This window comes from Perna viridis, chromosome 3 (genome assembly GCF_037379345.1).
Source record: "Perna viridis isolate PV_CMFRI_1.1 ecotype Kerala chromosome 3, ASM3737934v1, whole genome shotgun sequence".
Classification (NCBI taxonomy): Eukaryota; Metazoa; Mollusca; class Bivalvia; order Mytilida; family Mytilidae; genus Perna; species Perna viridis.
Window position 1 is genome coordinate 44,115,649 of NC_142447.1, and position 72,089 is coordinate 44,187,737.

The following is a 72,089-nucleotide window of genomic DNA, read 5'->3' on the forward strand; positions in this document are numbered from 1 at the left end:
CGCTCAGTACATCCAACTCGTATTGTTAATTAAACTTGACATTATTACAAAGTTTGTCAGTAATAGTTATCTTGCGGAATCACATACATAATTATACAACAATAAACCAATGAATATTTTTTTCAAACCCATACAATGGATCTGAGTTTCTTTATCAGAAAGTGGGCTTGAATTCCTTGAAATAACCATGGAAAATACCAGTTATTTGCATATCTACCTTCAACTACCAGCATTTATAAAAAAAAAATACAATCCAAAATAGTCGAGCTACGCTTGTTGTCTGTCTGTCATTTTCTGTTATTCAATTATGTTCTCCTTCGCGCATATCATTGTTTCCTGCTCATTTAAGCAGATTGAAGTTGCCAAATATAACATACTTCTCTACTCAGACTTTTTGGGTTGTTGGGGAGGGAATAAAAGAACATAGGTAAAACATTAAAAGAACATAGGTAAAACAAAACACCTCAAAAGATTCAAAGCAAGTCTAATATTTAAAAGTAATAAATGGGAAAACAAAAAATGTTCAATATTCTTTTACAATCAAACGTTTATTTGAGATATGATGACAATCTATACGGATGTACAGATAAATAAAATAAATGGATACAAGTTTTGACTGACCGGAAAATTTTACTCATAGAAAATGCTTCTTTTACACAGAACGAAAATACTATTTTTACATTATTAATTATGAAAGTATTAAGAAGTACATTTGTATCAATACAAAATGAGACGACTCGTGGTTGTACATGACGTCTTGGTTATTCTTCTTTATCTTGTTGGGAAATAAAAAAAAACAATTAGTTGAAGCAGGAAGGAATATCACAAAAATCCCATCTTGTGTTTGGGTCGATTGTATAGCACCACGGGGAAGGCTCATGCCCGTATGGATTGCGGCAATAATCATCCTGGTCATCTATGTCATTATATCTGGTATGTGAATGAGGAATCTGCTCGCTCCATCTCTGACACTGGATGCCTTTACGTGTGTGACGGTCTGTTCCAAAATAATTTACACCTTTGACTGTTTCCAGACATTCTTTTGCAGGGGTAGCTATAGAAAATAATTCAATTGGCATTAAAAGAACATAGGTAAAACAAAACACCTCAAAAGATTCAAAGCAAGTCTAATATTTAAAAGTAAAGTTAGATACTAGTACACGGAATCAATAAAAACATGATGTGGAATGGTTTGCATTGGACTCCTAAAATGATAAATTTCAAGCTAGTAAAGAGTAATTAAGGGAACCAAGATTCTAGCGGAAATCAAAAAAATGTAATCCAGATACAGAGACTAGACACAGAAAACAGACAAACACATCAGAGAACATTAAGTAATCAAATTAATACATACAAAGTAACAAAAGTAAATGAGCAACTCGGACTCCACTAAAAACTGGGAGCATGAGCCAGGTGCACCGGTAGGGTAAGCGTCCTCTGCTTTTCTAGAAACAATAACCAGGTTGCTCATAAAAAGTCCGGGGTAGACAGAAAAGGAAAAGAAAACTTTAACACGTTGCACAAATCAGTTTTCATGGCGCGGATGGATACTTAAATTCTTTATTGCTTTATTTTTTTGTTTGGTTGGTTTTTATGACTTTTTGTCGTCAGCATAGCCGTTTCCTTTAGAAAGAGATCTGGTTGTATGTTGCGGCTTAAACTCATGAAAACAATTTTATCAGGCACACACAATAGCCAATACATTGTTTTACAAAAATGTTTGTGCTCACGTAGCATATAATACTTAGCAACGGTTTTTATGACAAGTGATGGTATTCCGTATTTGAAACTATTCTACACTTAACAGAGGAATAAAAACGAGACAAAACATATTAATACGTACTACAGAAAGGCACATCACAAATCTCCCAACGTTTACCGCTAGTCGTATAACACCATGGTGCTGGTTCTCCATCAGGGTTTCGACAAAAGTTTTCTGGTAAATCATTATGGTTGTGAGAATGTGGAGTATCTAATGCCCATTTCTGACACGTCCGACCACTAATTGTTGTATTTATCTGACCTTTATATTCATATCCAATAGCTGATCTTTTACAGTCTTCTGAATTTAAAGCTATAAAAGAAATGTAAAGCTATATTGTTTGTTTTGCTTCTTGATAGATAAGTTCCACAATCAGACTCTGAAAACCCTTTTTCTTTTAAAACTGTTTACCTGGTAGTTTAGTAATACAATTAGACCCCGTATATCCTTCACTTTTAACAGTGTTTATCTATCAGTTTTCTCCCATGATCAGTCCCTGTATATACCTTTCTTTTACCAGTGTTTACCTGGTAATTTAGGCCCCGTATACCTTCTTCTAAAAGTGTTTAACTGTAAGTTAACTCCCGCAATCAGAACCCGTATTTTTCTTTTGTTTTCTTTTAACAGAGTTTACCTGATAGTTTAGTTCCACAATTAGACCCCGTATATCCTGGTTTACACAGACAAACATGGCCGTTATTCTCAGTGTTCTTGCACACAGAGCCGTACAGACATGGGTTAGATGAGCAACCAAGGTCCTCTGAAAAAGTAGAAGGTTCGTAGAACGAATATTCCCTATTACATGTATGATTCCAAATGAGTTAAAGGTGATATAACTCTTTAAAGACTACTTTATGTATAGAAAATTTGATAAATCTAAATATCTCAGTTGCTTTTGTCAGCTACAATCATACACTTGTTTAGTTGTTTTAATTCCAGACAGAATCCATGTAATGCAGATTACTTTAATTTTCGTGTGATATTTTAAAACACGCTGTGCAGTATGCCATCAAATAAGGACATTTTCATTGTGTAATGATTTATCAAGGCAAATTTTAAAACCAATACAGACTTTAAATATAAATTGAATAATTTGTAAAAAAGATCTGTCTAAGCCTTAAAATATTCCTACTGCAATAAGGAATATCACAATATTCTTTCCCTGAAGCATTGGAGTCGGCTGGATAACACCATGGTCTGGCTGAGTTATCTGGGTTTCGACAATAATTTTTCTGGTCGTCCAGGTACCAGTATGAATGAGAAAACGGGTACTGACTATCCCATCGCTGACAGGTTTTCCCCGATGCTGTGACACTGACAGTTCCAAAGTATTCAATTCCTTTGCTAGTATGTCTGCATTCTTTAGGCGGTGTGGCTGAATATTAGAAATGATACTAGAACATGTATTTATTCCAAGAGGTGACAGAGTTACAAGACATAGTGACCAATGTACAAACAGTATATCACATGTGAATACTTAATCATAGTAGACAATCATACGTATATTTGTACACATGAGTTTGGAGAAATTCATCAAATTATTGTTGAACTTAAAATGTATACTTTATTGAACTACTCACAACATTTCGGTACATCACATGCGTCCCACCTGACTAATGGGTTAACTGTATAGCACCATGCTTTTGGAATTTTTCCAGAAGCCCTACATTTAGTGTTGTCTTTACATTTCTGTCCTGACACTGTTACATCTTTATTTCCCTGATAGTCATACCCATTCTGAGATCGTGAACACATTTCGATATCTGTAAACGTAATAAATGCCTACGTACAGCGACATATATTTAAGTGAAGTATCTTTAAAATGTTGTTTTAGCTGTCTTTCCGCTCATGTGTAATAAAATTGGCACTTCTCGAAAAGTTGAATGTTTTGTCTTTGGTTTTGTTCAAATGAAGTTTTTCCCGTTTCTTTGTGCAAAAATTTATATGGTTCTGTTTTCAATGATGACAAAACAAACAATATATCCCGCATATAAATTATTGTCATTGTCATATCTATAACCATACTAGACACTTAGCAAACAAAACTAAATGCAATGAAAGGAATGATATTATAAACGAACATAATGTAACCCATTTAAATCACAAAGTAATGGACTGACAAACGGACCGTAATAATAAACCAACATGAATCATCTTGTTTGTTTTTTTTCTTATTTGGGGGGGGGGGGTCAGTTGAGTGTAAATTACATACCACAGTGAGGAACATCACAGAAATCCCATATTTTGTCATCAGAAGTCGTATAACACCAAGGAGCATGCTTGTATCCGTTCATGTTACGACAATAATTTTCTTCTCCGTCGTATTCGTGGATATAATGCTTGTGAGGGGTGTCTGAATCCCATCTCTGGCATGGAATACCACCAATAGTATAATTAATCTTTCCTTTGTAGTCTTTTCCAACAGAGTCAATGAAACAATCTCTCTCAATACCAGTTTCTGTTAAAATGAAAAGCATGGCATCGAGTTTAACATCCGCCTTTCATCAAAGACTTGAAATATTGCAAAAAGTTTGGAAATTATACACGTAAGCGGATGATAGATATGTGAAAAAACCCAAAATAGAATGAATTCAGGTTTAGGAGCAAGATAAGTTTACTTCAGGTAAAATTCATCACTTCTATTTTTCGCTGCTGCCGTAAGTTTGTTGACCATCTGTTTAACGCTTATATTAACCATGGAAGCAATTTTGTTTGATTTATCACATATCATTCTCTTATGGCATATTAATCAACAAGCGCTTCTAGAACTGCAAACGATATTTGTTGGTTATTACCATCCTTGCTTAGACTTTTCGTGGAGACCTTTTTGTTCCTTTACTGTATGTTAAATGTATGTTTTCTGACAGAACTAGTAAATTGTTTCTATCTCCGCTTTGTTTGTCCGATATTTATCTTTTGAAATTTTTATTTTTCTAATTTTATGATTGCAACAACAAAAAACTAAACAAACAAGTCGAACAACAAGAAAAACATGTGAGCCATTATTCTTTTACGAAAGCCTAGCTCATTTCACGTTAGATAAAAGTCTCATCGAACAGAGGCATTAAACTGCAAACTAAACGGTATCTCCCTTTTCCTTCCAAGCGGGAACACATTAAGGATACAATGTGGTTCAGATAAATAACAATAGAAGTTCAGTAGACATTTACCTGCAAGCATCAAAGGTTTTAAAAAATCCTTGACCGGGGCTGTTTCCGTAGGAAGGAAAGATTACATAAAACTTAATTGTTTTGAAACAATATGCCTTTATTGTTCTTTGAAAGTTTCTACTGCTTTAAAAAATGTAATAAGCAAAACATACCACACAATCCATGAGACAGTTTAATTTCGTCTATACCAATATCACCCTTCCAATCGTTCCCCCGCATGGCTTCTATCTTAATCTAATATATATAGTATGTATAACTTGAACAATTTATATATACAAAAAACTACAAATAAAAACCACAGCAAGAATTCCAATTCATGTGTTATTGATAAAAATATTAAGTGTCCATTGTTTTCCCTAGAAAACTGTCTATCTTTAAACAAATGCATTATGAATATTATAATTTATAGATAATGACGGTCCTGCTTTGTAACAGCTGTTAAATAGTGCTGAAAAGAATATATACACATATATGTATATATATATATATATATATATAATATATATATATATATATATATATAATATATATATATATATATACATATATATATATATATATATATATATATATATATATATATATATATATATATATATATATATATTAAAAAAGCAATAATTTGTTTGTTAATTATACGTCCATTTAAGTTAAACAATTACCTTATTTGATGTAAGAAATTTTAAATCACCGATTGGAGGTTTAATTTCTGCGAGAGGTTTCCCGCCATTATACATTTCATGGGAGAAACCGATTCTCCTTCAGCCTTTTCATAAATAAAATTGTTTCTCAGCTCTCCACTCTCAATGGTTAAATAAATAATTCAGCATGTTTTAATTTTACCTTCTCGGGTGGCGAAATAATTTAAATCACCCATTATTGAAGAATAATCTATATACCTTCAAATATTTCTTAAAAATAACAGCAAAAAGTTGGTATCAGTTTCATAAGCAAATACTTAATTACCTGCAGGTTTGTTGAAGATGTTACGTTTATTTCAGCCCGTCGCCACCCATAGCCTTGATCACCACTTTTGAACCACAGCTGGGTATTCCCTGAAAACACTGCTAAAGAACCAATTCCTCTTCCATGCATATTGTAGAAAAAGGAAAAACATCTGTCTTGGGCTGAAAAGATTGTATTGGTATGGAACTTTATTGTTCATTTATACGATAATTGAATTGTAAAAGTAACACCAAACACAAAAAATAAATGATTCTATAACTTAAGTAACGTGAAAACAGAACAGAAATTTGTGTTTTGTGAAGTCATAATAGAAACAAATAGTATGTCTTTTTACAATTATTTTTATTCTATATTCAATCAACTTTAATCAAATGACCAAATTCACACTCTTGCAAATTTTTAATTGCGTTTTACCAGGGAACATCAAGTCTGATTGAAGAACCGCTTTGTCTCCTGCTGCTCTTGGAGCTGACGCTTCAGCGTACATATAATTATTTCCAGAATATGCTCTATCGGGACCCGTGTAATTAGAAGGCGTTGATCCCTATAATTATGAATGGATTTTTTTTCGTATGTAAAATGAAAACATATTTTTTCATTACTCATTTTATTATATTGAAAATGGAAAATACGTTGGAATGCAATTTATTCTGGGTTAGCTGTTATTAGATTAGAATTTTACATATTAATTGATGTGTTGTAATAGTGTACAGATAAGATCAATTCTAACCTTTCAGGGGAACTGCCAGTTCTAGGACAGTTCTAAAGTGTCATAGATCAGTTTTAGAGCCAACTCTCCTGACAGTACTGCTACTAAAGCCAGCTCTTCTGACAGTCCTAGACGGACGTGCCGGCTCTACTAGAACAGTTTTACCAATAGAGCCGGCTCTACTGTTAGAGCTGTCAAAAGAGCTGGTTTTAGAACTGTTCTTAATTTGTCATTTCACAGTTATAGGACAGTTTCGTGAGAGGTTAGAACTGATCTCATCTGTACATCACCATAATATCATTACTCATAAGATTAACAATTTTAAATACAATATAACACCATCAGTTCGTGTATAACCGACCAAAACTTATTTGAGGTCGAAGTCTTCATGACGGCATTCAAAGCGAAATAAAGTCATAGCTTGGAAGCACCGAAAGCTTGATTTCAATCTGACAGGAAGTCACGATTACCGGAGCTTCCACGAAAAAGTTCTGTATTATCGTATCTTCTTCACTGAAAAGTGTTTATTATATGGTCTTTAATAATTATTTCAATTCGGATACTTTTTTTTTGTTTCCGACATACAACAACAGTAGACCTTTCTGGGTGTAGCCCGAAAGTCCTAAGATCGAGTCTAAAGCAATACTGGTTGCACTAAGTAGAGAAGGAAGTGGCAAGAAGAAAAAGGGTCAAGAAATGACAAGAACCATCAAGACATCTAGAAAAACCGACAAGTGGAAAAAATGGCGACAAGAAGATTTTTGGATATATCTATACATTCAACTTCGTCCTTTTACAGATTACACCTGCCTCATATTAAATAAAACTCACAGTATTACAAATATGCTTCAAATTCGTCATGTACACGTCCACATTTTTTCCCTTTAAAATTGAAAATATGATGACATTAATTTGTTTATTATAACTGATGTTATAAACAACGACTTACTGTATAAACACTCCAATCAAACATGTCACTTTCAACATTCTTTAGGAAGCAGTTATCTCCCTTCTCAAATGTACATGTTAATGTACCTGCATCTAAATCATAAATGACAACAAGATTAGGGCAAAAATTGTTAAAACCAATTGTACGTCCTCAGATGCAAACTTATAAGTGCCAATTATTGACAGTCATTACTTGTAATCTAGTTATCAAGGATGAAAAAATATTCCTAAGATAACTCATATTTTCGTTCAAAGACGTTACTCATATTGATACGAGTGACTACCGACCATTATACTATAAAAATGTTTCTCATAAGTTATACATGAGAGTTTAAAGCATTTTAAGTCCGATAAATACAAAAATACCAATCATATAAATTACAAATTTTGATATGCTATTCACGTGTTTCAAGGAGTAACCTCTCACCAGCAGCATCAGAATCAAATATATAGGATGATCTAAATCTCAAAAATTAATAGTGTACAAGAAGTACTCAAAACCCAAACTATCGAAATAGGAAGCCAAACCCATCACCGATAGGTAGCAACATGTGCAATGTGTTTTAGTTATTTTGAAATTTGTAATACAGCAAATTATGATACTTAAAATGTATGATGAATAAAATCATATGTAAATCAGATAATTATGTCTACTGGGCTGGTCAATACCCTCTAGAACTTTTGGTCCATCAGCATTGGCATCGACCATTTGATTATTAAATACAAAGATACCAAACATATATATATATTGCAAATTTCTATATGCAGTACACATGATTCAAGGAGTAAATAAGTTATTGTATGGTTGAATCTTCAATAAATAGCTTTAATGTTGTCTCTTCCAGGGTCCGAACAAAATATTTTAATATAAATGTCTACATGTATATAAAATGTAATGTATTGCATGACGCAAAAACCTGAACTACATTTTGAATATGATTAAATTAGAAATGATTGTTCATACCTTGAACTAAATCACATTTACGTCCTTCAAACCCGGGATCACATTCACATTTAAAATCCTGATTTCCACAGTCTTTACATACACCATAAACACACGGGTTCGGTATGCAACCTGAAAAAGTATATTTTTTGTATGTTTTACGGATGTTTCGATGACAGCTAAATATTTTTTAAAAATTCAAACGCACAAAAAAGAAGAAACATTTACTAGTCTATCATTTCGGATACATTGAAAATACTGTACAAGAACTATTGTGTGAGAGGTACTAATTTTCGTTGTTTCAATGGGTAGGCTTAACAAGAAATTTGGAAAAGGAAATTGTTATTGATGCATATACAAAAAATCTTCAAAACCACGATTTCAAGAGTCCACGAATTTTTGTTTTTTGTGTAATCCACAAAAATGGTATCTAAGAATTGAATTGCTTTTACATAAGTACAACATGACAAATGATAATTACCATCACTGGCTACTGATGCACGAAGAGAAAATCCTAATTCTGGACTATGGAGTTTTCCAAACTTGCTATCAAATATAAGCGTCATTAAATACTTTTCGCCCCATGAAGATGAAATCCATTCGTCCCCATTCGAATCACCACATACTCTAAAATATAACATCATTTAGTCTATTCGTGTTATGAAAAGACAGCCAGTAATTGAAATTTCCAACAAATGTGGGAGCAAAAACTACCAATTCAGCATACTAATTTTGTCACCGTAGACAAATAATAGAAACAAATCTAAAAATCAAGTGTTTTAAGAAAAATAATACATTGTTACTTCATCCTATCCAGAGATTTTCTCCTTTAATTTGTTTGTCATTCAAAACACTTATCATGTCAAAAAACTGCGTCAATCTATAGCTCTTGATATATATCGATGTTTCCTTCCGAATGAATATCGAAATGAATAAACTGAAAATGAGAAGAAAACATGAAGAACATTCAAAGAACTAGCTAGAAATAACGCGATAGAGCCAAACGTGAAACATGTAGACATCGGAAACCTCATTAATAAACTGCAGCTAGACGTATAGTTTTTGGAAGCGAGTGAAAAAGTACCTATTGTCTTGAATTGCAACTAGCCTATCATCCAAAATAAGTAACATGTTAAAACTATTTGTCTATAGCGGTCTATCATATTGTGATAACGACTGTTGTATTTTCAGAGCAATGATCATGATCTATGGACCACACAACTCTAGCAAAATTGCTTTTGTGGAAGCCCTCATATCTAATTCAGAAAGTCAACACAATGGTTGTAATTTGTGGTAAACCTTAAGATTGTGCCGTAGCAGCTTTAATGAAACTACACAGGAATGGAAATTTGACATAGGAAAAATAAATCTCACGGCGTTTTCATTTTAGGTAAGCTTTCCTTTAAAGTCTATTTAGAAGTAGTTTTGTATGCAGTGTAAACTTGCAGTAACATCAGGTTTATTCATAGGAAAAGCCAACATACCTTATGCCGGTTTGGCCCATAAGATTGTATCTTATTTCTAACCAATGGTAACATCTGTTGTCTCTTTTGTTATAGGGAAGGTGAAGTACATCTGTGTGAATCCTAACATGCTTGTTCGGTGGTGCCTTTGAACACGGACAAGTACGTTTCACTTAGAATTTTAATTCATTCGTCTAATCACCTGTATATTATTACAGCAACTGCTTTGTATTGAGTGATTTATCATGCTTTAAAATCTTTAATTGTCATGTTGCTAAGGTTACAGCTTTACATATATCAACTGACATAGATAAACATTTGTACCATACTTTTACTAAACATAAACAATTGTCCATATTTACTCATTTTTTTATGAAATTATTACCTACCCTTAGTAGCCAAACACATATATTGTCTACGTCATAGTTTTGTGGGTAGTTTGGAGAAGTAATTGTTACATCATCTCCTGGTTGTAGGTCAATTACTCCACCGCAAACTATAAAATTACATATAATAAATAAGACATCAAATCAAGACTAGTTTATCCCTACTGCGAATGGGGATATAAAAATTCGAGTCTTTTTCTTCAAACAATGAAAAATGCAATAGCTAAGTCAATATGTGATTTCACTTTTCATAGATGATTTCCATTCTTATTATGTACTTTTTCTTTTAACAAAAACAAGCACACATACAACCGCATTAGCAATAGAATACCCCTTTAAAAAAATCCTAGATTTAAGAAACCGAATCGACATGTCAATATCAATTGCTTATTTCGCCTCCTTTTTACTTTCACAGAGATATATCTTTCAGCCTATTAACTTAATTAAAGCTTTCTAAAATATTATATAGTTTCCTTTTTGGATGACCAATTTACTTGTGCTTTCGTGGTGTTTTTGTGTGCATGTGTGTGTGTCTGTTTTATTGGTTGACATGGGTTCTTTGATCCTTGTTATTATTATATTTATGTTGTTACATTATTGGAAAATTTGCCATTTCTGTTTATAAGTGTAATATGCCCCTTAATATATTGTAACGAAAGAAATTTTTTTTTAAATGTGTACCATTGGCATTGATGACCTCGTCGCACGTTTCTCCTGTTAGACCATACGGACAGTAACATTTACATCTGTGGTTCACAAATGCTCCATGTTTGCATTCTGGGGGATTAACACAGTCAACTAAAATAGCAACGATGAATGTAAGAAAGCCTAAAGAAGTTTATTTTTTATAGTTTTAAAGTTATTACATCTGAAGGTAGGTTTAATATTACTGTGTCACATTTACAAATTAAACTTAGAAATGAATCTTTCTTGATAGCTTGAAGGGGATATTTTATAATTTTTCAAAAGTACTGAAAAAAGTGTCTCATCCATCATAACCTATGCCTTTATCATTTAAGTCAGTCAATTTTAATAACAGTCCACCAGTAAATGCTTGTGTTAGCCTAGTTACCTGCACAGTGATAGGCTCTCGTAATCGCAGCAACATCGTAAAAAGACAATTTATTTCCAATGGAAGCAAGGAAAGATAATTCGGGTTGAAGTGGTTCAACTCCATCCTACAAAGGGATAAACACTTACTTTTTTTCGTAAACCCCTAAATGTTTAGGGGTTTTGTGTTTGCTCTTCAAATCGTAAAGACATCACGAAGTTGATTAAATTCTGGTACTTCAGAAGGGGTACGATTTAATTATGTTTAAAATGTAGAACTAAAATTAAAGCTATTCTTGTTTGCAAATCGTATTTTAAAATAATAATGAGTATCACTGTACCTGTGTATAATAAGCTGTTATTTTATTTTCTAAAGCAATGAATTGAACATCCTTTCCTTAAAATGCATTTAATCTCTGAAAAATACTTCGAAAAAATTTATGTGATCGGTATAAAATCATATGTTTTGCTGATATTTTAAAAGAATATCATCAACATTCCTGCACTTACTACAAATGGATAATGCATGACAGACTCGTAATCGTAAGGATAGTAGTCACGAGTTCGTTTTTTACCATAGTTGGCTCCACTAAATTTGGTTTCGTTAATATATATATGCTGATCTCGATCGGTTCGGGTTTGTTCGTGTGATCGGCCTAGAACATGTAACATTTCATGTAGTGCGCTACCAACCTTAAATGACAAGATGAAAATATGTATCACAATTGCATTTATCAAACATATATGCAGATTGATGAAGGAATACTTAAATTTCAATTGTCGCCAAAATAATTGCTTATACCAATTAGAGTGATATAGTTCAAACCAATGAAAATATGCTATATGCAAGTCAACTCTTTTATATAAAGATGAGTCATTGCTGTCGTTACAAACATACATCACATACATCGAGGTGCATTTCCCCAACATCTAGATGGTTAACATATCTATAGTTTTATTTTTATTCTACATGCTCCAATTTTGTATTCTTCTTAATGAGTATATAATTATCCGATTAAGAATCAAACAAACATCTCCGTACTGTACCTGAACCGGTCCGTGCAACAAACATTGCGATCGGTCATCGATCACCGATCAGTTTCCGATCAGTCATCAATCCGTCAAACTGATCTATCAAACCGGTGATTGCATCACGTGACGACAGAGTGGTTTATATATTTTACGGTTTCTTGTGTTTTCTTTGAAACGTCCAAATATAATTTTCAAACCAAAACATGTTTGTTGTTTTCAATTCATGGTACTTTTTAAAACACATAAAACACTGTTCTATTTTGATTTGGACACAAATATGTTTCCCGAACAGTGCTGCAAATTATATGTTTTGACCTTCTTTCTGCAATCCTTTCTTTTTACGCATAAATGAATATCGTCCTTTTCAATTAAAAATGTAAAATAACCAATCTTCTGGTTAATTCACTACTCGCAAGGGAATCACCAACATGTGCACGCCAAATAAATGATTGCTTTGCTCAGTTAATATTCTGCTTTCATTTTAACCTTTGTTTTCTTAGGGTTCCACAAGTCCTAAATGTGTTCCAATGAACAACTTTCTTTCTATTGATGAACAACAAAGGTTTAGTTTTAAAGTATGCTGAAGAATCGAGGCAGAAAATCATTTTTTTTTAATTTCGTGTCACAAAAAACTCGTTTGTTATTACTGTAATTTTTATATTTAACTGCAAATGAGTAGTTTATTACTCCTAAATGATCTCGTGCCTACATGATTTTCCACTTTCCTTTTTATATCCAGCAAAAGCCAAATAAAAACAAAATAAAAATTTTAATAATTTTAAAGTAACAGAACAAGAGAAATGAATGCTTACATATATTTTTGTTTGAGTTTTGATTTTACTCTATACCATAAATTCCGACGTCGTATCTTTCATATTTCATTGAACAACAAACCGTAAGTACTGAAAAGCATGTTAAAATCCTTCAAACGCAAACATTTGTACAATGAAATCACAGTAACCGACAATTGTAAAAGTTTTAAATGTAATACATACAGACAGGCGAACAGTGGTATAACTAATAAGGGTATGAAATTAAGTAATTTATTTCATGAATAACGCGTATTCTTTACATGAATTAAAATGAACACTTACATACAAACATCCTGAAGCCATATTTATATAGCGTTCTGCATTGGTTTCTCGACCAATATGGGCATTACAACCACTGAAACAACACAAGTCATTTATACATGTGCACGCAAACTTAGATTGTTTAGAACTACAAAATGAAATAAATTTGTTTGTGGGAATCTCCTACAGCATGTTAAATGGTTATTTTAAGAGGGAATAGTTAATCTTCCATTAATTTAATGCAATCACCTCCCCCGAACAACTTCATAAGTCCTAATGTTATTAACTGTAATTTGTATGGATAATGAATATATTGTACAAATTATAATTTGTACGTTGCCCTTGTATAATATTATAATTTGTCCAAAATCCACTTGGACAAATTATAATTTGCACAAAAAAGGTGAAAAATCACTTTCAACCTGTACAATATTTTCAATATTAAAGATAAGACATTATAAATGTGATATTTAAATCAAATAATTAAACCCACAAGGAAAGTAGATCCATAATTGCTTGAAAATGGTAGACTAACAAGACAGATTTTTTCCAAGAAGTTCTAGAACTGTCTAGAAATAATATATCACAACATAATGTGCTCTACACCAAAGCTAAACATTGAAGAGCTGATAAGCAAGGTTAAAAATGCAAAAGCTGCTGGCACCAGAATAGACAAAGATGGACATCTCCTTAAGAAGTGTGACGTTGTTCAGGTGTCTGGCTTAGGAAAGCTAATAAAAAGACAAAATGGTAAGTTGATAACTATTAAAAAAATAATTGGAAATTCAGAATATGTCATAGACACAACAACCCAGTCGTACAGTAAATAAAAGTATATACCCAGCACTACCCAGCACATACACTACACATAGAACTTTTTCCATAAATAAATATATTTTAAAATGTTTTAAATATTTTAGAAAGTCTTTAACTAATGTTGATCAACTTTGCATGTAGCCTATTATAACATCATAGGTTCTAAACCGCATCCTTATGAAAATCTCTATTGGAACATTTAAATGACAAACTTTGACATTTTGTGACCGTAGAAGATATGTACCCGTGGATTAAGACTGCACATATTGGTTTTGGACATGGAGGAATCCATAAAACTAACAAGGAACTTAAACAACAGTTTGCTAACATAAGTCGCGAGGTAATACGACTCTTTGGAAACAATTGTAAACAATGTATTTTCAAACGAAAGAGTACTGAAATTTCTAAACTAGCAGTAAAACTAATTCTATCCGATGACTTTAATTTAAGAGGTCAAGTTGATTTAGTTGATTTTCAGTCCGGCCCAATAACGACCTTAAGTGGATCATGCATTATCAAGGCCACTTCCTGAAAGTTAGTTTAAATCCAAGAGGGCAGCAGAGGTTGCATATCATCTTCTTGCTATATTCTTATTGTTAGGAGCACCTCATATGCTACAGATTTACAACAATTGAGAATTCACGGCTGATATAATTACTGAACTAATGTCACAGTGGGGGGAACTTGTAATTGTCCATGGACGTCCGCGACATCTGCATAGTCAGGACTCTATTGAAAGGGCAGACGCCGATATCAAGGAAATGATAACAACCTGGATGAATGACAATGACACTACCCGTTGGTCTGATGGACTTCGCTTTGTACAATAAACAAAAGTTAAATGAACTTCAAACGGTAAGAGTATTGTTGTTACCGTTCTGCAATACAATAAGATATGGGACCTACAGACACACGAAACATTTGAGGCATCATCAAAGAAGTGAGCGAATTTGGATACCGCATAGGAACTGAAGTGGGTACGTTATTAGGCTGTCTGAGCCGAAACCAGATTGAGGCAGTAACTGATAGTGTCTTTGTAGATACGATCCCATCTATTCAAATTTCTCTCCGCGAGGCATTGCGGAAGCTATAAAAAAAAAACAGGAGGACAGTGATGTCTGTCTTGTAAATGCAAAGGCTGTTGTAAATCTTCTAAATGTAAATGCAAAAATTAAATGTTCTGTTTAATTCCTGTTGTCATGGATCAATGTCATGTTCTAACAAATATTGAAACGTATGAGGAAATCACTTTCTACAATTGAAATTGTATAGATGTTATCTGTCAACATTACACACATTTTTGTTAAAAGCCATATCTTATTTTATTGAATATATGAGATTGAAAATTGTACAGGTCGAAGGTGATTTTACAACTGTTTTTGTACAAATTATAATTTCTCAAAGTGGATTTTGTATAAATTATAATGTGTACAAAGGCAACATACAAATTATAATTTGTACAATTTTTTAATACAAATTATAATTTGTATAAAAGTACAACTTGTACACAACAAAAACAATAGATACAAATATTAAACATTCTATTATTCCTTAGATATTGTAATTAGGTCTAATGGTCCAGTTTAATACCGGAAACATTTCATCGGGCAATGGTCATTCTATCAAGAGAAAGCAAGTTTAATATCTGATGTACAAAAATGAATATATTAGGATCTTTATTTCCCAGACCACATTATATGGGAAGTTTGGTGAATAATGTTGATATTAATTACCTGCTTTTGACAAATTTTATATACGCCTGGTGACCAACATTAGATTGCACGGAATCAGAACGAGGCAACCAACGAATACACGTTAAATTGTGGTATTGGTTAATTGCCTGGTCAAGCAGCGACAAAAACTCTGTTGTATCTGTAAAAAATGAAGCCAGAAGTGAACAATTATAAGAAAAAAAATGATAAAATTAAAGACTAAACGCACTTCCCCGAAAGATTTACATATTTGTTTTTTCACTCTTTTTCGCTTAAAGTGAGGGATAGTTATTATTATAAAAATCATTGTAAAAATATAGTAAAAATGTTTCATTCATATTAAACATATATTTCATACAAATGTAAATCTTGAGTAAATAAAAGCAACAAATATTTATACAAAGATTTCATTTGACTCTTTTCTACAAATCTTAAAGCGGTAAACTTTTCAGTTCTTTACTTATATAAAATATATCGAGACAAAATTTTCCAATTTGAAACAATATTTAGGAAACATTAAACTTAACTCGGAGGATTAAAGTGTTAAATAATTACTGTATTTCGATTATACATGGAAGTGTATAGTAATATCCTAATGGTATACGTTATTCGGAACCCTTTATAAGCCTACTGTGGATATTTTTTCAGGTAAATATCCATCTCATGGACATTCTGAAGACAAAATGTTAAAATAAAAAACATATTTGCAAAGCAAGATACTATTATTCTCTAAAGTTTTCATTCTGCACTTCGGTATTGAAGGCAACTATTCACAACAAAACGAACTGTGAGCCGTTGCTCACTAGTGACACTCCCGCAGCTCAAGTTAATAATAGGATTAAATAATTTATTTATGGTTGTAACAATCTTACTAGTTGGTTGGTTCTCTTTGAGCAAACCAGTTAATTTATTTAACCTGGCTTGGTACTTTGACGTCATTAGTGTGGATTGCCCTCCGAGATTCAAATAACCCCAAACTAGTTAATTACAAAACAAGTACTAATTCGCCGACCACGAAGTTGGTCGAAGACTTACTTTTTTTTACTCTGTCTATTTTTATTGAAACCACACTTGCAAATTGGGGGTATAGTGAACGAGTTGTCCGTCTGTCCGTTAGTCCTTTCTTCCATCAGAATGTTAATCCTTCCTTTCGGTACACAGTGGGACCAACCTCTTATCCGTTTCTCCTACTTTATTCAAAGGGCGTTTGACAGTATTTGGTGTTAAGAAATAGTGAAAGTCCTACGCTAATATGTCCTTTTCATTAATATAATTCAGTGTAGCATAAGCTTATAGTTTTATTGTCTATGATATTATTGTTAGTTGTTTAGGTATTGGTAGAACCATATGTAATGTATATCACTTATGTAACCTGAGCTTTGATATCTTCTTATGCATCCTTATATATTTTGTGTTATAAGAACTGTTCGGATGTGCATGTGTATATTTGAGTCCAGTATTGATGGAATAGCGTATTTTCTTTTATGCATTTGATTAAAGTGCAGTGCAGATATTTCAAACGCTTCCTAGAGTTTACGCAGTAGTGATAGTTGCATTAAAATTGTAGTGAGAAAATATGCTAATATTTTTTTTCATTGTTTACTCATATTTTCACTTTTCTACTCCAATCGATGACATTACTTACTTAGTGATTGATCAACAATATAGGGGACGATGCCTTTCTCCCACAGTCTAACAGTAAGAAAACCTCTTTTTGACAATGGCCTTTCCTTGGTTTCTTCTTCAAGCTTAAAAATGCAAAACATTAGCCTTTTATACAGTCGATTTGTTTACGCAGATCTTTCATTCAACTGAAATTGATTCATCAAAATGAAACATTAAATGATATTTACATAGCAAAAGTCTAAAATTCAATAAAAATCTTTCAATTTAACATGGTGTAGCTTATGATAAAAAATAAATAAAAAATCAGAATTATCTGTTTGTCCCCTAAAATATAATGAAAGAATGTTGTTACGTACCATTTCCGCATCCGACTCGAGTTCGTTTTCTGTTTTATTTTGTAGTGATTCACTTTCTTTCTTTGAACCTTCAACAAAAGGGCTTTTGTCGAATGGAAGATCATTTGGCTAAAATGTTGAAGAAATTTTATTATACATATGGGCCGACCTTTTTGAATACACTAGATTTAATTATGAACTTACATAAGTAGATTGCATTATAATGTATAAACTTTCAAAGTAAAAAATCTAGCCTTCGTTTTCCCCTAAGATTTTTACATTTTTAAAACCAGATAAAATGATACTGTTGTAGAGAAAATTATCTTCAGAAGTTTTTAGAAGCAAGCGATTTATATAATTTGGTGCAGCCTTTCATTTTTTGAATTTCCAAAAGCAGCTACATTTTCATCAACCATGACCAGGAGATATTCGTATGATTTATATCTTACAGTTACACCCATGTAGTTTTTTTTAACATGTAACCCACAACTTACTTTAACTTTCTTTCCATTTCTGATCACTTCAAAACTTCCAAAAATACCAAGATACTCTGAATTCGGATCCACATCCTTAAAGAAAAAAGATTACAGTGAAGTTAGTACTACAATTAAACAGCAGTCATATGATGCATAATACAAAAGGAAAATAATCTGAAAGGACATTATACAAAAGTCATTGATCATAACGGTTTATCCGTCTGCACCATGAAAACCGATTTGTTCACCATGTCATATTTTTCCTTTCTTCTTTCGTCTATTTCGGACTTTACATTTTATGAGCGACTCTCTGTGGGCGATTCTAGAAAAGTAGAGGACGCTTACTCTTCCGCTGTATCTGGTCTATGACATATTTTTAGTCCAAGTTGCTCATTTACTTTTGTTTATTTTTGTTTTTATATTTATTTTTGTTTTTTTTTTGTGTTTTTTTTTGTGTTTTTTTTTAGCTTTTGTTTTTGTTTGTTGTTAATTTGTCATTTCATGTTCTTTATTGTGTGTGTTTGTTTTCCCTGTCTAGTATTCACCATTTGATTATACTCTTTTCACATCCGCTTGAATCTTGGCATCTTGAATACTATTTAACTTAAAGATGAATATTCTCAAAGAAAAAAAGCAATACGGTTATGTATTAAATGCATGTTATATCATGCCTCAGGTTATAAAGTTTCTTAAACTAGATACAAGGAGAAAGGGTGTAAAAAATTGAAGCAGTGCATACTTAACAAGATAATCCACAAATTAACCAAAAACAAATCGAATTACGGTTTATGCGATTTTCGAAACCAAACTATAAATGGCCATACAATGAAGCAAAGATGTGTTTTAGAGACAGGGAAATCTTTACAGAAACAAAAGGTCAAACAATAAAGTAAATAATTTTGTTATAATTTAGTCACATGTTATCGTAGCTAAACATGAAGCAGCTGAACAAAAATATTTACAGGACAAATGAACAGATCATAATTACTTACAATATGGCTGGTCAAAAATATGAAATCCTGTCTTAAAAAACACTGTGATCGTACAATTTCATTTCAGCTGATGGACAACTGACAAAGTACATAAACGAAAAAGGAACAGGTATGGCGAAACGCAACAAATTCACCATCGTATAATCTCAATAAAAACAGTAAATACTTACAGAGATCACCGAAAGGTCGTTCAACTAAACTCCTCGACAACAACAGTATTTGTATCCATAGTAACAGACCGATGAAACTTCTTCAAAATAAGCCAAAAAGTCAAATAACGACGCGAAGATATAAAGGACATTGTTACAAACCCCATTGTCTATCGCCTCAATATTCTTTTTTGCTTCGTCGTCGTCTTTGTCTTTTACAACAAAGTTCTTCTTCTGGGACAAAAAAAATACATTTAATATATTTCATAAAAAAAAGTTGATGGTTTTGTTTTAGCACCGATGAAATATGGGATATACAATTTAATAAAGCTAAAATATAAATAATAACATCAGAAAATGTGTTGATACAACGGGTTTTATTTTGTTAATACGAACTTATTGTATATTTAGCAGAAGTAATTTAGATTAAGTTTTTGTTTTGTTGGCTTCCTATGATCAAAACAAACACACATCATTAAAGAACATTCCGGGTATATGTGATATTAAGACATGAAACCCAACAAAAACTGAAATGACAGACCACATTTCAAGATGATAAAGTTTAAAGTTATTTTACTCAGAAGACGATGGAAATCTGTATCATCCCCCCTCAAATAAAAGATAATACTACACGGTTTGGTCAATTCTGAAATTCTGGTTTCATTTTGTCGGAAAAAATCTGTTTTGTGGCAGTCAACACAGAAACTTTAAATGCTTTTTTTTTATAAAAGAAGTGCATATTTTTTTAGTCCATGGTGTGTGAGGATTCAAATAATTTATCTTTGATTTAATGATTATTGTCTTAAAATCCAGTAACCATGGTAACATACTGAAAACAAAATATATTACTGAATTTTAGTACAAATCAGTGGTGGCTTTCCAGGGTAACAGCCATATACTATGTATTATAAAATATCAGGCACTTAGACACTAGCATAGGATGGGAGCATTCATCGAGGAGGTGGTAAAAATAATAACACCCTTTTCGATTCATTTTCTTGCAATTAAAGTTCCTAGAGTTCGTGCGAAATAAGGTATTTTGAAAATCAGCAAGTTGGCGCTGAGGAGAGAATTTAATACGGCAGGGGACTGAAAAATTCCGGATATCATTCTTCATTTAAATAACACCCGTTTACCATTCCAGATATTAGATCCGTCTATATATAATTGCTTGACTACATTTAAACAATATATCTACCAAATTTCAACTTTTAATATTGAGTTTTACAAAATTTGATCGGGTGGACTTGATGTGCGAAACAGTGCGTCTAAATATAAATGTACATTGCACCCAAAGGCTGCCTCGGTGGTCTCAGGTTAGCGTTCTCGCCAAGAGTGCAGAAGGTTGTTGATTTGATCAACCCGCGATTCATGCTAAAGACTTTAAAATTGGAAGTCACTGCTTCAGTGCCAAGCACGCAGTAGTTAAAGGGATACAGTGGTGACTGGGAGTGTCCGATTGTTTTGTGAGCTGGCATGATAAAAATCTGGCTGTGTGTGTTGAATTAGTACAAAACAGGGTATGTTCGATTGGCCAATTGTTCTTGTCCTAAAATGCATGAAATATCTGCCATAAGACGTTAAACAATAATAAATTTCCAAAGAAAAATCTTAGTATTCGCTAGAAGAAATCAAAAGATAAAACAGGGCGGGTCTTATTAAAATGCTGAATAATGGATTATTAAGTATATTCCCATACCTCTTTCTCAGGTCTATCAAAAATCATACCCCTAAGTTGTTTAATCATATATTCAAGTCTTTCGTGAATCTTTTTTTCTGGAAGAAAAAAATAAGTAAATGTGAAAAAAGTAGTCTAGTTGATATTTAATTTTATTGCATATAAAATATTTGTTTGTGTACGACGATTGAGCATGTATAAGGCGCTTTGTTAGAGGAGCAAAATCGAATGTAATCATGATCAATCTTCGTGTGAGAAGGATACAAATCGTTTAATCTTCGTTCTGAGTAAAACAAAAAAAAAGAAATGTTTCGGTAGATATGGATAAAGACATGCATTTTTTTTTAGAAATTCATGTTTTTTTGGGTTTTTTTTGTTTTTGTTTTTTTGTTTTTTTGTTTGTTTGTTTGTTTGTTTTTTGTTATGTTTTTGTTTTTGGTGTTTTGTTTTTGTTTTCTTCATTGATTATAAAAATTGTATTGTTAGATTATTATTGTTCAGAATCTTGCTAAACGTACCAGTAGAAATTTATTTGGATGTCTTAAATCCGAAAGGTTGTTAATTGTAAACCCTTTACTTCTAGAAAAATCATAGACTAAATATATATACTTTAAGTTAATTTTTTTTAATATTTGCACGGCAAAAATAAAATTTAAATCTAATGCTGATGATATTGTTGTATCATATCCTTATGTTCCATCTTTTTGTACACTTATTTTTAACAGAACGAAGGAAACTAAAGATATTTATTCGGTTCTTAGACTTATTAAAAGTGATTTGACTCCAAATGGCCAAAAGAAATGGGATACCATTTTAAATTTTGAAAAATTGAAATGGAAAGATTATTCTTAGTTAAGAAAACAAACTAAATTACAGTGGTTACGATATCGTATTAACCATAATATCTTAACCATCAATAAATTCCTAAATTCTTAAATAAAATTGAAGTTGTAGATATTCCACACTGTCTGTGGAGAAGAACCAGAAAAAATACAACTCATTTTTATTGTTCAAAATTTGTTACAAGACGTATATGCAATAGTTACTATCAAATAATACAAGCATACCTTTAAACAAAAAGATATTTTTATTTGCAAACATTACATTTGGAGTTTATAATTGAGAAAGCTTTTTGAGTCTAACAGTAAATAGCTGAAATAAATAAAACTACTTTACCTCTTTGTAGTACAGATCGACAGATGCATACTTGACAAAATGCAACCAAAATCAAAACACATAATAACACCTTCATGTCTGCAGCATCGCCAGCTATTTGACAGCATTGGACTTTATACCTCTTGGTAAATACAGTTGGCTGATTATTTTACGTCACACCATGACACCCATGTAGTTTATATAATTGATATTTTTTTCATGAAGATTTTCTAATTTGATCACATTTCGAGTGATTTTATTTGATGTATAGCAAAGAAATTCAGTCTGCAACGAAATTAAATTATATAAAATGATGTTATGATAATCATCAATCTTGCATATCTATACGACATTTAGCATTCTAGAGTTTACTTATAATTGCTGTTTCATGAGTGTAACTAGAATTGTAATCTTAAATTAGTTTTACAAATATATCTCAACTTCAAAGGAGAAACTTGAAGGCGTTAAATGCAAAACAAATTATAATTCGCCTAGTAATAGGCCTGGATAAACACCTCTTAAAATACTGTCATCATCTTTATCTACAAACGCAGTAACTGTTCTATACTTATAAACAGTCCAGTGAAGCATACAATATTACAAACTTGAAAGAACATGATCATTGGTCACGTTTTTGTCAAAGAGAAACTAATTTCAAAATAGTGAATTGAATATATACGTTTACTATTTTTTTTTGTTTTGATAATCAAGTTAAGTTGAAATTGGAAACCTGGGTTATATGACTAGGAACGAATTGCAGCTCCTGCTTATTTATCTTTTTAGGGCAAAAGATCTCCGGGAATGGTAGAAAATTCGGATATTAGAGGTTCCTTAGGTAGATACAACCTATTACAAGGAGCACATACAGAAAAAAATATCTAAAATGAGCAAATAGTGTTAGAAAAAAATGTGTTTTTTAAAATTATTCCAAAAGAGTTCTTGACGTATAGTACCGAAATATGGTAAAATTACAAACATTGATTTTATTAACCATCTTTCAAGGGGAGTTAATTGACGGTAAAATGTTCTATAGAAGTGCAATTCGAATTTTATTTTTTTTTATTTACAAGAAATTAAGTTAGGTGACCCCCTCCTCCCCCTTGCGGAAGTCACCTATCGGTTTATTTTTGAAAATAAAAAAGTGTTTAAAAAATACCCCATTTTTAATAGAGCGGGCACAGTGAAAATTCCTTAGAGAATCTATATAAAATGTCGTAAAAAGTCGGTAATACTTACTTAGTTCAATTATCTCGAAATCTAGGTCGATGACCTATATTTCTTTCTTCAAATTCTACAGCATATTCAATCAAGGTAATTTTTTTTTAAATATTAGGAAAATATATCTACTTCAAGAATTAGATATGATCTATCGTAAATACAAAAATCGGTTTAACACCAACTTCAAATGTTATGATCAACTCTGTGGTTGTTCTTTACAAGAGCAGTGGGGTGCCAATTGCCCATAAAATGTTCTTATTCATTTTTTTAGGGTGGGGTGAATTCAGAGTTACTCATTTACTTTTGTTCCTATGTGCATGTCATTTTTGTTCTTTCATACTATGTGCGTCTATTTTTTGTATAGTCGTTTTGCGTGGATTACGTATTTTTTATTACCATTCGAACCCTGGTTTGTTTGATTCAAAATTGATTTTAACAAGAAATGACATTGTTGTATGGATAATATGGATAATAATGGTGTTACATGTAAGAGGACGAAGTTTTAAGCTAAAGAGACGTCATCGATAAATATATCCTTTATCTAAAGTGTGCACACTTAATTTGTCCCTGGTCTCAGCAGATATTGAACTACTTGTTTTCTGGGCTGAGTTGTCAAATCATTTTGTGCAATCGGAACAAGTCGACCCTATCTCAATACATTCTTGTTAATGAGAGAGTGTGAGTAGTTCCAATTAATATTTGTTCAGCAATTACTCCCTAAAAGACTTATGCGGGTAGATGATAGTAACGACATATCTTCTATCTGTCTCTCTCCTTAAGTTCTTGGGACCTATATGTATACTAGAGGCTAAAATTTGTATACGTGTCTTTGTTTAAATGACTCGAGTTTTGTACTAAGGAGATAGATTGTCTCTATTTAAAGGCTCGCGTAGGCAGCAACTTAGGGATTTTGCCTTAAAATGTACTTTCGATGTCTAATTGTTGCAGTTTTTAAGATGAAGCATTTTAAGTAAAGTAAAAGCCATTTGGAATGAATTTATTAAGTATATCAATTTTAACATAATTCAGTGAAATCTTTTGCCATTCTACGTTTGTCATTATGGTAAAGTATAACTCTCATCACGAAATATTTTTGTTACTAATGTTACGGCCATCGTTAAAAAGGGAAGATTCGTCGTTCCGGCTTCAATTTTACCTTTTAATTTCTCATAAATCATACATTTTACCCATATGCTTCCAGCTTCAAATATTAAGCATTGATGAATGAATGATTATTTTTCATATTTATTTTGTTGAATAACTTGAATAGGCAACTTTATTAAAGTAAAATATTCTGACCCGAATTTACATCCTCCATCTTGGGATGACCGTGACGGCCGTTACGGTCATCCGCTTTACCCCAGGGAAACATGGCAACGTCGCCACATTCAATGAGACTCGTCTCTCCCTATTTTGAAAGCTATAGTTACGTTAAAAGTCACTTACATCAGAAAACTTGACCTTAGAAAACATTTTGTCTTACGTAATTAAAACCAGTTATATATAATAAATCTTGCATGAATTTGCAAATAACTTTTTTCATAAATCAGGTTAATTTGTCAACATTCTTTTACCACTTTTTACTTCACCTAAAACTTGATTATCTTGAATATTATTTAAATGACAGACCAATTCTCTAATCAGTTTGGTCTTTAAGCTACATATAGCTTCATCTTAAACAGGCATGTCCTCACAAGTTAATTGAACCGTGATTGACCTTGAAGTCAGTCTCTAGTTAATTCTTTTTTCACGGGGGACAGAAGTTAGTTCAGTTTTGTCAAAAGTGGCCTTTCACAACGACGTAACATAATTGAGATTAAATTCATAAAGGGATGCGTTTGAGTGAAACGAGATAATTGAGAAAAAAAAATGTTGCTTAAACCTGCACTACTTTTTCGTTTTCGTTAAAATGTCAGTTATCAATAATAAACCACAACTTTCAAATCTGTAGGTAAATTATTCGTTTAAAATAACTTGAATAATTCAATAAAAAAGCATTAATTAGAGTATATTGTTTTTTACTAGAAAATATTATGGCTATTTAAATGTTATAAAAACTGTAATTGGTATGTGTTGCAATAAAAACATATTTAAAAGCTGCAATAAAAAATAATTATAAGTATTATAGTTTAAAGATATGTTTCATTCGTTTTTAATTTGTTTTTAAAGATTATTCGTGTTGTAATATAGAACTGTATTAAGATAGGCTATGTTCATCTTTAATGTTAAAGGGGTTTATTCCATTAACATCACATTCGGCTATGAAATTTACATTGGTCAAATCCATGTTGATATTCCTTCATCTTAAGTATAAGATGTGCTTAACTAAACAATACAAAATCTTTTTTGCTGTTTATACATGCCAAACAAGGACTTCCTCGTGCACAATGGAGCCAAAAGGTGTAAATTCAGTCAAATTCGAGAAAAAAAACATATGATTTCATCAAATTTATGTTTGAAGGAGATAATTTCAATATGCATTTGCAGCTTGAATATTCCAGCGCTTAAAGTATATTGTATCAAGTAAAGTTTTGAGAAAGAATTAAAAAGTATGTGTACAATATGTCGGGATCACCAAATCACCTGCAAACCTTCAACTTTTGTCGGAAGTTGTTGAAAATTGCACAAAATACCGTCATGTTGGCATATTAATGTTTTTACAGCTCTGAAAGTCTTTTTTCCATGTTTTTACTGCGTTAGGTCATCTTGTTGACAACATAACGTATGCCAATAAGTCTTAAGTTACAAAGCTCAGCTGAATAGCATGGACGGAAATTGGTAACCCTGTGTTGTGCCCTGACATTATTCTCATTACTCTTTGTAATGCTTTGTTCCTGCATCCCGTCGAATATATTAGGCGTAAAACGTTTTTTTTTTTTTTTATCAGTTTTCAAGCTTGCGATGTGTGCTCGAGGTGCACAGTTGACGGGTTTCAAGTAAAATATAATAGTCCTATCGAATTTATTGATCATGATGTACGAGTAATTTGTATCGTTCACCATTGTCTCAAAGCCATGTATGTATGATTCATCAAAGGCTAAAATATTTTATATTGCACCAATTTCAAAGTTATCCCTTTAGAGAAAATAGAACAACAACTGTGCAAGCTATTCCACTAAGTATTTTTGGTAAGGACATAAATAAAACAAAATATCCCATAAATGTCATTTATTAAATGACGAAAATCCAACGGCAAAAATAAGTAACATATGTACATTAAATTGGAGAGTCACTGTCAGAGATGAGGCAAATAATATAAAACTGATAATACAGTTGACACTCCCTAAAAAGTGTACAAAATTCCTTACAAAAAAAAGGTATGGCCTAAAAACGGCCTTACAATAAAAAAGGTATGGCCTAAAAAAACGGACATAGCCAATATTGAAAAAGATAGGAGGTAGTAAGGGGAGGAGGTTGGTAATCAACTAAACAAAAATCACAACAAGCTTACTTGATCAAATCAATGAACATGTGATCATTCGCGCCAATTTGATTTGATGATCTGCATTGCTATGCATAAATTAAACGCAGCTGTTGAGATGGGGCTACATTAGATAACAGAGTGAGGGTAAAAAGGGGGGAATTTGGCCACATAAATCATTTTATTTTCAATAAAATGTTATTAATGTTAAACTAAAAAGGGAATGATGGCATATATTTACTTCTTTACTTAAATATTAATACAAGTACAAATGTATTTAGTATCAGTCCATTTAAAACCCAGACACTGCCTCTGTTAAGGTGCTTCATGGTGAAGAAAAAAAAACATGGATCAGACGATGCTATTTTGGTCTACATATGCTATATTTTTAGGTGACAATAGTCTTTTCTGTATCTAGACAATTGTTTACTTTTGAGGAAACTGCACTTTAACTTCCCACTAAAATCAACCAAATCAAACCAAATCAAGAACGATAACTCTTGCAATGTGCTAATTTCATGTACAATGTATACAAATTTTATCTCAAAAGTGCAACCCAAATGAAAAACTAAGACTTGTCATGTGATCTATCACGGTTTCTGAACAAGAAATAAAAATGCGTTCGGTGGGTTTTGATAGCATGAATCACATCCTGTCTGATTTTATAAAGACTGCTACTTAAGTTGATAACTAGTAGACAATTTTATCACCTTAAGTGATTTTATCATACTTTCTTTTTGACGTGAGACTAAACATTTGATAACTTAACTTCGTGCTGTTTATTTGAATTATAGCTTGTATAAACTCTTCTTTAAATTACTGACAGCTGATTTCTTTACTGATGCAAATTTAGTTTAAGCTCTGGACTAATTTCCATCAATTACAATTTTCTGTTTTGTGGACTTACGGACTTAACATCAAGGTACCATCAATATATTTCTTTTGTCCTTAATACTAAGCATGGTTGCACATTCACATTCTATCTGAAATGGATAGAAAGCGAAACAAATGTCATTGAGCACTTTTTAGTTCACAGCACATAATTTCGGATGATGCATCAATGAACTTGAAAACAAATTTTGTTCATTTGTATCTACTTAAAATTATTTTGTCTTTTGAAAGAATTATAGCAATTATACATAAGATACTATTTCATAATTATAGTAATTTGTTATAATTTTCATTCGGTCTTATTCTTGGAAAAAAGTTTAATGTAAAATTACAAAGCCTCGTTTTATAAGTATATATGTAAACAAGATAATAAAATACAATCTGTGCATCTAAATGTTGAATTTGTCAGTTCATAAGTCTTTGATCAAATTACTGTATCGGGCATTGGACTTTAAAATCTTGATTAATTACATACTTACATAATTATCAAAATACTCAAATTTCTCTAAACTTCCTTGTTAATTTTTGTTCCTCAAGTAGGTATTTCGATTTCAAAATCATGTCGAATCACTCTAACAATAATGCAGTAAGTACGATAAATATATAGCATACATGATGATTAGATTTATGCGAAAAAATATGGTATGCACTAAAATAAACCAAAATGCATTAGTATAATTTATCCAACGACTTGTGAATATTTATTTAAAATGATTAATATTTCATAAAGGCCTGAAAGTTATATTTGAAACATTATACCGATTAATGAGTTTGGTGCACGCACAAAAGCTACAGGAACAGAGATATGTTGTACTAGGAAATGTTCGGTTTTTTTCAAAAGTTTTACGCCCCCAATGCGGGTCCGGGTGTCAAAGAATATACAGTAGCGCTAAACTAGTCGTAAAAGCGACTAAGTAGTGTTCAGAGCCCTATTCGGGGGCTAGGACGCTCTACCCACAGAACAAATGGGTTGTGTGCCCCAGGTGGTGGAATGGGGTACCCCTGGCATGTTACATGCTGGGGTCGGCAGGCCATAATACGGCATATCTGACCGCAAACCATAGTTTTGCAATGTGTTGGGAAAGATGGTACGTTCCTCGCACGTTAAAGAACCCTTCTGTGGAATTCTACCATTGGGCTCCGCCACAGGAGGCTAAATTGACCGACTCTACCCATGGTCGACTATAAAAATCTAATTATAATATAATTGAAAGGCAATACACCATCCATGGTGTTTCTAGAAAAGCAGAGGACGCTTACCCTACCGGTGCACCTGGTCCATGCTCCAAGTTTTTGGTGGAGTCCGAGTTGCTCATTTACTTTTGTTACTTTGTATGTATGATTTTAGTTACTTTATGTTCTTTGTTGTGTATGTCTGTTTTCCATGTCTGGTCTTTGTCCCTGGATTATATTCTTTTGATTACCGCTATAACCTTGGTTCCCTTGACAACTTTTTTTTTATAAAAGATTTTTCCATTTCTCGGCCGTTAAAATTTGGAATGTACTTCCAGCAGCCATAAAATGTTCTAAATCTTTAGATTTATTGAAGAAATATTGTTTTCAACACTTTTTTACGATGTCGCAAAATTTTAATGCGTACTGTTTATTCAAGTAAATGTATGTAAATCTACGAACGGATTTATAAAAGCTTAACGTTTCCGAATCCTTTGCTTGCATTGTATTTATGTTATTACATTATTATTTGAATTTCTAAATAAATAAAATAAGTTTACCCTAAGTAAATGGATGGAACCTATATTTTTGTATATGAGTAGTAAGGATATGGGAAACGCTTATTATTTTTCAGGGGGAGCCAGGGGAGCACCCCAATACGCATGTGCATGACGTCACATCCAGTGACCGTGGACTGGAAGTGACCGGTAGAGGGAGGGGGACAGGAAGTGGACCTTGGGTGACCGGAAGTGGACTAAGATGGGGGACCCATGACCAATGAAGAGAACATGGGGACCTCTTGATGTAGGAAGGGAGGTTTTAAAGATTGGGAGGGGGAAATGACCGCCACAGGTATCCTCATTAAGTGTCCTAATGAGTGTGATTTTATAGTATACTTTAAAGTGGTATGTATAAAAAAGGGGTGTAAATATGACAACAGTTATCTTTCTTTGTTTATACTGTTTATATTTTCATTATCGTTAATTGTTTTTTTTTTAATTATTTTTGTAAATTAATTGTAATATCATTGTCTTTGTGTAATAATTAAATGGGAACTTTGAATAGATTTTAAATTTTTATTTGATTATCTTTGTGTTCAATGGATTGTGTAATTTGAATAGATGTTTCACGGATTAAACAGATGTTTGAAACTTTTCATTTTACTGATGATTTCAATAGCCCGTGTATTGTTTTTTTATGTGCTTTATGAATACATTACAATTGTAAGGACGTGTTGTGCAATGTTTAGCACTAAGAAATAAATTTTTATCATTGTTTTTTTTGTTTAATTATGTTGAATATTTTTGCATTCAGTTTGAAATTTTGACTAATCAGTAAAGATTATTCTGACTATCGTTACATTTGGAACGTTAATAGCTTTTGAATGGTGTATTGCCTTTCATTTTTAAGGTCGACCATTTCAATACCTATTATAGACCCACTCAATCTTTTCATCGATTTTATCGTTTTATGGTAAATTCCTTTTTTTCATATTTTCAATGTTTACATGTCGCGTGTACTTGATTTGATCCGTTATGGGGGTAAACCACTGACGAATTTTAAATTTCTCTCCATATTTTTATTCGTACTTTGTTTCCTACGCCCTTTTTTGTTTGAGACTTGTGTGCTCGTTTAATGTTTATTAGTTTGTTATTATTAGGAGATTGAGCTTTTTTCTGCTATAGTATTTTCGATATTTGCATGTCGCGTACACCCTTTGAACGTATTATGAGGCCCTAGTAGATAAATTCCTTTTTTTGCGGATTTTTTTCTCTCTGCATATTTTCATTTGTAGTTTGTTTCTTACGCCCTTTTCGTTTGAGACTTGTGTGCTCGTTTAATATTTTTTTCCGTTTGTTATTAGAAGGAGATTGAACTTTTTACTGCTATAGTGTTTTCGATATTTGTATGTCGCGTATAACCTATGAACGTGTTATGAGGCTCTATCGGGTAACCGGTTTCTTTTTCATACTCTCAATGTTTACATGTCGCATGTACTTGATTTGAACCGTTATGGGGGTAAACTATTGAACTACGGAATTTTTTTTTCTCTCCATAATTTCATTCGTGGCTTGTTTCCTTCGCCCCCTTTTTTGTTTAAGTATTGAATGATGGTTTTTTATAAGGAGATTGAACTTTTTATTGTTATAGTATGTTTTCAAGTTACTTATACTTTGACCCGTGTTCTGAGGCTCTAATGGTAAATATGTTTGTTATGCTATTGCTAATAGGTGTTATCGGTTTTTAGCTACCCTGTTTTGTTAGGAGGTTTTTCTTTAGTATAGTTTTATTACACAACAATATTTTATCTTATCTTATATATTTTATTTACAATTCATATTCATTGTTCCATTCGTCGGGGTGTCGTCTGTATTTCGAATCCGGGTCCTGCTAAATTGTCTGTTCCATCAAGTGTTCTTCTTCCCCTTTAAATAACACTTCACGATCCGATCTTCTTACGATTCTGCTTTAGTATGAGGCTTTTTGCCGTCCGAGTATCGTTGACGTAAAAGCTGCTTTGTTTTCCACTCTACTTAATCTTTCGTTGTATATCCCATATAGTTCCTTTTTTGATGAACTATCCTCTCATCGTATAAGGTTCTGGCATCGTAGATCAATATGATTCATCTTGTTGAACTTTTGTAACTTTCTTGATTTCTTAAGGTCACTGTTTCTTATACAAGGATGCACGATAATCCGCTCTCCTTTCCACTGGTATTTTATATTCTGACGTTGTACGTTTTACGTTCTTCAAAGCTGCATGATCTTTGTTCCGACTTCCTCTCTATACAATTCCATTTATAAATGTAACATAAGTTTATTGGCTTTTTTCTTTCCTCCAGCCGGTCTACCACGAGGTTTTTTTGGGACCTCACTTTCTTTTGTCAGTTCATTCTTTGGTTTGTATTGTGCACGCTCTGTCGTCCATTGCACGTGTATGGCATCACGACTTGTGATCTCTTCTAAATGAATCTCTCGACAGGGGACTATCTTGTAAATCTTTATTGCTCCGGGTGCGTCTATCTCTTTTGGGAGTCGACCAAGAAGTGACCACATATCCTTTTTCATCTCTATTTATACTTTTTTTTCATCCAATAACACATCCTGAATTTCCCATGGGTAAATATTGCTTCTCAATCTCAAGTTATCTGGAGTGCCCTGTTTCATGTCGATCAATAAATATCCGTGGGATTTGGCGGTGGCATACTCGTACGATTTCATAAAGTAGTTTGTCTCTTTGGGAAATATTTGTTGGGCCATGGTGATGGCCTGTGATACGTCTCTGGCTTTTTTTAAAAAGAAGCAGGTAATGAGCATTCAGACTGTTTTTATTGAACAGATTCTGAACCAGCAACATGACACTTATATTTTTATGGTGAGAATATTTCGTGAAGAGATGGGAGATAGATTCTGTGACTAGAATAAGCAAGTGTCTCTCTCTGGGATCTAAGGTGTCAATGTCGGGGAGTCCTTGAACAAAGTCGACATCCTCCATGGTTCCATAAAAAGTCTGGTACACGTCATAGCACCACGTTTTTCGATCGGGTCTAGGCATCATCATGTGTTTCACGTTTTGTAAGAATCGACGTACAAACATCGTTTTTCCACTTCCGGTGGGTCCTGCTATGACACTGGTAAAGGGATGGGCCCATGGCAGGAATTGGTCGTCTAAGTATCCTTTTGGTACGTTGAAAACAAGGGGATCGTCTGTCGGGTGTATGGAAAAGTTTTCGTCAACTGGGTCCTTGGGTAAACTGTCTTGAGTTTCATCCTGGATCAATTAGCGTAGCCCTTTCATCGAAGTATAATGGTCTTGGTGTAGTCCATTCATCAAAGTATCTCGCTTTTTTCTATTCCCAAAGCATATTGGTGTAGTTCTGTCATCAAAATATCGTAGTCCGATAAACCAGTTTGCATCGATTCTGTCTTTCTAAGGTTGTCTGTTGGACAGTATGCGTATGTGGACTGCATTGGTCTGTTTGCATGGTTCTCGTAGCGCGATAGACGCAGTGATTCTTGCGATGGTCTAGAATAAGGAAAACACCTGGTTTCACTCCGATGGGGTACATCAATTAAAGCTTGGTATCCATGAGTTTTCCTAAAATGACGTTTCATATTATACCTTCTTGTAAAGATCATCTTGCATTCTGGACAGGTCGTGGACATCTTGTAAATGACGACCTTCTTCTTCGACAACTGAAAACAAAATGATAACAATTTGCTTTTTTATTATTTTACTTTTAAGCTATTTTTGCAAGTCTTCTCGCGATATTCCTTCCTTACTCTAACCCCACCTTTCGAGGCTATGTTAGGTTCTTTACTTTCTTTCTTTTGACTCCTTAATATTGACTCTTGACTCTTACCCGACTCTTGACTCCTATCCCGACTCTAACGACTCTTGACTCCGACTCTTGACTCCTACCCCGACTCTTGACTCTAATGACTCTTGACTCCGGCTCTTGACTCCTACCCCGACTCTAACGACTCTTGACTCCCACTCTTGACTCTAACGTCTCTTTACTCCGGCTTTTGACTCGTACCCGCACTCTAACGACCCTTGACTCTTATTCCTGACTCTAACGATTCTTGATTCTTACCCCCCTACTCTGACGACTCTTGTCTCTACTCTACTAATCATTTACAATTTCCCCTTCACTCCTCCTAACCTTAACTATTTCTATCCTTAACTCTAAACTTTTAACCTGACGTGAGGTCTAACAATAGATGGTTCTTTAACAATAACATTCATAACACAAAGGTCTAACATCAACCAATACAAAGCCTGCGATAGACACAAGTAACCCTGCGTAATTCTGAAGATTCAACCCTAACTCTATCATTAACCATTTTTTTTCAACTAACTTTATTCGATCTCAAGTGTATTTCCTTCTCCAACCGTGACTTAATCGATAAACTATTTCTCACATTTATTGGCCATAGCCCTAAACCTAATTCTAGACAAATAACATGGCTTGACCCTAACCCTAAATATAAACCTAAGCCTAACCCTTTCTTAACACTGGCTCTTATCTGAAACTCTAACCCTAACCCTAGTTCTTTGACCTGTACGCTAACTTTCTGTTTTCCTAACACTGATCCAAGTCATAAATCTGAACCTTAACAAGTAACGAGGCCAGGCCCTAACCCCCATAACAAACTCTAGGTCTGGCTTTCATAAAGTCTAAGACCTAATATATATACCTGACTCTAGACTTAACCACAACCCTAGACAAAGACCAACATCTGACCCAAACCGTAAACATAACCCAAGGCCTAACCCTTTGCTTAATCCTCGAACTTTCTTGACACTGGACCTTATCTGAAACTCTAACCCTAGTTATTTGACCCGCATGCTAACTATCTAAATTTAACACTGACCCCGATAACCCCGAACCCGAACAAGTAACGAGGCCTGACCCTAACTCCCATAACAAACTCTGTGTGACTTTCATAAAGTCTACACTACCAGGAATTTAACAACAGATTTTAATGCCGATATAAAATCAGTACTTTCCTTTCACATAACATTTCAGTAAGGAATTTCTTTCGGTAATTTCAGTACTTACATTTTCTGCCATTTTACAGTACTATGAATTTCAGTCATTTTTCAATATTGTAAATTTCAGTCATTTTCCAGTACTGAAAATTTCAGTCAACTTTCAGTACTGAAAATTTCAGTCCAATCTCAGTACTGTAAATTTCAGTCAATTTTCAGTACTGAAAAATTCAGTCATTTTTCAGTACAGTGGTTTTCTGTTGTTCCTTGGTACTTTTATTATTTCAAAGGAAACTGATATTTTCTGATTTTTTTGTCACCTCTCATGAGTCTGTTTTCCTTGAATATGTTTAGTGTTGTCTTTATCGTTTATGGTTTCATGCCCTACACCAATTTACAATTTTATTCGGCCAAAACTCCAAACATTTTTTTAAGATTCGGTTTTGAGACATTTTCTTCTGGTTTCCTTCCATTGTTAGATTGATTTCACATTTAATTTCTGGTCAAATATTTTTTATATTATGTAAATTGGATTTCAGCGCGAGTTTTCATTTGTTCGAATATGAACACATCATTATGAAACTTGGTACATGTACACATAAAATTACAAGCATAATATGTGTTATGCAACAACTCTTGATGGTTTTCTATGTTACCAATTTTCATTAACTGCAGGAATGACACATTTAAATTAATGATCTTTTTATTTCGAAAAACATCAATTTTTAACATATAAAATTGTTTCATATTCATCAATAATAACTAGAAAGGGTTTAGAATGACTTTATTGCGTGGAAATATAAACAGCTGTTACACTCATCCTCATATGGAAGTACACTGAAAACCTGCTAAAACTGAAACGCATCTTCAAACAAGTATCTGAATTTTAATTGTGATTCAGTATTTGATACAGAAACTAATTTGACCAGAATCAAAGTGGTACCCTTATTCCACAATAAGCACAACCCTCAAAATTAATCCTAGCTTCCTATTGTGTTATGACACCTTGTGGTACAATTTCATAGAGATTCATTCATATTTTCTCATTTTTTTTCAAGAAATCATAAAAATGCTTGTTTCTGGTATACCTTTTTCCTGAACAGTTCAATACACTATTCCAAAATCAATCCCAGACTTCCTTAAAGGTAAGTCACCTTGTAGTAGACTTTCATAAATATATACACTCATACTCAAGTTATTGTCCGAGATGAAGGGTCTATAAACAATGACAACAGCATACCATTATATGATCACCATTGTGGTCTCATAAAAAGGATTTGCAGAGGTCAATTTCAGAACACTTTAGGCATTTAAGTACACAACATTTGTAGATAGATAGCATAAGATTCTTAGTAGAAAAAGAAAATGGTAAAAGAACTTAAACAAATTACAATAAGGCAATACAATAAGAACAGAACTTCAAAAAAAAAAAAAGAAAATACAATAAGATAAAAATGAGAGCAATAAAACATTTTGGGGTCTGGAACAATTTCAAAGAGATCTATTTACTTATAATAAGTTTAGTGTCTGAATTTCTGGAAAATGCTTCTAGTTGTGTTGCTTCATTCCTAAATGGTTAAAGTCTTAACCCAGGTATGAAATATTGTGGTACAGCATCAGACATCCATATGCTTCCATTGGAGTTATGTAGTTAAATTATATTAAATGCTTGAATTTGTAGCAATTTCTGTACCCTAATTTCTAAACAGTTGGGCAATAAGATCTATTTTAGTGGTCATGTAAAAATTTCAATTATTATAAATTGATTTTTATTATTATAAAAAAAAAAAATAAGATTGCTTCACAAAGCCACATGTCCCTCCTCGCCGAAAAAAGTTCAAGATCATACGCCCCAAAACTCGTGTAAAATTACTCGAATCACAATTGCGTACAAATACGATCAACGAAATATGATGACTAACAATCCAATAAAATTTGAACAAAATCTATACAGCTGTGTCCGAGAAAATGCATCCACTCAAGTTCTCCTATAATGTAGCATGCACAATTTTAACAAAGTTCCATTACTCCTGTGATATTGGTCAAATTAAAATGGCAGCCCAATATGAACAATTATTGACTGATGTTCAAATATTAGCCTAAATATGATCAAAACAGCCTGTACAATACAAAGCAAAGAAAAAAGTGTGCAGATATGGGATTAGCCGTCTAAAATGTCAAAATAGCATGGTAAAAATCCATATTTCCATAGGCCAATATGATGTTTTGGACTTCTAAGTCAATAAAGGTATAATTGGGTTAACGTTTTCCACACTGGCTGAATTATTGGTCCACGGGCGGACATGTTGGACCAATATGAAAACCTAACACAATAATAATATACATGTATATTAAATATGATGACTAACAATCCGATATAATTTGAACAAAATCTGTACAGATGTTTCTGGGAAGTTGCGTCCACAAAGCGTTCTATAATGTAGCATGTACAATTCAACAAAGTCCAAAAACTCCTGTAAAACTTGTTAAATCGAAATGGCAATCCTACATAATTTGAACTAAATCCCTAAACAAAGTAAAATGTGATGGTATTTCCATACATGTATGTTCTTCCATGTAGCAGCAGGGAACAAAAACAAGACTTAGTTTTACAAAAATGTATTCCCTCATACAGTTGTAGTAAAAACTTTGCACAGTTTGAAGTAAATTCAGGATGCATTTTTCAAAATACTGTAAAATCTCGACACTCCACCTTTTTTATAAAAAGTCTCATAACTTAGAAACTAAAACTAGAATTTTCTCTTAAAAGTATACAGACCATAAAACCATGATAACAAATAATTTTATAAAGTATAAAAATAAGGTTTGCTATTCAAAGGATTAACATATTACATGTTAACCCAGACAGATGGATGGATATATGTATGTGTACCATAATACCCATCTCTAGTTGACAGGCATACATGTATGGAAAATGTTTCCTTAAATCTTTTATCTTGATTATGATATAGTTTATTCAATATTGCTCTCTAGTTTCATTCCTTTTGTTCCCAATGTGGGCTTTACAACCAACCTAAAATGTAAGAAATAAGTCTAAAATATTAATGCTTCACATTATTAGCAAAATTGTACAGTACCATATACTATGCAGTACATATAAAATATAATATTACTTATAAAACATAACAAGACATTGACCCTAATGGGACTAATACATCTCACAGCCTGTTGAATCCTGTACATTTGAGGACAACTACGCCATAACATTATACCATTGCAAATTGTTTGCACTGGTAAACAAAATTTCGAAAAAGAACACATTGACAACAAAATCATAAAAAATATGATTTACAGTAACTTATTTTCCATCTTATAACCCCTTTTAAATCTGATAAATTTTACTAAAGTTGTATCCTAAATAAATAAAAACTTGAAGGACATCAACAACAATAAGGACACTGAGGGTGATACAATATAACTGCAAACATTTCTTGTGGTGGTGTAAGAAACAAGAGGCTCCCAGGAGCCTGAATCGCCCACCTGTTTAAATGTTTGCTTTCCAATGGGAATAACTCTAACAAGGAGTTGTCTGTCAATTTTGACTCTATGAAAACTTTTGTAGGTCTTATCATTAGGATCATTTCAGCAATTGAAAGTTTTTTCTATCTATTATAGTTTTCAATACAGAAAACTGTAAAAATACATCATTTTTCACCTTTCAAGGGCAATAACTCTCACAAGGAGTCGTCCAACAATTCTTATCCCTGCAGACTTTTATAAGCCTTACAATAAGGATCATTTCGACAATTGAAAGCATTTCCCTAAACCTAACACTTTTGGAGATACATGTGAAAAACGTCTGATCCCTATGTTCTATTTTTAGTAAAAGGCACTTTGTTCTACCTTTATTTGCTTTAATTTTAAAAGTAAGTCTTACATTTCACTTTTTGGACTATCATCCTCAGTCAAATCTCCTGGTACAGACATGGTCATCCTGGAAATCTGCATTTAGTTGACATCATGGCCACAGAAAGACTAAATGAGAGAAAATTGATAAAGCATTATCACCTTGTTCTGAACATTTAAATCACATTATATTCTTCATTGATTCTGTGAAAGACTGTGAAAATTAGTTTTGGAAAATAGAGAAAGGGGTTACTTACAAATGTATTTATTGAATATTGCAACCCTATTCAAGTGGTAGTTCTTGTATGAGTCATGCAGACTCTGTACCATGGGAATCGATACACCTCCATAAAGACAACAAATTTTAATTTTTGTTATTATTAAAGTACATTGTGTACAATTACAATTTGTCTGGTCTTAGGAGATAATTCACATCAAAAGTCTACTTAGGAAATAATTCATGTAGGTATGTATCAAAGAAAGTACACGGTCAAATAAATATCTTAAAAGTATAATATTAGTTTCTAGTTCATTCCAGTATCAATTACTTAGTTATCTCCCTTAACTTTGAATTATGCAATACATTCTGCATAATTTATATCTCCTAAGACCAAGGGTTGTATGAAAAGCCACATGTTAATTTCTGTTTATTTAAACAGTTAAAACGCTAAAAAAACCAACTTGATACACCCTCTCCCCATGTACAACATGCACTTTCTGACCTCCAAATTAAATCTAAAATAAAAGGTACACAATGGGAACATGTAATAAAGATTCAGTGAAAGTTTCATTCAATTTCATTCAGTGGTGTAGAAGGAGTCACAGATAGAAGATGGGTACCCTCCTTGCGCAATGGAAAGAAGGTAGAACGGACAGAAGGACACCCCTAATACTACAAAATGTATATACTCCCCACTTGAAAAGAGGGTGTGTGTCTGTGTGTGTGTGATGGGGAGTTAAAAAATATCGAAAATATGTAAGTTTTCAAACCTTGTATAACATTTTGTATGATTCTTAGCTGGAGTGTTACATGTACTTAGCTACATATATATGTACATGTGTACCAACAGCTCAATGACATGTAATTATATAAGTATAAACAAAATAATTAAGATACCTGTACCACAATCTGATCAAAATCAGCGATTTGTTTGGCTCCGATTATAATGCCTCTGGCATAGAACATACTGAAAGTAATTGGAGCCAAACAGCTGATTTTAATCATGATGCCCGCACCACGAAGATCAGAAGAACTCATGTGGCTAGAGCATGTAATTATGTAATTAAACAATGCATGCTTTAACATTCCGAGTGCATATGAGTAGGGTATGTGCAATGTATATATGACAAATCATTTATAGTGAAGCTTTACTTTGATATTTTTGGTTGGTTGGGAAATTCCAGTGGTGGTTCTTGCATTTTCTTCCTATTAAAAACATAACTTTTCCTTGAAACCAATATTATTATTGTTTCAGGAGAAAAATCATGCCTCAATCTATACACAATTTGCACTCAATGAATTTTCATATTCTCACAGATCATTCCTTGCCTTAAGGATTGATTCAAGGGTAATAAAGGACATTAATGGTAAAAGATTTGTTTCTACCTTAAAGGAAAATAATCTTGACATTCAGCTTAAGTATAAGTATCCACAAAATTGCAAATAAATAGCAAATCAGGTACCAGTATCGTATTGCATATCCCTGAGCGGATGTACGTCAAAACATGGATGCTATAAAAATACAGTGCATTTTCTTTTTGCCTCTCTACTAACTAATGTTTTGTCAAAAGATATGAACAATAACTTATAAAATAGAGCAAACATCACACTGCAAGATGAAGAACTTTTTTAAAAGAAAATTTAACATAATATCATAAAAATGTTCCACTGAAAAGTTGGTTTGGTGAGTGCAAAACGAAAGTGAAAGTAGGGAAAATGGCTATTTATAGTTCAAGACTACTTTTCTGTCCAATCTTCGTTGACTCACCCTATTTTCTCTGCGGGAAATTATTTTTTTCACATGTCCTTAGAAATGCTACATAAGTGAAAGTTTTATTGAATCAATTTACATATTTTTTTTTTAAAAACCTAAAAATATGCACTTCACTATAGAGGTCAATGGGAAAATTAATACGATACTGAGACCTAGTAAGCCAGTTTTTCAAGTAAAGTTGGATATTCAACAAGTGGTCTTTACCTGCTGAAAAAGTAGTACCCCAATGCAAGTAACACTTTTAAGATGAATTAGCCAACTTTTGAAAAGTTGTTGTGTGTGTCTGTTTCCATGTATGGTCTTTGTCCCTGAATTACATTCTTTTGATTACCGCTATAACCTTGGTTCCCTTGATTACCTGATTTTTTATGGTAGCCTTGGTTTTTTTCATTTATGGTTAATCTTTACCAAATTTGGAAATGCATTTTGTTTTCATGAATTTGTAGGATATCAGTTCAATAAAATTATTATCTTGACTATTTATAATGAGTATATCTATATTCAGGTAACCTAAAGCAAGTAATACTCCTGCATAAAGGATAGTTTTCAAGTTACAACACGTTTTAAGTATGTGGTTAGGACTTGAAAATAGTAATTTTCCATATATTGCCTCTTATATATGAAAAAATGAATATTTTTTTATTTTTTATTTTTCTTTCAAATAAATAGCTAAAATGAGTTGCCATATAACTGTGCGGTTGATTTAAACACAGAAATGTTACAAAAGTCAACAGCCAATTTTTAGTGGACTTTTTTTAGTGGTTCAAATGGACAGATTCTAGTGCGGCAAAAAAAAATAATGGAGTTTTTCATATAAAAACTGAATTTTTTCAAAAAGTATCTAAATCAGACAATTGCTTATTATAATATTTATACCAGTAAACTATTTTTCTTCCATCATAGCTATCTGTTTTAAAGAAAAAATCATTTTCCTGTCATACTGAGGTCCATTTCTATCTGCCTGGGGTACCAAAATGGCTTAAAATCTGTATTTTCTGCATATGAAAAGCAATATTTTTAAAACTATGATATTGGTATAATTTTTTCTGGATTTATTATAATGGAAATGACCATATCTATAGTTTAAAACAGTTGGTTGTACCGGTACATATACTTTACTTTAAACAAGATAATCCCTTGAGTTAAAGACAAAAAAGGAGGTTCGGATATTAATATTTTCATATATGGAACTCACAAGTGGGGATTAAATAATGATTTGGAACTCATAGTACAGCTCATGTGTCTACCATGTCAGAATAAACCACAAATTTGCTTAGTTTGACTAATGCAGCAGCTTTTTATCAAAAGTAATATTTTCTGGCTAACATTGAGATATTAGTCTTATGCCTATATAAAAATTTTAATAGAAAACTCATGTTTGTAGCAGGGCAATGATATTCTGAATTTTCAGTATGAAAATGAATACTCTAGCAGAAAAACAACAACTTTTATGCTTATATTAAAATGTTTATTAGTAATAGGTACCAGTATCATATTGCATATCCCTGAGCGGATGTACGTCAAAACATGGATGCTATAAAAATATAGTGCACTTTCTTTTTGCCTCTCTACAAACTAATGTCTTGTCAAAAGATATGAACAATGACTTATAAAATAGAGCAAACATCACACTAGAAGATGAAGAACTTTTTTAAGAGAAAATCTAACATAATATCATAAAAATGTTCCACTGAAAAGGTTGGTTTGGTGAGTGCAAAACGAAAGTGAAAGTAGGGAAAATGGCTATTTATAGTTCAAGACTACTTTTCTGTCCGATCTTCGTAGACTCGCCCTATTTTCTTTGCGGGAAATTATTTTTTCACATGTCCTTAGAAATGCTACATAAGTGAAAGTTTTATTGAATCAATTTACATATTTTTTTAAAAATCCTAAAAATATGCACTTCACTATAGAGGTCTATGGGAAAATTAATACGATACTGAGACCACCTACTGAGACCATCAGTTCAGTCAGAGACTGGGGAAGGCAACGTTACATGTAAGTATAGGGAGGCAATTTCGACCCTGGCTTATCTCGTCCATACAAAATAAAGTGCATCTTTATTTTCATTTGCCTTTGTTGCTTTGTGTGTATGATTTAAGTTACTTTGTGTTCTTTGTTGTGTATGTCTGTTTTCTATGTCTGGTCTTTGTCCCTGGATTGCATTCTTTTGATTACGGCTATAACCTTGGTTCTCTTGATTACTCTCTCATAGACATATTGCTTTAATACTTTACACCTAACATCACAATACATGACTCTTTAAGACCTATAAACCATTATAGCATTAAACTGAAACAGAAAACTTTGCCTTCTTTGAAAATGTGGGAAAAAAATAAGTTTTTTCGATGCAAAAACCCAATACCTAAAAAAATATTGGGTCCTAAGCTTTTTAATAGAACAATCTTCTACTGTAAAAAAAATTACAGATTTCACCCTGAATAATGTATACATAACTAAGCTTTAAACCTTCCTAATTTTCACTTTTTATTTGACATTACATGCACATGGTTGATACTAAAAAGAGACAATAATGTACATGTATACTGAATATACTGAAATATAAAATATATGGAAAACAAATACTTTAAACAGGAAATTCGGTGTTCTTGCTAGAGCAAAACTGAGTGGGCACTGCGCCATTCCCCATCACATCCACACCTCTCTCTCCCTATTGAGTATCCCCCTCAATTAAATGAATGTATCATTAAGATAATACTTGTTAATTACCCCAAGCTCTAACATCAGCATCTGATTCCAAACTTAAACATATCCCTAAGCCTAACCCAACACTTAACCATAAACCTAACCCTTCTCATTGACCTGAGCCTATAACTAGCGGTTGACTCTAACAATTTTCTTGACACTAGACCTTATCTGAAACTCTAACCTTAACCTGACCTTAACACTATACATAACACTATGTGTAACCCTATACTTTATCAAACACTTAACCATACACTTAATCCTAACCCTTACCCTAACCTAACCCTAACCCCCTTACCACTAACCCTAACCCCTAACCCCAATCCGAATTTAATTATAATCCTGGACAAACATCAGCATCTTACCCTAACCTTAAACATAACCCTAAGCCTAACCCAACACTTAACCATAAACCTAATCCTTCTCACTGACATGAGCCTATAACTAACGGTTGACTCTAACAATTTTCTTGACATTAGATCTTATCTGAAACTCTAACCTTAACCTGACCATAAAACTATACATAGCACTATGTGTAACCCTATACTTTATCAAACACTTAACCATACACTTAACCCTAACCCTTACCTTAACCTAATCCTAACCTCCTTACCATTAACCCTAACCCCTATCCCTAACCGCTAATCCTAATCCGAATTTAATCATAATCCTGGACAAACATCAGCATCTTACCCCAACCTTAAATATAACCCTAAGCCTAACCCAATACTTTACCCTAACCCTAACCTTTGACATAGACCTAAGTCTAAATCTAACTCTGACCAAAACCTAACCAAGACCTATCTATATACATAATCCTAATCCTAGACATAACTTTATCCCTAGACTAAGACCTGGTCCCAACCGTACACTTAATCATAAGCGTAGACATAACACTATACCGAACAATAGATTTAAATGTAATCAAATAAACACCTAACCCTAGATCTAACCGTATCCAAGACGAAGAACTTACCCGAGATCTAACACTAAATCTTACCCTAACCCTTGACTCATAACCCTCACTATAGGTTACAGACCACCAATTCAACCAATGAGCATTTGGAACGTACGCAAAAATAGTCCTACGCAGAAATTACCCCTGTTCCTCATAGTGCTGTGAAAAAAGTTCTCATCTTATTTAAAAGATTTAAACAGTTTCTGAAAGGAAAAACATTTCTGTACATTTTATAGGTGCGTTTTGCTTCTTGTGATGTGAATCCTAATCTCCATAATGATTTTTAAATATACCCCTATCTTGTGAAAACACTGGGATTTCCCATGCTATTTATAGACCCTTCACTTCCGGTGACCAGTACTGCACTGCAAGTCTGCTAACCCCACATGCCATTCTGAGGATTGTGAGCTGACATATGTAGAATCATGCTGATATATAGTCCTCTCCAGGTTAAAGTTAAGGTAAAGTCCAGAGAAGCCATTGAATATTGTGAAATTAGCATAGAAGCCTATGGAAAGTGGAATTAGTGGTTTTTAGCCTATAACACTTATCCTAGCTTTTACCCTAACTCTCTTTATCCTGGTATTTTCTATGTTTACTCAACACCAACTTTACTATAACCCTATCCTAACACATTATCTAGCTTAAAACTCTTACTATTTGTACTTTGTTTTAAGTCTAGTCTTCACTTTTGTTCTGATATTTTTTCTATTGCAAATCAGTCCTGTCTGTTCTATGTTTACCATTACATCTTCTCAACCCTAACCCTAAGCCATGTGGCTATGTATACGTGTTCTTTAGGTCTATTCCGTATCATTGTGCTGTTTTCTCTTGTGTTAACTCTTACCCCAAGATTTACCCTAACCCTATCCCCGACTCCTACCCTAACCTTTATCCTTTTTCTGTTTGTTTTTCTATTACCTAACTCTAACCCTAATCTTTGCCGTGGTCATTTTTCTATTAATTTAACACTTATCCTAAGCCTGACTCTTACCCTAACTTTAACCATTGTTCTGTTTGTTTGTTTGTTTGTTTGTTTTTTGTTCAAACACTTATCCTAACCCTTGACCCTAACTCTAATCCTAATCCTAACACTCTGTCTGGTAGTTTTTCTATTGTATTAACACTAACCCTAATCCCAAGTCTCTAGTATTCTGTAAGTCCAATTCGTATTGATCTAATTCATTTTCTATTTTTCTAACCATAACTTAACTCTAACCCTAACCCTAGTCCTAACGCTAACTCTAACTCTAACCCTACCTCTTTCTTTCATGACTTTTTTATTCGATGTTTTATCGATGCATAACTAATACTTTTTATTTATCAAATGTTTATGACAAGTAAGATAAATAACGCAGTGTACTATATGTACCAAAAGCAATAAAGAGTAAAAGGGAAAAAGTCATGAAAGAAAGAGATAGGGTTAGGGTTAGGGTTAGGATTAGGGTTAGGGTTAGAGTACGCAGTACATACGCATTCTGTCCAACAGACAACCTTAGAAAGACAGAATCGATGCAAACTGGTTTATCGGACTACGACATTTTGATGACAGAACTACACCAATATGCTTTGGGAATAGAAAAAAAGCGAGATACTTTGATGAATGGACTACGCCAAGACCCTTATACTTCGATGAAAGGGCTACGCCAATTGATCCAGGATGAAACTCAAGAAAGTTTACCCAAGGACCCAGCTGACGAAAACTTTTTCATACACCCGACAGACGATCCCCTTGTTTTCGACGTACCAAAATGATACTTGGACGACCATTTCATGCCATGGTCCCTTTACCAGTGTCATAGCAGGACCCACCGGAAGTTGAAAAACGATGTTTGTACGTCGATTCGTACAAAACGTGAAACACATGATGATGCCTAGACCCGATCGAATAACGTGGTGCTACGACGTGTACCAGACCATTTATGGAACCATGGAGGATGTCCACTATGTACAAGGACTCCCTGACCTTGACTCCTTGGATCACAGAGGATGTGTTCTTGGATGATAAAATGTATAAATAGAAATAAAAAAAATGATATGTGGTCACTTCTTGGCCGAATCGCAAAGGAGCAATAAAGATTTACAAAATAGTCCCCTGTCGAGGGATTCATTTAGAAGAGATCACAAGTCGTGATGCCATACACGTGCAATGGACGATAGAGCGTGCACAATGCAAACCAAAGAATGAACTGACAAAAAGACCTCGTGGTAGACCAGCTGGAGGAAAGAAAAAAGCCAATAAAACAGATGTGACATTTATAAATGGAACTGTATAGAGAGGAGTTCGGAACAAAGATCGTGCAGCTGTGAAGAACGTAAAACGTACAACGTCAGAATGACAAATAAAAGTGGAAAGGAGAGCAGATTATCGTGCATGTCCTTGTATAAGAAACAATGACCTTAAGAAATCAAGAATGTTACAAAAGTTCAACAAGATGAGCCATATTGATCTACGATGCCAGAACCTTATACGATGAGAGGATAGTTCACCAAAAAAGGAGAAACTATATGGGACATACAACGAAAATCTAGTTGAAAGACCAGAAGTAATGTAAACAAAAGGAAGTGAAGATTAAATAGAGTGGGAAAAAAACAGCTTTGATGTCAACGATACTCGGACGGCAAGAAGCCTCATACTAAAGCAGAATCATAAGAAGATCGGATCATCAAGTGTTATTTAAAGTGAAAGAAGAATACTTGATGGGACAGACAATTTAGCAGGACCAGGATTTGAAACACAGACGACACCCCGACGAATGGAACAATGAATATGAATTGTAAATAAAATGTAAAAGAAAAAAGACAATCTTGTTGTGTAATAAAACTATACTAAAGAAAAACCTCCTAACAAAACAAGGTAGCTCAAAACCGATAACACCTATTAGCAATAGCATAACAAACATATTTACTATTAGAGCCTCAGATCACGGGTCAAAGTATAAGTAACTTGAAAACATACTATAACAATAAAAAGTTCAATCTCCTTATGAAAAACCATCATTCAATACTTAAACAAAAAAGGGGGCGAAGGAAACAAGCCACCAATGAAATTATGGAGAGAAAAAAAATCCGTAGTTCAATGGTTTACCCCCATAACGGTTCAAATCAAGTACACGCGACATGTAAACATTGAAAATATGAAAAAAGGAATTTACCATAACACGAATAAAATCGATGAAAAGGTTGAGTGGGTCTATAGTAGGTATTGAAATAGTCGACTATAAAAATGAAAGTCAATATACCATTCAAAAGTTTTTAACGTTCCAAATGTAAACCTTACGATAGTCAGGATAATCGCTACTGATTAGTCAAAATTTCAAACTAAATACAAAAAATATTAAACATAATTAAATAAAAAACAATGATAAATAATTATTTCTTAGTGGTAAACATTGTACAACACGTCCTTACAACTGTAATGTATTCATAAAGCACAATAAAAGCCGTAAAAAATCAATACCAGTAAAATGAAAAGTTTCTAACATCTGTCTAATCCGTGAGACGTCGATTCAAATTACACAATTCATTGAACACAAAGAATTTCAAATCAAAATTTAAAATCTATTCAAAGTGCCCATTCAATTATTACACAAAGACAATGAAATTACAATTAATTTACAAAATAATTAAAAAAAACAATTAACGATAATGAAAATATAAACAATATAAATAAAGAAAGATAACTCTTGTCATAATACACCCCCTTTTTATACTTACCAGTTTATAGTATACTATAAAATGACACTAATTAGGACACTTAATGAGGTTGGTTCCCCCTCCAAGCCTTTAAGAGTCCCCTTCCTACATCAAAAGGTCTCTTTATTGGTCTTGGGTCCCCAATCTAAGTCCACTTCCGGTCACCCAAGGTCCAATTCCGGTCATACCCAAGGTCCCCTCCGCTAATACAACTGGGAAAAATTCTAAAAATGTTATGTCAAACAATAAACCCCTCGATTGCCAGTGAAAGTGTAAGTGTGAAATTGATCGTAAATCATGACGTCACAATGCTATTTTAGTTTATGACGTCAGTACTTACGATCAGTTTTACACTTACGACTTTTTGTGAAACTAACACCTGGCTCGTTGTGCTCGTATTTATAACGAAGTGTCAGATTGTAATGGGCGCAACAAATTACTCGGCAAAAAGCTTTTGCACAGAGATACGGATAACACAAACTTCTAAAAACATTTTTTCTTAATTTTTCACAGTTACAAAAGTTTGATACAAAATGTTATAGCACTTGCAGGTTCTTAATTCAAAACGGTATTGCTCACCCAGGTTTTGTTTATTGAAATAGTGTTTATAAAGCACAACGCACATTCTTGTAAACAAAATCAGATAGATTTATCAATTGCCCTGAATAGATTTATTCGTAAAGGAAACGATTTTCAAATTACTGTCTGATCTTGTAACCTTGTTTACACAAATGCAGTCTTCGACCCTTTCTAAAAACTAAGCCATTTTTAGTATTGCTCTACATCAAATCTGACCTTTTTGTACTTAGCGTCACTATTCCATGTCCCGTCCACTGGGAGTGTAGTTACCGATTATTTCACATTGGTAATTTTGATAGTATTGTCATTCTTCAGTAATCTTAGCTAGCATTCTGTGTCTGCTAACGTTCTTTAATTGGATATCTCGTTTTGTCTATATAGTGCATGTTTTGGTTTTCCATGAAAGATTGGGTATATTACTTAGGGAATTCTATGATGTGTTTATTTGTTGTTTCAGTTCATTCTTGACCTTAAATTAAAGGGGGTGGTTGTTAAGGCTATAACTAGTTGAACCGCACCGCAAATATGCCCCTGTTCATAAGCAGGAGATGTCATTTGACTTTTTAGTTTATTTTGAAGAAGCGTGATCTTTAAATTACTTTTGCCTTTCAGAGCTTACTTAAAGGTGTGTTTACACTTAATGAAGACTTTTTGGTGATTTCTGTAAGTATTTTCTATTTTTATAAAGGTTTTATGATGGTGCATTTGTTGTGTTTAACCGTATCTATTCATCTTTTCTACAGGCAAACGGAAAGTCCATATAACAAAAAACAATATCAGGGTAAAAACCGTAAAGATGGAAACCAACGCGATGGGTCCGACTCAGTACTGGCATTTCAAAAATAAATAGTGAGTCAATTAGCTTTGATAGCACGCTAAACCTCCCGCTTCCATGAAGATTAATTATTTCCGGTATATTTTAAAACAAATTGGCAGAGTGTGTAATTATATTGTACCGGTTTAAATATTGACTCTTTCTGTTGTCCATTCATCATCTAAACGTTTTGGATGAAAGCAACTGAACACTGACTGACTATTTAATTCGTTCCTTAGGTGATTAGGAACATCTCGATATGAGTATATGGTTCTTAAATGTATCAAATGTATCTGTAAAATATAGCAGAATGTGTTTATCCTTAACTAATCTTAAGTTAAACAAGAAAGTTTTGTTAGATATCAAGTGAAACACATGGCAACCTTTTCTTTTTTGAAAACAAATGTGCTACCGATATCTATATTTTTTCTGTAAGATTGTTTTTTTAAACAAAAAATAAATTTAATTTTATATTTTACTTTGATATATAATACCGCACCCATTAAAATCAACGTCATACATATTCAACATAAAATATCCGCTAATTGTAAAAAAAGTTTCTCCTTTTTCCATTCTTAGTAATTTATAATGAAAAAAAATAGTCGGAGTCTTCAGGCGGACATTCATTTTTTTTCACCATGGTTCAATACTTAGCAAGGCCTAACCATTTTCGAAAAAACACACCCGAAGTTTCTACTTCATAGAAAACATAAACTAAATTACACTGGTGGATCTTTCTAAAATCTAACGGTAGTCAAAGGGACAAAAAACGATAAACATTACGAATCGGGAAAATATTAGCCAATGGTTCTTAATGCAATTCTCATCATTACAAATTAGAAAATTTCCACCTACCGGCTATTTACCTGAAATAAATAATAAGTAATTCTTGTAATAAAAAATAAAAAAAGAATGTTGTGGTTCTTTCTGTGAGTATATTATCTAATGTAGTAGATAAAGTGGTAGACCGTAATGTCGTTATCATTTTCTGGTAGCTTGTGGTCTTTTCCTGGTTTTGGCACTGGTGTGAGAATCCCTTCCTTTAGTGGCTTTGGTATCATTTGGGATTCCGATACCGAATGTATAATGTAGAATTCAGCAGTAATGGTAACATTTCAGGCGGTATGTTTTTGATATTCTCAAATGAAATACCACCGGCTCCCGTCGCTTTTCCTGTTTTGAGATTCTAGATGGCAGTATCAGATTCTTCGTATGTTACGGTTGGTATCTCAAGATTCTTATATTTTTCGATTTACTCTAGTATTTCATTTTGTGTTCTGGATAGTCGTAGTCGAGTTCTTGCTAGCTTGACCAATTGCTTTATTCCCGATACCTTTCTACAGTACATGTTTTTGACCTTTTGTGCTATTTAGAGATATACTGATGCATATCACGCATTATTTAGGGTTTTTACAAGTTTTGTTCAATATTCTCTTCTGTTGTTTTCTCATTTTAACTATAAAGTTCTATTTTGCCTTCTAAAAGACTGTGTAGAGTTCGGTGTCACACTCTTATCATTTTGTTCTCTTAATGATCACACGCTCTGCTTGATTAACTGCATTTACTGTCAGGTTTAGTTTGGCTAACACTAATGTGTGGTCACAAAAAATGTTCAGAGGTTCCATTTTGTACTATTGTGACATAGTACATTTGTATATTTGTATGATATCCTCTAGATTGCTAAACACATTTCTGAATTCGTCACCATCCCTATACGATGATGGCATATAAACATTTACTCTGCATCATGAAAGATGCTCAGTAATGAGCTTTGATCAACTGACGTCATGTAGTTTGTGTTTTCGAATGCGAAAAGCCAATATTCTTGTACGCATAGAATATCACAATGTCGTAGTCTTTCTTTAAAATGCAGTTGGTTATTCTTAGTATTCAGTGTACCTATAACAATTTATTTTTCCGGTCGTAATTGGTTGTTGCCCTGCAATACTCTAATAACGAATTCTGATCTTGTATATTATTCCTTGTTTTGTCTTGTTTTCGTTCCTTTGAATCCGGTATATTGTTCCTTGTATTGTCTTGCTTACATTCACTTGAATCTTGTGTATTGATCATTGTATCATTTATCGTATGTTCCCTTGATTTTACGTTTCTGGTTCTAGTGTTTTCATTGGTATCCTTCATATTTTCTCAAAGAATCTCTTTGTTCTTGGTTACTCTTTCTTGTTTTAAAACTATTCTGTTAGTTGTTTCCTATTGTTGTGTAATAACTGATTAGCTCTGTGGTTGTTTTTTGTTTTAGATTATAACTGAATTTGATTGTTCAAATGCTGGACAAAAATAGAGTTGTTGTAATATTGGAACACGTGGTGGTAGTAAAGTCCTCTGTTGATGTACATGTACCTCCAGTTTTTGCTGCAGGTGGTGTGCAGTGTGTGCTTGGTTAGCAACTATCAGCACATGCACTGCATGAAACGGTGACAAAAATGTTGGTTGAAGTATTATATTAGTGTTCATCCGTATTGCTTGATTTGATAAAGATTTCCATTTTCATGTTGTGGCCTCGCTAACATGTCTTTTTGTGATTGCTCTACTCCTGTTATAATATCACATTTTTTTAAAATGTCTTTTGATCTTTTGATATCTTGTTTGTAGCAGATTTTATACCGACACACACACATGTTGCGTTTTCCGGTTTATCCTTTAAGTTAATAAGCATTGTTTGCATTCGATACATTTCTAACTTATGTTTCAGCGTTTCCTCGTGTAGGTTGAGTTTATAATGCATTTCGAGTTCCGTTTTATCAAACTTCGTTTTAAATATATTTTATTCAATAAGATGAATTGGATTGGATAGAAGGCTTAAAGTATATATGTATCCTCTCCATACAAGGCAACATGCAATTGGTGAACAGGCAATTAAGCAATAAATACACATATAAAGATGGATAATTCTATTACATTTTTTAGAAAGGCGACATCAACGCAAATAAAGAATTCTTATCAAAGATATTTACTGCAATCTATTTTGAAAAAAAAAATATTTTTTTAAATTTCAAACAAGTTATTATTGAGAACTCGAAATATCATATTTATCTCAGTTGAGAAAAATATGTATGATGGCCAGATCTTACCAAATAAACTTTATTATTACACTTCTTACAAAAATTATCGATTGTATATATAATGAAATTTGAGCCAAGTTTTTAATAAATCTCAAAACTTTTTATGTGTATTTTATCAGTTTAGGAAACTGAATTTATTTCCGTCTCTTTCCAACAGTTAATAGCAACATCAGTTGGAGTTATTTTTAGTTATTTTAAATTTATATAAATGCAATGAAATATACAAATCAGAAACTACCATCAGCTTAAAGTAAATGAATCAATATGTACTACTGAAATCTTTCGGTACTTTTTATAAAATCTTGTACCGCCAGCAAGATCTTCACATTTTTTTTCGAACGTAAAATGTTCATTTCCAAAATTCAAGTCTTGCTAGGTGTAATGGGCCTGTAATTCCATACGGACACTCTGCAGCAACCACCCCTGAAATTTATAATGCGGACACTACATTAAAAAGTGGTAGTTATCCTCTATGGAGGCTCCACAGTGGGAACAGAATGGATCCACAGCCAAGTGGTGAAGATACAGATGAGATTTCAGGTTGCTAGCTTCACACCTTAGCTGAAAAATTCATATATTATCTTTTCTGTAACAAATGTTAAAGTACAATGGAGCTCCAGGATTTTCAAAGTTTAATCTCTTTTTGAAAACATTATCTGAAGGACTATTCTTCGTTGACGTTGGAATCTGAGCGGGTGTTTCTAGAAAAACAGAGGACGCTTATCCTACCGGTGCACCTGGTCCATGTTCCCAGTTTTTAGTGGAGTCAAAGTTGCTCATTTGCTTTTGCTACTTTGTATGTATGATTTTAGTTACTTTATTTCTTTGTTGTGTGTCTGTTTTCCATGGCTGGTCTTTGTCCATGGATTACATTCTTTTGATTACCGCTATAACCGTGGTTCCCTTCGTTACTCTTTCAAGTAGATTTGATTCATACAATGAACAATTATTCCATACTATATCCGCATATTCAAGTACTGGTCGAATAAATTAAAAAAAATATATTAATCAATGCTTTTTTAGAGACCTGATACTTCAATATTCTAAGTAACTTCAGTCTTTCACATGCCTTTTTTTTTTATAAATTTTATAAGTGTGGACATTACATTTTGCTTTGTTCTGAAAGTCAAGATCCAGATGTGTATGTACATCAACATCATTCACCTGGTTTGCGTGGCTTTAAAAGTATACGGGATGGTTTTCCACATTCCGTCGAGAGAATAACAAAGACTCAGTCTTGGATGGGTTGAATTTTATAGTCCAATTTGAGACCAATTATGAATTTGTGATAGATCTGTTGATATCTTGTCTGCGGCATCTCTATTGTTTCGGCCATTAATATATAACAAATAATTATGTATCTCTGCAAAAAGTTTTATCTGAGAGTTTATACTCTCAGTAATGTCTCTGATATAAATAAGAAACAGAAAAGACCCTAATACAGAACCTTGAGGGACACCTGCATTGATATTTTCCCAATCAGAGGTAAAGCCCTTCTAGAAAACTATCTGTCTTCTCTCAATTAAGTAGTTTGTAATCCAATTTAATAAATAATTGCAAACCCCAATTTTCTGTAATTTAAATACATGTAAAAGTTCCTTATGCCAAACTCTGTCAAAAACCTTAGATGTATCACAAAATACAAATTAAATATCCTTCACTGTATCTAAATTGTAAAGTATTGTATTATAAATATTCAACAGCTGATATACAGTTGAGCCCTTATGTATGAACCCAGACGGTTCTGTAATAATGATATGTTCAAGAACAGAGTTGTGCATGTGCTTAACAAAGATCTTAATTTTCCATTATCTTACGTAGAATGCATGTAAGAGAAATAAAACGAAAGTTGGAAACATCTGATATAGATCCCTTATTATTATAAATGTGCGTAACATGAGAACGTTTCCATAAATATGTAGTTGACCACACCGTAGAGAAGTAGTTTCGATGGATATACCAATGCATCTAAGACATTCTCCAGTATGACTGGTGCTATTAAATCTGGTCCACAAGGTTTTCTAAGGTTTAGTATGAGAAGTTGATCACTGACGTCCCGCTCAGTAATGATAAAGTTAGGTAGTTTATTTACCGGTTCGTGACTTCGAGCCGGAGGTCTGGTTCATCTTCAATGTGTGATACGCTAGTAAAACATTTATTGAACACATCATACTTTTTTCCTGGATGAGCTTTAATTTGTCCTCCATTTACAAATGGTGGACTTGTATTATCACACATAAAGTTTGCATACTAATTTTGCAATACGCCACCATTTACCTGGTGGAATTTCCTTATTGATCAATTTTGTCGTCAATTTTTCCTTATATGATGCCTTGGCATCTCTAACATTTTAATGACATCATTTCGTTGATATCTATATGAAACCTAGTGATCTGGATTATTTGTGCGTTTTGCTCTATAGTGAGCTCGGTCTCGCTTTCGCATTGCTCGACGTATTGAATTATTCATGAATGATTTATCGTTTGGTCGGATTACTAATGTTTTGTAGGAATATGTTTGTTGCATGCCTTCATGAGTTTAGACTGAAGAATTATATGGATCTCATTAAAAGTCTTATTCTCAAAAAGAGCATTCCAATCATTCTGTACAATATCATCAGACATAGCGAAGTAATTTGCACGATCATATCTATATACTGTACGTTTATAAATTTTTGTTTTATATTCTCAATAATATGATGAAGGTGAAACCTTTTAACGCTCCCGAAGAAACATTAAAAACAACTTTAATAATTTTTGTCAATTCTGATTTGATATTTTATACTTATAACCTTCAAGTAAATTTTGTAATCATATATATTTGCCCTAAAGCATTATAATGTTTGTCGTGGTCTGATATGTCTATTAGACGAAATATCCGGCATTCATAAGGAATTATTGGTTGTCATGGTCCGAAATGTCTTTGGGTCGAATTGTCCGGCACTAGTTAACAATATGGTCTTTATATTTGCGAAACGTCTTCAAGGATTTCTTTTGTTGCATTTAGTTTCGCTTCATTCTGTTTGGTATAGTTAAATTATGTTTTTAGAACGATTTGATTCATTTTATCGAATTGATCATTTCGATTCTTTCTTTTATCGATTATCGTTTTGGTTCGTTTTTGTTTTGCAATTTTTATGACCCGAGAATTATGTGTAATATTGATTACGTAATTTTGGTAAACATCTAGACGCCATACTGCAGACTATAATGCCAACCCTATCTTGGAAAATCTATGATTCGATTTGTATTTAATTATCGGAACTAGCAAATATTTTCCGAGACTGGTTTGGCTCTCAATCACACATTTACAAGTATACGCAAATGAAGCTGCCATTATACTGTTTTTCAGTTCCTGAAAATGCAGGTACAAACCGGATATTGATGCTTTATCTTGCCATAAGTATACAGAACAAAGTTGATTATACAACCATAAACGCTCCTTTCAGGAGCGTATTAACATCAATACTTAAAGGGCAGTGGTCACTACAGAAGTCTTGGTGGACATTCACAGAAAAACATAGATTCGGTCTATTTGTAAATCTAGAAACGAAGCGGATGATCCTTGTTGGCTCAAGGACAACACTTTTTAGATGTATTTTACTAAGTAAATATACAAGATGGCCACTGGAATATTTAAGTATATCTACCTTAAGATCTCCTCCCAGATTCTAAAAGGACTGCCATTATGACACTGGTGAATTCATGGTCTGTACATTGCACCAATCATTGCTCTAGTTGATGTACTAACCTCAAACCAAATAATCTCGATATCAGTATTACTATATTCTGGTTTTCCCCAAACATGTAGACTATTCTTGATATAAATAGCTACATCCCTCCATGTCTATTTCTATCTTTACCATCGGCTTTTGGAATCCCTTCAACAGAATATCTTCTGTTTTAATATCATCATTTAAATTGGTTTCAGATATCACTATAATGTCAAAGTCACACAATTCACCTTCCATTAAATCAAGTTTGGGAAGAAGGTTATATGCATTGACATGCACAATACTTAATGGACTATGGCATTCATGTAAGGGCCTGTCTGGGTGAAGATACCTGATGAGTTAAAAGAAAGTAGACGATTAGTAATGCATAGTGATCATTTTTCTCATATATATCATTTGTGGCATTTTCCCTTGACATGGAAATGCAACAGGCATTGTTAATGTCAGAAGTACATCTCATATCATAACTTACAGGCGACCTTTGATTCATTGTATTCATAATATCATCATAGTTATAAATTATTATTATCACACAATTGTTGACTCTGGATGTCGTCATATTTGCAGCCTGTTTGTTACAAAAAAGAGAAACAAAAATATCATGGGAATGATTTAAAACACAAATAAAATGCAACATATGTATGGAAAAGAAAACAAATAAAGTACAGAATACAAACACTGTTAGGAATATTAATCCCCTTCCCCGTAAAAATTTGTTTATTATTTCCTTTTACAAGGCGTTACAAATTTACTATATTTATAGATAAAAACTTCATCGCTATTGACTCCTCGTTTCCTTGCATCCTGAAGATTACATTTTGAGTTTTTGCTAGGACATTTTGATTGTTTTTCAGGTGATAAGTCCAATCTTTATTAATCATCTGATGTAATAAATTGATTGTTTTTCCACAGTCTTTGGTCCCGTGCAGGTCCGGGTGTCAAAAGAATAGGCCTGCAGCAGCGCTAAGCTTATCGTAAAAGGCGACTAAATAGTGCTCAGAAACCTAGCCGGGGGCTAGGGCGATCTGCCCACAGAGCAACTGGGTTGTGTGGCCCAGGTGGTGGAATGAGGTACCCCTGGCGTGTTACATGGTGGGGTTGTCAGGCTATAATACGGAAAACCTGACCGCAAACCATAGTGGTGCACCATGTTTGGAAAGATGCCATGTTCCTCGCACGTTAAAGGACTCTATTGTGATATTCTCCCAGAGTAGGAACCATAGGCCTCCGCCACAGGAGGTTAAATTGCCCGACCCTACCCGTCCCTCCCTTTTCTTTTTTTTTTTTCTCAAAATTTGTCGACCGTATTATCTTTGTGTCCCATCCCTTTTTTCTTTTCATCATCATCATAATTTCATGTTCATTTTATCATCCCTTTCATGTTCATCGCCTGAATATAGCTGAAATATTGCTGCGCGGGCGTTAAACCCCAACAATTAATCAATCAATCCATAGTCTTTGTTTTATTCCTCTAACGTAATCATTCGAGCTCTACTTGAGGATAATTGATTACTTGCTTGTGATGTTTCTTTTTTCTCTCCAGTTGTGTCTCTAAGTTCTGATTCAAGCTCACCAGAGGCAGTTACTTTCGGTAAGGTTTCTTCGTCAACCAATGTATAAGAGGGAGAATCATTATCATGAGATGTTGTTTTAAATTTGTATGTAGAACCACTTTTGTGATGACTTTCATTAGATTGTTAGACTAATTATCTTGAAACTCATTCTCGTGAAACCATGATGAGACCCATTTTTGTGAAACCCGTTCTAATGAAACCACGGAGTCAAATGACGAGATTTACGTACCATATGCAATTGCAGAATAAAAACAAAACAGTGTCTGGATATATCAAATTCATTTGTGTGTCAAAATCGCTCATGAAACATTCGGCGGCTGACATTTTTGTTAAATCTCGTACAAATGGTATAAAATATATTTGATATTTTCTGGTTATGTACATGGGTCGTATTTAAATAACTACCCTTAAATTAATATATTTTGCGAAAACATATAATTAAAAGATAGTTAACAGAGCAGCAGAGTGTGTATTTTATTTCTCTGTCTCTTTTTATTTCATGTTTTTCTTGTAAATAGTTTTGTTTAACATAGACAGCGTATGAGATCTTCGTGATATTTGTTAGACTTTAAAATTAGCTCGTTATTTACAATTAATGAAGTACTTCTTTTCTTTGCTAAATTAAAAACTTATTATCTATTAGATATCCTACATTTTTGAAAGATCAAATTATAATAAATGCCAATCGATATTATAAGAACAGCCGCTTTTAACTTTTTTGATGTTATTTATAAACGAATGCGTAAAAAATTAACTGATAAACACAGGTACATTACACTCTCCATTAATTTTTAAATAAACAAGAACTAATTTAAAATCCGTCATCAAATATATTTTATTTCAATATATTACTTGACACACATGCACAACTAATAATTTCGATAAACATCTAGCCTTTGTACTTAGCATGTATACGTGTACTAAGAAAGTACAGAAAGTATCCTGTAGAAACCCTCAGAAAACGAATTCTATTTCATTATTACCAATAAACATCAGATTGTAATTTTCTTTTACCGTTACACGTTATTTATGTAAGTAGAATTTTCTTAATACCAAATAAAGTTCTTTTAATAATTTGCTTGAAAAATGTTCAGGATATGTGCGGTACGAACAGTATAATTTGAGTTGCTTGTATGTACCTTTAATTACGATGACACTAATCGAACGTTCATTGGCATAAACTCTCGGTAAAATTGTTTTTTTTAAGGATATATGTCCAATTTAGTCAGTGTTTAGTGTGAAAAAAGTATTATTTTTCTTCATCAAATAAGTTAAGGCACAATAAAATTTTCTATAACATCTCCTTTTGTATCAGGATGTAAATTTTCCGAACAAAAGTTTTTACAGAGGGGCGTCATGTATTCGTCTCCATTTATACAGTTTTTTAAAACTTTCAATTATGCTAATTTAGAAAAGAATTCAAAACTTTTATCTAGATAATAAACATAGGTAGAGTTTACCTACGATTATTTTTTCCCTAATCAAGGACAAAGTCAACATACGTCATCGAACAAATTTTATTTCTATATATTGCTCACAAACACATAAAACAAGCACTCTTAACAACAACGAAAATTCACATTCGAAAGTGCAAAATTTATTTTTTTCGGAAATGAAATATTTAAAGGACACAAAAACAGCAAATTGACGTAATTGTTGACGGTGTTCTTCATGGCATGAAATATGGACCTTGGGAGACTTTAGAACGGGTCGCCATTATTAACGATGTATTTGACTTAATCTTTTTCAACTATTCTTCATCAAAAAAGACTAAAGTCTGAACATGCTTACAATTCGTGTCTGTTCATTTTAATGTCAATTTGCATACTAAAAGATCATTTGGTATGTTTTAATCCTAATAGTATGTGAATTGTTATAAAAAGTGTAATACATAATTGTATTTTTTTTAATCTTTTTCTTAACAGAATAGCATCTCTATAGATTAATTTGAAGTGTTCAATGTTTATCGAATGCTTGATATTAATAAATAAACCTTATGTTAAGTTTTGTTCGTATCTTTGATGACAAAAATAAATCCTTTTCGTTTTCTTTGTAGTGCATGCATAAATTACATTTTATTTAAACAGTAATATTAAGATTTATTATTAAAGTACTTGATAACAATAAGGTATTGGACAACCGAAAATATGAGATAAAGCACTTCAATGTCGGTTGTAACTCAGACTTTTTGGACTATTTTTTTAGATGTGTTATATTGTGTAATGCGTTTCCACAGTTGCCAGATTGAAAAAGGGGGGAGGGTTGTGATCAAACCAAAATACTTTAAGCCCGCCGCATTTTTTGCGCCTGTCCCAAGTCAGAAATTTCTGGCCTCTGTATGTCTTGCTTCATTTCCACCTTTAGTTTATTTTTTGTGTTACTTGAGTATGTAGGGGCAACTCTTCCGCTGTATCAGTGTATAATGATGTTTTAGGCCAGCTGTAACCTGCCCTGTGGTATGAGGGTTTCCTCGTCGTTCATTGAAGACCAATGGATGGCCTTGGGCTGATATTTTTATCACAGCGGGGTTGTAGTCTCATTGACATATTCACAATACATATTCTCGTTATACTTGAAACAAATAACATGAAATAGTGCAACAACAATAAAAAACATACGAACATAAAAAATTAAGTGTGATGAGCAACTCAGACTCTACTAACAACTTGTTCTTTAAAAGGATATGTTTGTTCTTGACATCCTCAGTTTGGTGCGTTATCTATTTTTCTATGGAAACAAAAATGTTTAAAGATCGAAAGAACAACACGTATATGTATTCAAAAGGTCTTGTCTAAATTAACAAAAACAAGTAAAAATCGAAACTGTATTCTTACGTTAGTATTTTTAAAATCTGATACATACATTTTTTTGTTTTGTTTTGTTTTGTTTTGTTTTGTTTTGTTTTGTTTTGTTTTTGTTTTTTGTTTTTGTTTTTGTTTTTGTTTTTTGTTTGTTTACATTGTTTGACATTTGCATGGACGGAAACAAACATGCACATCCTTGCTCTCGAAATAAGGATAAGTTAATAATAATTATTCAATTGTATTACTGTCTTTAAAAATTTTATGAAGTGTGCATTTTGCACACTTATATAAAACACTATATTTCGCCAAACTTTAGAGAAAGTATATGAGCATATTTTGAAGTGTAAGACATTTCACTTTTGGCGTAACATATGCATGGATACGTATGGAAATTTTGTTTAAATGTATTTTCAGCTAACTTATTTTAAACAAAAATTTCAAATGAAATTGTGTTTTGTACATACAAACGTATGAAACAGACAACGACAATTCTCAATACAATTGGATATTGATCTTTCACAAAACATGCATCCTTTATTCAGAAGCATTAAGAAATACAAGGACTTTATGCCTTTTGTATAAGATGACTAATAGGTTTGAGAAGCATATGTTTTATACTGTGTTGCTATCCTGTTGCTACAAGTTCTGTTCCAACACGTTACTAGCAACACTTGGTCTGGAATAAATGTTTTCATAGGTATTAATCTTTTTTTTATTTATTGGTTAAATGGTTGGGTTTTTTATTCTTGGGTTTGAAAATGTATGTCCTTTGACTATTTCGGAACCTATAAGTTGCCCATAAAGTATTTCAAATACAAGGAACATAAACACATTTGAAAAGAACTATAAATATTTTTTGAAAGAATTAATAGATTTAATAGATTCAATACATCAAAAAAATACAAGGGTGTTTTAAGTTACGTATGTAAATCAACCACCCGTGTAGGGAACTATGAATATAAAACCCGTGAGTGAACAACATCATAGTTTAGTGCTGTAAACATGAAGGTTCTCTTGGGTTTAACAGTTCTTGTTGCCTTTTGTCAAGTGTTTGCCAGTGGAACTACGTCAAAAAGAGGTAATTTTTAATAACATTAACAAATTCACAAAATTTTAATTGGTCAAGAAATGAAATTTTATCTTGAATTATTCAATGTCTTATGAGCACACACTTTTAAACTTTTTTTCGACCTTACAGTTGCATTCATTTTGCGTGTTTTACTCTTATACCAAGCAATTTTAAAAGTGCCAATCTTTGTAAGAATTAGGCATTGGGTGAAACATGGTATGAAAAGAAAACCATTTCGAAACTTTGATTTGACTATTTGCGCCATCGGAATTAAGGAAATATGACTAAATTTTTCTTATCGATTGAGTAACATGAGTATAATTTCATTAAAAATACACTGACAATGAACACTGCAAGGGCAGATAACTCTCATTTTTCTAACATTTTTGTCTTATTACGAATTATGAAGCAGTGGAATAGTTTGTAATGCTAAATGTCAAACGTTTGTTACAATTTGGATTTGTAACTACTCTTTACCCAAATAATAAACACATGAACTCGCAATGTTATGTCTTTTTGTGATCATTGAAAATCTATTTTAAAAAATAAAATGAAAAAAGAAAATCAACAAAACGTGCTTTTGATGATAAGGTTAACATTAATTCGAAGTAAAAAATATTTTAAGCCTTTAAGAGTATAGCAAATCTCTATTCGAATTCTTTCATTTCTATACTTTTGGTTTTGAGAACTTGTTTCATTTTTTTTTATATTTTAGATCTTTCTTTGTATTTGATTTTAATGCTGCTAATGAGAGGTTACTCCTTTAAAACACGTGTACGGCATATCAAAACTTGCAATATGATATGATTGGTATTTTTGTATACTTTTATTTCTTGACTTCCATTGAAATGGACAAAAAGTTAATGACACTTCTCTTTTCGTTGCATATTTTATGCATTATTATGCTTGTATAAATGGTATTTAACGCATTTTTTAATATGATAGACAGATGATCTTTTACTAAGTTATAAAAAAACTCTTTTTACATCATAAGAAAACAACCAAAAAATTCATTATACATTCATGAGTGAGTGATATAATAAATAAAACATAGGTGGTATAACTTTGTCCGCCTTTTCTCACTATCCTAAAACACTGAAATAGATGGCAATACCATAAATTTTAACAATTGATGAGGAAGTAATTAATTAGTCTCAATTTAATACATATATCAAAAGGGTATCTGCCTAATTATATCATAAAATAAGAATACAATGTCTTTCAATCCAATACTGATGTACAGAATTTTACCTTTTCGATTATCTCCTGATCCCCAAAGTTCACATCCATATAATAAAATAGGTTTGACTACTTTATCGAAGAGTTTTAATTTGACAGTCAATAGATAAGTTATGTAGTCTACCTTTCTTTAATATATCATACAGTGTACTGGTACCCTTTTCACGTTAATTTTCTTCGCCTTTGAGAAGCTATTTTATTTAGACAACGTTATTCCAAGATAGTTCAATTCATTGACAATATTGTAGTCATTCATTTTATCATTTATTGTGGACATAAAGTACTCGAAGATATTAAACAACGCAGCGGTCAAATTTGCTTGACTTAAATAATAGCAGATATTGTTAGCGAAATTCTTAACTCTTTAAACACATAATCTGCATTAGTACCACATGGTAGACTCTGTTTTTCGTATAGATATTTTTTGCAAAATAAGTTATAAGAATTTTAATATACCACTATTTGTAACGCGAGTACAATAAAATTACTTTTAAAGAAAAGAAATATCGTCGTATTAAAATAACGATTAACATATAGCAGTTTTCAATATTTCAAAAATTTGTTTTCTGTACTTTTATTATTTCTTACTTTGTTGATGTTGTTGTGTCTTTTTGTATGCATGTTTGGGATTGTATTTTTTTATATTAAAAATTAAGTAAAAAAATCATGGAAATTAAAATGTCGCTAACCCTCTTCTCTTATTAAAATAACCTGGCCAAAGGCCATGTGAGTTATTGCCATGACTTGGCGTCCATCGTCGTCGTCGTCGTCAACATTTTTTCAAAACTCTTCTCTAATAAAAATACATGACCAATTTGAACTAAACTTGCTATGAATGTTATTTATGGCATTCTGCGTAGAACTAATGTGTGGATTTGATCTGTCGAAAAACTGTTACTCTGTTACTTAAAATAGACCATGGAGTCGGTCAGAAATTTTTCACATGTATCTGCATTCTGACATGGGTGAACGCTTTAGGGCTTTCTATTTGTGGTCAAATTTTCGTGTATATTTATTAAACCATGTTGGAGTTGTTGCCCTTTTTCTATGTTTTTTGCTACTTTTAACATTATTACTTTAAAAATCTCTCCTTTAAAACTACATGGTCAATTTTAACCAGACTTGGTATGAATGTTTCTTAGGGTATTCTGCATAGAACTAATGTGGGGATTTTTTATCTGTCGAAGAATTTGGCTGCCTTTACTACAAAATAGTGCATAGGGGTCAGACAGAAGGTTTTATCTCCAAAATGTAAGGTTTAGCCAAATTCTGACCTGGGCAAAGATCTATCAGTAGGAAAATGTTCGTTTTAATCTGTTTTTGCAAAAACTATGTTGAAATAATTGCCCCTTTTCGACGTGTTTTCCCTATTTTTAATGTTATTTGTTTCAAAAATCTTCTCCTCTGTAACTATCAGACCGATTAGAACCAAACTTATTAAAAATATTTCTAAGGGTGTTCTGCATAGATCTGATGTCGGGATTTTTTAGAAGGTATCTTGAAAACTATAATAGATAGAAAAATAAACTGTCAATTGACGAAATGGATATTATGATATGCCTACATGCATAGGATTAAAGATGTCGGACGACTCCTTGTTATAGTAATTGCCCTTGAAATGGGGAAAATGATGTTTTAGCAGTTTGCAGCCAATATCTTGAAAATATAATAGATAGGAAAAAGTTTCAATGTTTCAATTGATGAAATGATCATAATTGTAAGTCCTACCAAAGTCTTCTTTTGAGTAAAAATCGCGGGACAACCCTTGAAAGGACAAATTTAACCAGGTTGGCGATTCAGGCTCCTGGGAGGCTCTAGTTCAGTTACCAAAAATGTTGTCCAGACAGATGGGGTGGTGCGGGTTCGTTATTTATCTTAAACGAAAGTGCTTTGAAAAATACTTTGGGTGAATAGAAGTTAATCAGTCAAATTTTTGCATGATACTCTATGGTATACCAATGTAAAACAGCTCATCAGTCCGTCAGTCCGTCAGTGAATATGCGATGCGAATTACACATAAACTGTATGAAGAATTATAAATAGTTTTATGTTGTTGTTGTTTTTTTTTTGTTTTTTTTTTGGTCGATTGATTGAACTGAACGGAACGGGAATGTCATGTGATTTGGCATAGATGTATATTTGATATTGTCTACAGGTTTTTAGATTTGGATAGACAAAGAATAGTCTTGGGAACAATAACAAAAGGTAAAGTACGAAAAAAAATAATAAAATAAAACATTCACTGAGGGCACCGTCAGGTCTTTATCTAAGTAGGTTTATGTGTTTCTTTGTTTCAATTACCAGTGCTAAATCCTGAATAAAATTTCATTATTATTATTTCCCGGATCATGTTATGGCGATATATTTTCGATTCCTTCCGTTTTTTCTTACAAATATATATCTCTTCTGTTTTTTTTTTATTTAAAGATAGCAAAAGATGTCTTAAAATTACATAGTTGGTATGTACTATGAAATACAGATCAGTTTTGAGTTTAAGTATGCTCCAAATTAGTTCCCATAATATTCTTTTTAACCAACGTGGAGAAGTGACATTTAATATCCCATGAAATGTCCTATTTTGAATTCCAAAACTTTTGAAGGATACAATTTTATAAATATACTTAATGTAATGTTTTCATTAGATTTATTAAAACATACAGACATCAAATTGTTCAAGCTATAACGACGTAACTTGCTTCAGCACGTTTTCTTTAGTTTTCGTTTAACTAAATGTAAGCAATTAAACATTAATATTCTTTTCCTCAATTATCAGTTTAAATTCTAAAGAAATTCATCGAAACGAAGAAAGCAATTAGGTCGACTGTTAAAAATGTCCTTCGTCAGGTCTTTTCTTTTAAACAACATTTTTTGCCACTTTTAATATAGGGTTTAATGGAATAGCTATTGTGTAGCTCCATTTTATGGTTAAAATATACATTTATGGTATATCGTTATCGGCACATCAAAGGTGATTATACTCAATTGGAAATATTCACTTGATACTTCGAAAAAAACTATTTAAGTAATAAAAGATTTAATACTCGACATGAGTGTCTTACATTTTAATTAACTAAATCAGAGTCTTCCATAATTGTGTTAACAAATAACAGAAATGGTGATGTCCCTCTTGTTTAATACCTCCATTTTATAGATATCCTCATCAAGAATATTATATTGTCAAGTGCACTACCGAGTCCCTTTCCAAACTGTTTTGTCAGATAACGACTGACAAACGATCCGTTGAATGATTGTAATATTGCAATGCGAAATGTGATATTAATCGGAAAAATGTATAATGAATTTAAAAGTAACTTGTGTAAGTAGCATTCACTATTGATATATCTATTCTCCATAACGCTATTTAACATGTGCAGCTTAAACAAAAGACTAGACATTTTAATTTAACGCCACTATTCCTACAAATGACATGATAAAGAAGTGTATATGTACGTATCTTGGCAAAAGCCAGCCACGAGTGAACTTAATCACAAACTAATATCAAATATACAAATGAATGTTAATTATCGTGTTGCATTCTATAAATGGTAATGTTTTTTTCTTTAATTGGGGGACAAGTTTTTCAACAGAAAGTAGACATCTTATGGTCTTTACTTTTATCGGACTTTATCCATAGGTAACCTCAATGCAATGTTAAGGTGGCACAAGTTCCTTAATTTCTGCTTCCACAATATGAAAAATGTTTTGACAAAAGAGCTTAAAATTACATTGAAATACACCACAGAAGGAGGAATATTACCATCTATACTCGTCGACAAACTCAACGATTTTGTCTTTCCAATTTCAACGATCTTTTGCTATGTACACTTTAGTTGTATATATAAGTTGCACCTGCAAATGAACTATTTTTCACCCAGCTTAAATGTCTTTGTTTAGTTTAATGACCATTATATTGATTTTCTGGATAAGGTTCAAACACTAGGGTGATACATGAAGTTGCCCTTGTACGCCAGCAATGTATTAGTACTATAGGACCTTTTCCAAACCCCTTCAAAACGTAATCGGTTCGACAAAGTGGCTTGGATGGAACCATAGAGTGTTTCAATATCCAGCCCCTTGAACTTGTTCGATTTATATTTTTTTTTTCGCCTTTTTTTTTCTTTTTTTGCTAAAAAGAAAAAAAAGACAGAAATTTAAAAAAATGTAGCCGATGATCAGTTCTAATTTGATGGATTCGTGTAATTTAAAGTGTTAGTTGGGAAATTGGTAACAAAAAATTTAAAAAGATCGTCGCGGAAATGGTAATAAAAAATGAAGAAAAAAATCGTAGTAAAGGACTACTCATTCATTCAAAGAGAATGTGCCAGTTGTGGAATATATTCCACGATGTAATCTAGTAATCACAACGTAACTGACCAAATTTGTATTATGATTTGTATTTTCTTTAGAACCAAGCTTTATTAATTAAGTATAGCTATAATAAAGTGTCTCTAAATTAATGTGTTTCAGAAAAGTTAATTCATCAAAGACTGCAATCTCTGATCAAACAACTTCGGGATTTAACGGAAGAAGGTGCTAAAGAGGTAAGAATATTGAACTTTATTCAAAACTACATACCCAGAAAAAAATATATAACGATAACTTATAAATATAAATATTTTCTGAATCTTGTTACCATTAAATTTTGATAAAGTAAGGAACTAATGGTTCCTTTTTAATTGCATAAACAATATATTCTATAACTTAGGACATTCTAATGAAAACTTTGGTCCAAATATTTTAATGTTAAGGAAATAAGTGCTACATAAACAAATAGCGAGTGCCGGAAATGATGAAAATTGACTGCGATCGACACCCTTTCAAAATAATAAATGGCTACATTTTTACTTTAATATATTACGTTGCAGCATTACTTTAGATTGGTATTACTATTGGTCCGCTGTATATTTTAGGAAAGTTTGTTTGAAAGGGCCAAAGGCGAAGACAACAACAAAGGCAAGAGTTCTAACAGTGGAAAGGGTAATAACAATGGAAATGGTAAAAATAAGGGTAAAGCCAAGGGACATGCAGAACAAAACATTAAAGATATAGATAATGAGGTATGTGTGTTCCATTTTTAATTCATGTATCTCCCTTTTTAGCTCACCTGGCCGTCGTCGTCGTCCGTCGTCGTTAACAATTTTTCAAAACTCTTCTCCTCTGAAACTACTCGACCAATTTAAACCAAACTTGGTACGAATGTCCCATGGGGTATCATGCGTAGAACTCACATGGGGAGTTTTGATCCGTCGAAAAACATGGCCGCCGTTACTACAAATAGAACGTAGGGGTCAGACAGTAAATTTTCGCATATATCTCCTAAACCGTTAGGTTTAGCCAAATTCTGATGGAGTAAACGTGTTTAGTATGATGAGATCTATCTGTGGTCAAATTTTCTGTTGGATATGTTAAGCCATTTTGGACTTATTGCCCTTTTTTGATGGTTTTTTTTTTGCTATTTTGAATGTTATTTCTATCAAAAATCTTCTCCTCTGACACCACGTGACCAATTGGAACCAAACTTGGTATGAATGTTTCTTGGGGTATCGTGCATAGAATTGATGTTTAGTATGATGAGATCTATCTGTGGTCAAATTTTCTGTTGGATATGTTAAGCCATTTTGGATTTATTGCCCTTTTTGATGTTTTTTTTGCTATTTTGAATGTTATTTCTATCAAAAATCTTCTCCTCTGACACCACGTGACCAATTGGAACCAAACTTGGTATGAATGTTTCTTGGGGTATCGTGCATAGAATTGATGTGAGGATTATTGATCCCTTGCAAAACATTGCCACCGTTACTAAAAATAGAACATAGGGGTCATACAGTAGTTTTTTCGCATTTATCTCCAAAACTGTTAGGTTTAGCCCATTCTGACATACAATAAAGTGTTTAGCATGATGAGATCTATCTGTGGTCAAAATTTGGTTAAAATCTGTTGACCCATGTTTGAGTTATTCCCCTTTTTGGACGTTTTTTTTTTCTCTTTATGATGTTATTTCTTTTTAAAAAATCTTCTCCTCAGAAACTGCTCTACAGAATTCAATGAAAGTTGACATTTATGTTTTATAGGGTATCCTTAACGAAATAACAGATTTTTGATCGCTGAAAAAAAAACATGGCTGCCGTTTCTTAAAAAAGAACAATGGGGTCAGACAGCAGATTTTTGCATACATCTCCAAATCTGTTATGTTTAGCCAATAGTTTTCAATTGCTGAAATGATCTTTATTATAAGGCTTGCAAATATGTCCAATGAATCAAATGGAGTCAAAATTATCTGTCAATTCCTTGTTAGAATTATTGCCCTTAAAAGGCAAAAATTTAACCAGATGAGCGATTCAGGCTCCTGGGAGCCTCTTATTTCAAACCCATTATTATTAAGATAAAGGATGCGACTCCACATTGTACAAAGTGTGTATATTTGTAAGAGTGTTGTTATGAAATAAGGAAATCGTATTGGTTACAATTTAATTCAATACAGCTTATTCTAGTAGGTCTAGAGTCTATATAATGACATTATATACTTAATTTTACGGCATGATTGAAAAATTACAAAACGTTTACCGGTTTTGTGCTAATTAAAACTATTTTATTACTTTTATTACTTTTTCTTTTTCCCTGGATTACATTCTTTTGAGTTCCGCCAGAAGCTTGGTTCCCTGATTATTCCTGCAATACATAATTGCATATTTTTTCCCGACGTGGTTTATTATTCTCATTCAGTACATTTGATAACATAAAATCATAGATAAAAAATGCATATTTAAGCTACTTCAGGTAATAGGGACGATATTCACTTTCTTATCAGGCAAATGGGCTTATAGGAGGCATATATGTGGCGATGTACAAGTAAATGGTGTTATTTATTTTAACGAAACATTAGAATTCATTAATTATAGGTTTACAGGTTTGCAGACTTTGTGAGCCCGTTATACCTATATACACACTTCATTTTTTGAATAGTATGATAAGATTTCTATATATAGCTACAATAGATAGAGTTTGAACATTAAAATAGTTTCTGCATATTAAAGTCATCCTTACATTTCATCATTTAAGCGTAGATTTGTACCGTTTTGTTCACTATGTCATAGTTTTCCTCCTTGCATCACGGAAGTGACATGTTATTAGCATCTCCATGGATGTTTCTAGATAACGCCTATCTTACCGTTACACTTCGACTATGCTCCCAGTTTTCTGTTCAGTACGGGTTGTTCATTTAATCAAAGAATCAATTGTTTGGCTTATAAAAATTCAAGAAACAATGTAAATGGCTAATAACGGCCACAGCTCACTGCAAGAGAGGAATTGACAAGATAGGGAAACAGAATGCCAAACGCAGGGGTATACGGACAACTCTGTGCACCATTGGTAAACAATGGATGCTCATATTCCTCAAGGTACCTTGAGAGAACGAGGGACACGATTTTCCAGTACGCCAGCCCATACCATTTGTCACCCCATGGTAGCAACCACTTTTTTCATTTAATATTTATAAAAACATGGGAGTGAGTTTATTATTTATTTTGATTATTTATTTGTATTTAGAATACCCTGGCCAAATTCAATCTGGTGATCAGAAAAGAACCGACCACTCATGGAGGCATGAGATGGTCTAGACCAACTTCCAACGGTAAAGCGTAGGAAAGTTTTATTGATATGACCCGACGTACAATTAAGGAAAGGATAGTGTCCCCTTATCTTGCCAGATTCCGCCAAATGGGCGTGTCTATACACGTTCAAATATCTACCCCCCCCCCCCCGCGGCCCTACCGCTTCAAATAATAAATCATTTATATTCCTTTCAACATTTGATAACATATATTAACGAATGTGACAATCCTAAGGGAATGAACGAACATCGGGTGAGGATAAAAAGGTTTCCAAAGCACCTTCAAAGTTGTTTAGAAGTACGTCATTTCCGAGATCGGTCAAGTGAACCCCATCAAACCGGTAGAGGTCGATCTCAGATGCTCTAATATTCGGGTGTCTTATCTCGGCAAGGCCCTCAGTTAAATAGAAATTTTTTTTTTCAGTGTTTATGCGTTTTCGGACCTTCTCTAAGCGAGTGCCACTTTTTGTTGCGCTATGCCAGTACCGTCTCATCAGAAGTTCACTCCAAATGACTCTGGTATTAGGAAATAATAATTTAAATCTAAGGGTGTCTGTTTTGATATCATCTATTATATCAGAACAAGGCCGTAAACCAATATCATTAGACCCAAGGTGTATTACGATCATAGCGGGAAGTGGATATTTCTCTCCAGCACGCGAGACTGTGGCCGACAACTCACTCCATTTCATTCCTCTTTCCCCGAACCATCTAACAACATATCCTAGCCTTTGCAGTCCAAGGTGGATCCCCCCAGTGCGAGAGTCAGCTCGTCTACGGGCCCAATAAACAATCGATGAGCCAAAAATCCAAACAGATTTTGAACCTAAAAATTAGGAAATTGTAATAAAAATAAATCAGTCAGAAGTACATGTAAACTCGCAAAACAGATCGAATTTAAAGACGAATATATCTCTCAAAACAACTAGATTTCCAGCGACCCAATTTTTTAATTGCCTCGTCGTCTATGCCCTCTTTAGCTAGATCGGACGCACGGCCTATTCTGAAAGAATGTGAGCGAATGTGTAATGCTATCTCGCAAAACTTTAGAGATTTCTCCAGCATAGCACAAAACTGATATTTTGTCAAAGGCTTGCCGTTAAAATGAACAAAAGTTTTGATGTGGTGTTTCAAAAAATATGGCAGCGTTAGACGTAAATATAAAATCGGGATACATCCGGAACGGATTCCGGTTTAACGTTGTGAAAGAACAGATTAATTTCTCTTTTATTAAATTGGTTTACCTTTTACTTAGATAAACCCGATTATACGTGCTATTTTTGGTCATTTTGTGTTTCTAGTCGTTATCATTGGATTATGATCTTTTTTTTTATTACCGTCTGATTTCTGGTTCCCTTGATTTCCTAATGCTGAGGAGTTGGAACACTAAGCACACTTTCTTGCCGAGACTACACAGACTTTGTGTATTGCGCTAGAATTCTAATAGGCTTCTGGAGAAGGGTAATGTTGCTACAAGATTGAAGTCATCACTACAGAAGTTTTATGGTGGTCATCATAAACTCGTGGATCGTTACGGTGTATCCATCTGCGTGGAGTCCGAGTTGCTCATTTGCTTTTGTTAGTTTGTATATATGATTTTAGTTACTTCATGTTCTTTGTTGTGTATGTCTGTTTTCCATGTCTGGTCTTTGTCCCTGGATTACATTCTTTTGATTACCGCTATAACCTTGGTTCCCTTGATTACTCCTTCTAAGTATAA

General features: G+C 32.9%; 2 protein-coding genes across 3 annotated transcripts in view; one reads left to right on the top strand and one right to left on the bottom strand.

Annotated features, from left to right (window-relative positions):
* Positions 1–522: 522 nt before the first annotated feature.
* LOC148622400 (uncharacterized) lies at positions 523–22,598 on the bottom strand. Of its 2 annotated transcripts, none has more exons than XM_088572291.1 (25): positions 22,463–22,598; positions 21,308–21,384; positions 19,771–19,839; positions 18,486–18,560; positions 18,013–18,120; positions 17,676–17,778; positions 16,052–16,190; positions 13,524–13,596; positions 11,908–12,090; positions 11,420–11,525; positions 11,029–11,145; positions 10,351–10,457; positions 9,983–10,107; positions 8,980–9,125; positions 8,520–8,630; positions 7,557–7,648; positions 6,313–6,442; positions 5,899–6,059; positions 5,085–5,166; positions 3,975–4,220; positions 3,343–3,525; positions 2,895–3,137; positions 2,397–2,522; positions 1,844–2,074; positions 523–1,054 (listed from the first exon to the last, which is right to left on the bottom strand). In XM_088572291.1, the coding sequence occupies exons 1-25, from the start codon at positions 22,536–22,538 to the stop codon at positions 801–803; spliced, it is 3,363 nt and encodes a 1,120-aa protein (XP_088428417.1). In that variant the 5' UTR covers positions 22,539–22,598; the 3' UTR covers positions 523–800. The 2 variants fall into 2 exon arrangements, with proteins under 2 accessions (XP_088428417.1, XP_088428416.1); XM_088572290.1 differs by having other exon boundaries at positions 19,771–19,842.
* Positions 22,599–61,378: 38,780 nt separating this feature from the next.
* LOC148622401 (uncharacterized) overlaps positions 61,379–72,089 on the top strand; it is a 25,633-nt gene continuing 14,922 nt past the window's right edge. The window contains exons 1-3 of the mRNA XM_088572292.1: positions 61,379–61,527; positions 67,225–67,298; positions 67,668–67,814. Of these exons, the coding sequence (XP_088428418.1) occupies positions 61,452–61,527; positions 67,225–67,298; positions 67,668–67,814 (297 nt within the window). The 5' untranslated portion in view covers positions 61,379–61,451. The remainder of the gene's footprint in view (positions 61,528–67,224; positions 67,299–67,667; positions 67,815–72,089) is intronic.

Coding starts and splice junctions, on each gene's coding strand:
- LOC148622400 (XM_088572290.1), bottom strand. CDS start 22,538: ATGAAGGTGTTATTATGTGTTTTGATTTTGGTTGCATTTTGTCAAGTA. Junction 19,843..21,307: donor TTGATAGACCTGAGAAAGAG/GTATGGGAATAT, acceptor TTTTTGTCCCAG/AAGAAGAACTTTGTTGTAAA. Junction 11,146..11,419: donor GAGAGCCTATCACTGTGCAG/GTAACTAGGCTA, acceptor TTGCTATTTTAG/TTGACTGTGTTAATCCCCCA.